General features: G+C 41.2%; 2 protein-coding genes across 2 annotated transcripts; both read right to left on the bottom strand.

Moving 5' to 3' along the window:
- Positions 1 to 54304: 54304 nt before the first annotated feature.
- LOC139202667 (hydroxylysine kinase-like) lies at positions 54305 to 58080 on the bottom strand. The gene is made up of 5 exons (XM_070832213.1): positions 58077 to 58080; positions 57477 to 57785; positions 55648 to 55790; positions 55160 to 55340; positions 54305 to 54785 (listed from the first exon to the last, which is right to left on the bottom strand). Exons 1-5 carry the CDS (start codon positions 58078 to 58080, stop codon positions 54337 to 54339), a joined length of 1086 nt encoding a protein of 361 aa, XP_070688314.1. The 3' UTR covers positions 54305 to 54336.
- A 2359-nt stretch (positions 58081 to 60439) lies between these two features.
- Positions 60440 to 64789, bottom strand: hykk.2 (hydroxylysine kinase, tandem duplicate 2). The gene is made up of 5 exons (XM_070832354.1): positions 64537 to 64789; positions 63330 to 63638; positions 62452 to 62594; positions 61839 to 62019; positions 60440 to 61641 (listed from the first exon to the last, which is right to left on the bottom strand). Exons 2-5 carry the CDS (start codon positions 63631 to 63633, stop codon positions 61193 to 61195), a joined length of 1077 nt encoding a protein of 358 aa, XP_070688455.1. The 5' UTR covers positions 63634 to 63638; positions 64537 to 64789; the 3' UTR covers positions 60440 to 61192.
- Positions 64790 to 72089: the final 7300 nt, after the last annotated feature.

Genomic DNA, 72089 nt, shown 5'->3' with positions numbered 1-72089 from the left:
GGTATAGAAAGGTGTAAACCAAACTATAATCCTAATTTAATCCCAGAAAACTATGAATACCAGAGTTTGACGTTATAAAATGGCCACAACTTTAAAACACCAACGTGGTGTGAAGCTGGTTGCAGTTACAGCCACAGTCATATTCTTTACAGATGGGCCCAGAGGCGAAGCTAGCTCTAGGCCTAAGAGTTATTCCTCACAGATTTGAGCTGTGAGAGAATGTACAATGGGCCGAGGCACGTTGTTGTAATTGGCTCACAACAGAACCGTCTGCTGTTCCCAAGATGTGAGGCTAACTTCAAATGGGTGTTGCCTGAGCTTTGATTCAGCCCATCATCATGGCTCAAATCACAGACACAGAGGACAGTTGTACAGTGTCGAGCCATAAACCCTGGCAAAACACCCAACAGGAATTTCTGTCTCATGCATTTCCAAATGAATGGTTGGCAGGATAATGCAGCAAGCATCCGGTGGAAACAATATAGCACAACACCGCCTGTGTGTGTTCGCTGGAATCATGCATGTGTGTTTTCCTGTAGGCTACGCATGTGCTCGAATCCGTACAATATCTCTGTGTGCATCAAAGCGTATACTCTGTCTTTCCCTTCAGCTGTCAGAGTGCCAGGCAGCATTCAACACCTGGATCAGCAGGTCTCCCCCTCATGCACATCTACTCTTACACACTCCACTGATCTCCATCCCCCTGCAGAGGGAGAGGCTATACAGCTGCTAACTTTCCCAAGACTTTGCATGCAGTCTCATACAGTGCCTAGCTACTGTAACGGAGTCCCGGCAACGTTTCACCAAGTCCAACAATCCACTGATTCTGTGCTTAAGTCTACAGTTGCGTTATATCCGCCTTGTATTGTTTTACTTTACTTTTCATGTTGTATAACGTGCAGTGACAGTTTAGACTTTATTCTAGGGGGTTAGATTTCCCCACATAGGTTGTTGACAGATGCTTGGTGTCCTGCTGTTGCTGGGTCAGTAGTAACGTAACCCCCTTAGGGCTGGCTTTGTTAATTGTGCCAGTAATCTGTTTAAAATATACTGCACGGAAGATGGGGGGATTATCATTGAGGTATTTGTATTCCTTTCCACAGGCCTTTGTTCAATAATGTAATCCTGATGTTGGCGTTACAGTAAACTGTGCTAAAATGTGGCCACAGAATTCGGCAAGGTGTGTGTTTCAGTTAAGCCCCAGGGTCCCTTGGAGAGACAGGCATAAATAATCATAACATCACACTATTTTTACTTGTTTCATAGCATGTTCGGTTTTGTTCAACCTGAGCTCAAAGTCATGATGGACAATCACAAGGACCCCCACAATCCTCTCCCAACAACTTCTCAGGTGGCTTATTACAATTCTTGATTCAAACATGCAGTCTTGTTGGCAGCCAATCAAAAGGCAGCTTTCCACCCACATCCCTCGGCACATACCCTCTGGGTTAATTTGCAGGGGTCTCTTACCACAATACAGCTGTCATAAAAAGAGACACATGGAATTCTATCCTTGGTAGAAACTGGCAAGCCCCGCTGTGCAGTTCTGGAAGGATGGGCATTGCCTTGACTTACGTCACTCTGTCTGGCTTCCTGAGTACTGGGTGCTGAGTTCATTATGAATGCCAGGTGCCATAGTATGTTGAAGACCATGTGGTAGGCTGACATATCAAATATTTCCTGTGGTAGCCCCATGAGAGGATATACAAGACTGGCATACTGCCTATAATCTCATTCTGACGCTCACACCCAGAGAGACAGAGACGGTTTCTCAGGAAATTGCTCAAACTTTTAATGAATGTAGTCATCATTCTGCAGCTGAACCTCCCTTAGAGACCTTGACTGCTCTGATCTGATCTGGTTCCTCACCAACTGAGACAGACACCAGTTTTTAGGAGTCATGTGGTGCAAAGGGCAATGAGAGGCTGGTGAAGTATTGCAGACAAAGGACTTCATTAAAAGCAATACAGTAGATCTGTGCAGATGAGACACTCTGATTGACCTGAAACTACTACCTCTAGCCAAGGCGTTCTTTACTAGTCTTCAAAAATTTCCCTTTAAAGTTAATTATTTTAAGGCAGTCCACATATGTGATATGTGATATTATCCATGGCTGTAAAATCACGTCCTGCAGATCATATTGAATTAAATCAAACCATATAATATCAGAATAGTAGGATAATGTAATGTGATGAGAACAGAATAAAGGCAGATAGGCTGTGTAAAATTTACCAAAGTTGCTATGCTTCTTTTCTTATTTAATGAAAGTTTTCTTTAGTCTTTCAAAGCAGGCAGCAATAAAAAACTCGAGACTTGCACTGAGAACACATTCTGACCAAGTCACTAATTTTGGTTCTAAGCCCACACTCGTACTGAAGCGCTTGTTCATTAGAGAGCACAAGGTCTGCACTATCAACCGAGCCCCTAAAAATAGCCTCTTTGCCATCCTCCAGCCCTTTGAGGATCAGAGTTGAGCGAAGCAGCTGAACGGTGCCGGAGTAAAGCCTCGGCCTGTGGACAGATGTTTCTGAGAACAGGTGGCTGGGGTTGTCCCCTGGATTTGCATGGCTATGACAGACACAGCAGACCTCACAGACTTCAAAGGCCAGGAGCATGACTGTTAATGATCTGTGGAGAGAGGAAAGAGGAGTGGCTAGCGAGCGAGCTAGCTTCACAGGCGCCATGAAGACAAGGACTTCCAGCACAAAGTCCATGGAAAAGTTTTTTTCTGCTACGGATCGTTTGCCATAATAAGGTCATGACTTCTACTACTGTTGAAGATTCATTTGATTTTTTACACCACATCATTGAGTGCTGCTGCAATAAATGCAAAAAGTTTGAATTGAATCTAAACAAACAAGTGTAAAATTTCAAAAATAAATAATTGTGTTAAGTAGGATTATTATAGAGCCATTGTGCAAATTGTTCATAATACAGTATCTATGCAGATTTTTTATCAATACCCATGACTCAGTGATTACAGTATATGACCCTAGTTAACACCATTTTGTTGTTCAAGTATTCAAGTAAATATAATTTTTCAAGTACTATCATGATTTCATGTCATACCGGCCTACTTAATGTCACTGCGATGAAGGTTTGTGAATACTTAACCTAAAAACAAGACTGAAGAACCTTGAATAGAGTCTTGCATAAAACAATATCACTCAAAGCTAAATGTAAGAGGAAAGACAATTTTATTTTAAGATCATTAAAATTACTGAGCTTGAAACCATGCATGAACTCTCGATGAGACTCCTTCTTGCAAGGCAGCAATTAAGTCAGACATGCCAAATCTCTGCATCTACCCCCTCCTCTTCATCTGTCATATTTTCAGCTTTGATCTCCTCTAACCCCATTCATTAAGCTAATACAACACACTGCCACTTAAAGTTCGCAATGGAGCCCTTAACATCTGATAAATAATGCATTCAACCTGGGATCAAAACATGAGATGAGCACCAGGCAAAAGGGTGAACTCTCGGTTGGCTCAGACAGAGCAAAATGTATGCTGAATGAAACAGGAAACATAGCAGTGCGCAAATGAAGCGCAAAGACAGCAGTCTGGCACTGGATTAATAGGCGTGATTATGAATGCAGTTGTTTCCACCTATCAATCTGAGGCACAGGGTGGTGAGGGTGAAAAGTAATACTGGATACCAATATTAACAATGCATTTTAAGTAGTATGCTGTCCTGAGAGAGATGAATGAAATATGGGAGAAGAATGCACTTTACTGGAACTGGTTAGAATGAGAGTCAGCACAACAGCATTATAACAAGGCCCCTATGTCACATCATCAATCATAGTACTGGTCTGTATTAGGAGAGATTGTTTCCAAAATTGTATTTCTATTTTTTGGGGGGTGGGAAGAAGATGGTAAGTAGAGTACCTGCCTATCCTTTATGTAACTAAGAGTCTACATCCATGTTAGTAGCCCTGTGAGACTGTACTTAGAGATAAACACAGCTGAGGCTGATGGGAACAGGTTTTGCAGATATTTGGTCATAAACCAGAGTACTGGACAAATTCAAATTGTGACCAGATGACGGCACTAAATGAGAACTCACCAATAACTTAGGGTCACCAAAGTTACGACTATTCCTCCAGTCTGTCCCAAATTTCATGGCAATCCATTTAATAATAATAATAATTCTTCACATAAAACCGCTAATGTGAACCTTATGACAGCTACAGGAAAAGGTACAGGATCACTGATGCTATTAAAGAGGACCTATTGTGCTATTTTTCAGGTTGATACTTATATTTGGGGGTCCACCTAGAATATGATTACATGGTTTAATGTTAAAGAAAAACACACACACACGTGTATAAACCATAAAGAAATTCAAAGACTCTAAATTGTTTAAATGCAATGTTCTTGTTATCTTATATTTTCTGCATTTTGCATTTGCTAATAGAACAGCTCATGTATTGATAATGAATAATTAATACTCATTGTTATCAATACATGTGTGTTTTATTTAGTTTAGCTGTGTGTTATTTTGAGTTGCATAATAAGTAATCTAATGTGCCGTGTGCAGCCGTATTGGCTAAGTGTAGATGTCACACTATAACATTTAGAGGATTTGTTTACAACTTTATTTTAGGTGGAAGACTTAATAAGCAGTCATTTGTGTGTTTATAGTTTTTACAATGAAGTGATGCCAAGTGCTGCTACGTTGTTTATCTTTCAAAGACCGCGCATTATTTGCTTCAGTTGCAGCAAGACGCACTCCCAAGAACTGTCTGACAACCCAAAACAGTCAAAAATATTTAAGTTCTTTGAAAGAAGCAGCCAAGAGGCTGCTCTTAGAGGCTTAGAGGATCACTGAAGTCTTTAGGATTAATCTTCAGGGGAAGATGAATGTCTTTTCATGGCAATGCATCCGACACTTGTTGAGATATTTCAGTCAGAATCAAAATGTTGTTTCTCTTTCTAAAATCAATCCCTGATATACAACCGACCTCTCAGTTACTTTCTATTATTACAATAAGGTATCTCATCAATTAAAACTACTCCACATGAAACCCCACATGATAATGTATTGTGGCAGGCCAGCTTTCTCCCATGTGTGAGAATAGACAAATAGTGTCCTCCTATTTCAGTTCTGGAGGCCTTACTGAGGTAAAGTGACCTGAATCAGCAGGGGGGCCTTTGACTACATCTTGACTTTATTACTCCAACCCTGAAATCCCACAGTGACCTCCTTCTCTTCTGTGCCATGTTCAAATAAACAACCAGAAAAAACTTTTATTCCTCCCTCTGTCTACTAATGTTCTCTGGGTTAGCTCCTCATCTTTCTCTCTTTCTGTTTGTTTTCCCTCCCTTCATCCTCTGATGGGAGACATGCCACGACCTGATGGGAGCCATGCCGTGACCTTTGCCAACCAAAGCCAACCCTACCACACACACACACATGTACAGAAACCACACTGGTTCGGTTTGGCAGTGGGATTCAGGTCTGTGTTGACTTTGTGTCCACTGGGATCTGACCGTGCTGCTGTATATTCATGATCCCCTTCAATGGAGACACTCATCTAATGCCTTTGAATGGGGCTTAAAAGGAGATTTTGTTTGTACCACTCCTTAAAAGCAGAGGTCCTGGGCTTATTCCTTGTTCACATAGAATAAAGAATAACTTTGCAAAGAGCAGGAAAGGGCTCTATCAAATAGCTATACACACTGAGATCTATAGTAACACCTCAGCAGGGTTTCAATCTCAACGCGACACCATGCTGCGCCAAGAACGCCAACACAAAATGTGCCTCTCTACAGGCCCTTAGAAAATCCTGTAAATGTTATACTATCAGTACCGCCCCACCACTAACGCATGACCTATGAGGGATTACATTTAGTCGCAAGATGGACTTAATAATGTGGGCCTTTGTAAATGGTCATATTTTTGTCCCAGCTCCGTTTCCTCCTGTGTGTTTTCTGTAATTGGTATATTGTCTCTAGGCTTTCAGTTAAAAAGGAACCTCCGAGGTAATCTCCACCATCTTGGCAAAATGCAAACATAGCCAAGTCTCTCAAGAGAAGCCGCCAACTCAGAGAAGTTTTTCCCCTTTAATAACATATTTTATTGAAGCAGGGTGAAAACAATTAGGGGTGTGTGAGTTCTGTGTCTTTAATACAGGCTTTATTGAATAAGCGTCATCCCATCCGCTGAGGGAGGGCCCCTGAATGTGACACAAGTAGTGTTGCCTAATGGGGGGCCGCCTAAAGGGATTGGAGGAGTAATTCAATTAGAAGTAATGTGCACCAAACCTCCGCCGAATTTGCTGTCTAATTCTCTTTCAGTGATAGGAAGAATAACAAATACCCCTGAAGTCCATCCTGAAACTGTGCAACTGGAAGAAAAATGGATCCACGAGGATAAAATGTTTGAAAGATTAGTGAAAGGATTACCTTGTGGGAGATCAGCTGATTCATGACAAAGTTCAGCTTCTTCTTTATGCGTTGCATGTTAATTTGTTGTCAAGTTCCAAAAAAGGCCTTTATGAAGTCGCACAGATTCATCTCTTTTAAAAAAGAAAAAACGTTTAAATTACCACTTAATCGGTACAGATGAATTAACTGGTAGTAGGACACAGACCCAGACTCAGGAATGGAATCACTTTATGTTCAATGTAATCAAAGTTCTTGTATTTCAAAAACAATTAAACTTTGTTTATTGTTTTCCTTTAACCTCCTTCCTTTGTGTGGCACAGATGCCTTCCCTCTCAGTGGGTGTTGGAGCCGATTCCCTGTAGCTTCACCACCTCACCACGGGGTGCAGCTACACCGAGACATCAAAAAGCATCTCAATCTGCTTATGAAAATCCCAAGACCACAGACTCACAGCCAAAGAGTAGTTCATCCACCCTTACTTAAAGCACTTCCACCACAGGGATGCACTACACCAGCAACTTCATCCTGTGTGAGGCTGCTGCAGCCACACTGGCTTTTACAGAGAACTTGGGTAGACCGATCAGATATTCTGTTTGTTTTGCTGCAGGGGATTTAAATGAGACTTCTGGAATTATTTTAAGATAGATGTAATGCTATTAAACTGAAGCACATACATATTATATGCCTCTCGAAAAGAACATGTTGTAGGTATGTAGATAAAATCATAATTTGTCGCCACAACCAATTTATTTACCGTTCAGTTCTCTCCGCAATCCGTCAAAACCGAGGAGAAAACAAATACAATTTTGGCTCAGGCAAAGATTTTTCTATCAACTGATTCATTTGCATTCTGCTAGCTCATACATTTCACAAACTCAATTCCATCTTCACTTTACACCAGACTTGGAATGTTTTTCCAAGCACTGTGCAATTTGAATAACTATTGACACACTAAAAATATCTACTTTTTGCACTGAAGCCAAATGTGGGCTTTTTAAATGCATGAAGAATGAGTGGGAACAATGGGCAAGAGAATGAGACGTATTTTCATGCAAAAATCTCAGTGGGCAATACTGTGCTCAAGGTTATAATGACTGGGTGGTGGGCCTGCTCGGACTTTCCAAACATTATAGCTATTGTCTGACTAGGTTAGTGGGGGAAATGAAATCCAATAAAAATTAATTGATATTAAGAATTAAAGCTGCGAGGGGCCTGTTTTACATCAAATCTCGTTTACAACAACTGTAATTGGTCATAATCAGACACAGTATGTCATGAAGATGTTATAATAAAGAACACCCCTGTCTCACATTCAGGCTTTGACATTGCTGCAGTGCTCTGCATTGAGGTTCACTGAACGACTGCGTCTTTTGAACAGTGCGATCAGACAATAGAGAACAAAACGAAACGACCAGCGAGGATGAAAGCGATACTTTTGAAGTGCAAGGCCAGTCACAACACATCTGAGCATGGAAACATTATCAAATTTGTCAAACTTTGAGGTGATTAGGGCTTGTCTAATTCAAATGGACAGACAGATGGTTGGGTGAAGCAGTCTGTGAAATCCAAGCCCTATTTAAAAGCAGGCTGGTTCTGAGCAAGTGGGAATAAATATGTAAACCCAACCTGCTCTGTAAAGCGAACATGCCTCCTCTCATTCCCAGTCCTGCACCGTCCCACATGTCATGCATTCGAGGTCCATTAGTTATAATGAAGTGTAAAATAACCTTCAATACACCTTTTGGAAAGTTGTGGCGGTACCGGAAGAAAAAAAAAAAAGGGCAGAAATTCCTGCTGGTGGAGATCATTTCAGGATGGAGTTCTCTGAAAAGGGAACACAACTGAGAGAATGAGAGAAACCCTCCTTTGTCTCTGGTTTGAATCAAAGGCTTACGGAAATATGTCTCGATGGAAGTAAACTGTTCTCAATGGGAAACATGTGACCTCCGAAGTGGCGAAGGTGCTTTGAAAGGAGTCGAGAGCCACCCTCTTTACTCGTGAGAGGTGCGTTGTGAAGCGCCACAAAATCTGCAGGGTGCCTCCTTTTGTTTGTATTACAAATGGCCCCGCGTAGGGTGAGAGGTCAAAGCGATAATCACATGTGTAAACACACCTCTCCTCCTGAGCAGCGCTCTGGAGGGCCTCCTGCTTGACCCTGCTGTTTCTGGCAGGTAAATGTTTGCAATGCATCAACATACAGGAGCAGATGCGTGAGTAGAGCTCTGCATAATGCAGAAAGCTTATTGGGTCCCGTCTTTCAAACAAAGACGAGCTGAGGCTAAATAATGGTACGTGGTACATTCTCACAGATCCACATGTGCAAGCAGGCACACACTCTTACACACACACACACACACACACACACACACACACACACACACACACACACACACACAACAGCTCTCTAATTAATAGCTCCTCTGCCTCCTGAGTCTGTGAGGCAAGTCCACCCTAATCCCTTGGCACTTAGTTGAGAGTAATCAGCACACGGCAAAGGCTGCCTTTGGAACACTAATTAGCATCATTGATTTTCTCCTCAAACCCTGACATGCAAATAACCCCAAAACAAGTCACTTTTCTAAGAGGCCCTACCAGTCAAAAAAAACATACTGTCGTTCATTGTTTTAGCTGCACTGGTTCAGTAGTTTAGATAGAGACTGGCTTAAAATGGGAGGTTAAAAACTGAGAAGGAGAACATTTCATTGACTGTGACAGGACATAATTAGAGCTTGTGTTTACTAAAAAATTTGCATTTGGTGTTGATTGATAATCATAAAATCCAAGTATTATGAAAAAAAAGACCACCATTTGCAGTGTTTATGGTGCGGCGATATTGGCTAATGTAGCAAAAGAATCTCAAAGCATAACTGGCTTAAAGTGTTTACACTGATACACTAATTAAGGTATCTCTCTGGTGATTACTTAGCCAGTCAGTTTAACAACTTCTCTTTCTGCAGCCTGCAGCCTGAGACAAGCAGGCATGTGAGGTAACTTCAATAAGAATTGCCAGTGTCCACATGCCGGGGGGAGAAGTAAATTGCAAGTAATGGACTCTGAGAATGCCGAGATGTTTATCAGACTAAATGAACAGGCTCACACTAGAGGGATGCGGGGAGCTGCATGTGTGACAACATGCCAGAAAGAGTCCCGATTAGGAATGATGGCTGCCATGAATTTATGTATTAAAAGTTGGAATGAAACTATGGCTGATCATTTGGGGCAATCATTTTCATTACACTCCAAATGTATGTCAGTCGAGCATGCTTCTCTCATTCTTCTACTGCTATCGCTGTGAAAACAGATCCTCATAAAAACACAATACATATGGCATGCACTACTAAGTTATTGTTTCCAATCATTTTAAACAAGGATGGGATTGTGCTATTTTTGTGCTAATTAGCTACTGGCCATGTCCAGAAAGTGGAATCAAAGTGACCGCAATCATCCCTCGCCTTCTTAACATGAGTGGGTGAGGAAACCATCACAGCTTGACTTAACCAAAACCCTCCACTGGCAAATCCATAAAGGGAAGGAAGAACAAGGAATTAGGGAGATTTTCTGTCTTCCAAATACAAGAGCCAGATGCCAATTTATCTCTCTTTCCTTATTCTCTCTCTCTCTTTCTGCATTTCTCCGTTTCCCTCTCTCTTTCCTCCTATTTGTGCTCTTATAATTTTTCTCTCTCCCTCTCTCACTCTGCGTGATTGCATCCATATGCTCTCCAGGGATAGATGGGGTCAACACCCTACTTACTCACGCCACAGTGAGGCACTGACACTTGTGAGAAAGCCCTTGCGGAGGCTGGTGCACACGCACACATACACACACAAAAATATGCATTACCCAGTGTGATTGTCTCCATGCAGCAGACCCAGACTGTGTAGCCTCAGTGCTTAGCGGAGAGGATGGGCTGTGGGATTTTCATGCCAATGCTTAATTCTGCATCATGAACGTATGGAGTATGTTACTCTGCAGTGATCCACCTCCTCCTCCTGATACATTTAGGATTGGCCCCTGAGAAGATCTGGCATCAATTAACTGGTGCTCAGAAGAACTGGGCTTGACGGGGCCCACTGGATCCTCCTGTCTTCAATCCCCTCTTTTGTTCAACAAAGCCAGGAGAGGTCGTAAATTTGAACATGAAGACAGCGCGCAAATTGCAGTCACACTTGCGAGCGAAGGGAATCAAGGCCAGGAGAGGGAGAAGGAATTAGGCTGCCCTCCGCCAGTGGTCCAAATCCTTTCCTCTTTCAGTCCTGGGAAAACACGGCACAGAGACAGACACAGATATGTGCAAGCAGCACATGTTGTTAACCACACGACTGTGGCCGTCTGCCCTGTACGCAGAGCAAGAAAGCAGATGAACACACCTACAACTAAACACGCAAAGGCACACAGACAAGCACGCATATTTTGGAAACATCATAACAGTTGCTGTAAACACCAGCAGCTCATACTGTGGTATTTTCATCCTTATTCCTGTGTCCTTCCTTCTGAACTCAACCACTGCCTCTGCTCTCATGTACCACACACACACACACACACACACACACACACATATGATTGAAGAACATCGATAAAATCTGCTATAATGAACCCCTCCCCTAGACCTTGCCAGTGACCTCTTGGAATCCGATTTACTCTGCCACATCTCTTATCATATCTCTGCTGTCACTCATATATTATGGCAATATGACAATGGTGATGCATCTACCCAGACCTCCACCGACACCCAATCCTCATCCATCCGTCCGTATGTGGGAGAAAGATGAGAACTATTGTATGAATACAGCATTAACACACTGCTGTGTTAATGTAACGCACGCTGTTTCATTGCCTTTAAAGGCTAAACACAACTGTGCTGTAGCTTAGGAACAAGCTCCAGCTCTGACAAGCTTTCATACACAGGTGTTACGGATGAAAAAGGGGACTGAGTGTGTTTTAAGCCCATGTTTGACCATTTTATACAAGACTACAGCCTTTCCCTACAATAGACATTTTTTTCATTCATGATGGCTGCATTCCATTTACAGTTGTACGCCCTGATAATTTTCAAGTTGGCTCGCTGACGTGGCTCACTAGCAGACCTAAATGGAGCAGAGCCATCACTGAGAGGTGCACAGGTGGCTTACAGGTTGAATTCTCACTGACTAGTAGAGGCCCGGGGTTCAATTCCTGCTACCTTTTGCTTGGTCATGCATGTTTGCAGGTGGGACACCTCCAAGGGATCGCTACGCTAGTGACTCCTGCTGATTAAATGGGGTATTTTCAGAGTTAAGATCTGGGGGGAACAGAGTGAGCCTCTGCTGCGTTACACCCTCCCAGTGAAGTGCTTTGCTGGCAGGGAAATGGAAGCGGCCTGCAACACCATGTGTTATGGAGGTAGCACATGTCTGTCTACACCCGCTGCAGGCCAACTGTGGAGTTAGCAGAGGCATGAACCAAAGTGCAGGGGAGAGTAGTCATCTCAAATTAGGATAACATGAGCAAAAACCAAATGTGCAAAAGAAGACGAAGGGTTATTGGTTGCACCTGTGGTTTTTCTGCTTTCACAAGTTAATTTTCTTCTATTTGAAAAAGACCCATTGATCACAAGTAAATATACTAAATATGCTTGTTATTGAAGTTTCAACATAGGTGACAGTGAGGACTTGCTTTTCTTTTCTATCACATTATGGAAGCTTACATTCAGCAATCATGTTTGCACTTGAGAAGAGCTCCAGGTTAAACCGTCAATAACTACCAATTTATTTATCACAAGTTTAGCATATTGTCATCTTATACGTCCTATAAAAATCTTAAAAATTATATATAAAAAAAATCATTTTTTGAAAGGGAAAGAAGGAAAGGAAAGGGTTTTGAAAAGTAGCAGGAGCGCTGTTGCACTGAAAACAGACCAGCACTTGACACAATATCCATCTTTCAAAATCAAATCACTGTACTGTAGAGCTGTGACAAGATGCATTCATACCTCACTTCATGTTACCGCATATCAGGGATGAGCTCAGCTTGTGTAAATGGTTTCTCGAAAGACGAGTTGTCAACAATTTTTATGATTTATCAATTTTGTATTACTTGCAGTAGACACTATACTGTTGTCTTCACTCATGTAACCGTTTCAGAGAAAGAATTTATTATTATTTTACTTATCCAAGGAGTTATCTTGCCTCATTGTATCACTGCATTCCCTAGAATAAATCAAAATCATTGCAATATTATTGCTGCTGTTCAGTAGCTATAGATAAAGTTAGATGCAGTACAGCTGTTGCTCCAGTACTTCTGAAGAGCTAGGTGCTCTGTACACAACAGGGCAATACTTTTCATCTGGGAAAGTGGTTGTTTGCTCCAAAGGTCGAGGGGTTAAACTTATTTTAACTAGGAAAGATTCAGTGGCCCGCTACCTCGACCCCAAAACTGTGGTCACAAGATCATAGAGGGAGCTCTCAGATTAGCACGCCATCCGTTTTGAAAAATAAGGAGGGTGTTCTGCCATCTTAATCCTATGAGAGAAAAACCTCAGTCAAACCCTTGACCTTGCCAACCGCCGACTTAACAGAGAACTTTGATTTGTCAACGATGACCACAACAAAGCTGGCCACAGTGGTTGTCAGGGCCGAGGCTGCTGCTGTCTTACACATGTCATGTGGGTCATGTGACATTGAGGTCACAGGGGATTTAAGATGTTTTCATGTGCTACAAGTGCTATAGTAACAACAGTAACGCATTACTAGCTTAACCCCAGGTTCAAATATAACGACAATAATGATAATGTTGCTAAATGTAGCAGCTACTTGTCAGACTAATGGGAGTTTTTTGCAAATAAATCAGTCAGAATGCGTCAAAGAATTGATCATTTATAGGATATGTGTAGGAAAGGCTTTGCTGTTTGAGGGAAAGAAGAATCAGAGGAGCGATAAAAATTCTGCTGAGGGAGCCAGTTCCCCATAATGCATAAAAATATCAAATGAAAAACCTTAACAGTAAAAACAGTACCAAAATACCACCACACCCTAATAATCCATCAGGAGGAAGTTAGGGTGGAGGGAGCTGCAGCAGGAACAACAGTAACATGAGCCCAAGTGTCGGGTCATAATGTCTGCAGCGTACACCTGCATGATTGATGATTGGACGTTACTAGTCACACTGCCGTGAATGAGCCAATAATTGCGCAGCATATTGCCGACAGCCAATACAAGTGGGGCTGCGGTGCTCTTCCTGAACAAGCAATCGCTTCATTTCAGTCGGAGACACGTCAAGAAAATCTGCTGAGAGCCCTAATCCCCCAAAACAAAATAATTGCTCCCTGCTTAATAAGCATTAACATTAGAACCCCCAAAACAACAGAGACACTGTGAGCCGCCATCCTGAGTCTTTGCAACAACCATGTTGCAATTTCCCTTGAAAGCTAGCAAAGCCCCTCTCATCTGAGATAAAGCTCAGACAGCATCCTTGCTGTCCACTAATGAACATGTGGCAGGATACTAACAGCACAAGGAAAATACTCTTAACTAAATCAGAATCAGCTTTACTGGCCAAGTATGTGTAAAAATACATGGAATCTGACTCCAGCTACAGAGACACACACACAGCTGAAAACAAGGGCAATAAAGCTGAACTCAGGTGAACAATCATTCAACTGCTATGTATAAATATAAATATATATTTTAAAAGTATATATGTTAAAAATCACACCTAACCTAATACAAGTTTCCCTGCCTCGAGACAATGTGGAGAAACACATTGATTTTATGAATGCCAGGTCTCCTCTCCTCTCTAAACACTAATCGAATGAACAATAAGTTAAGTTGAGCTATATATTCTAATATGACATACACAACCATAAACCAAGTTTGAGTAAAGTATTGTCTAGTGATAGCATGCATGAGCTAACATAAACCCCCAAAAAAACTTCAAACCACCAGGGGTAAATCACCAGTTCAGCCCAAAGTGTACAGTAGTAATCAAATTATAATTTTTTTTTAAGTTGTACTGCCAAACAAGGCAAGCAGATTTGTGATTATACCACTACAAATGAATACACAAAGATCCAGCTGCATAACAACAAACTGAGCAGCCAGCAGCACATCACCTGCTCACTTGCAGAAGGCGTACATGCCAATAATTCAAGCTAATCTCAAACTAAATCTGAACAGCAACAGCACAGCAGTGTAGCCATACAAGAATACTGGCACTGCCAAGCAAACAAAGCCTGTACTGGCCGTAACACGCCATAAAACGCCATGTCACAAGCAATGAATGAAAGCAAAAGTTGCAGTTACTTGGCTCTGACGCTGGGATTAATGGCAAGTAGAAATCCCCTGAACTGGTTCCTGCCTGAGTGGTTGTGGTCCGACAGCAAAGTTAGAAATTGTCAAAATACAGGTGTGTCCTGAATGTGAAATCACAGAAAAACCATTCACCAACGTGCAGATTGATATTAACATGAATCGTTGCATTTTTTTTTTTTTACTTGTCAGTTTTCTAGTACAACCACACCCCAGTGATTACAACCTCTCGAATTGGTCACTGGAACTTCACAAATGTGCTCTCTGCGCACCACCCGGTGAAAATTTAAACAGGAGTTCAGATTTTTGTTCTACACGCTCTCACATAAAGTCTGCAAGCTCTCGAATTTTGCAAAACATTCACTGTCGCACAGCTGTGGAAGCAGACAGCTTTGTGTAATAAGTGTCAGGTTATAATGTCTGTGCTGTGCATCAGCGTGATCATCATTGGATGATGCTTGCAACGCAGCGGTGAATGAGCCAATCATCGAGAAGCATTAATGTTATCATTAGCAGAAGTAGTAACACTAGTAGTAGAAGCACTTTTTCATGCTGCATATATTATCACATGGTTTTATCACTTGCCTTTTTACATTTTACAAATACAGGAGTGGAAACATGCCCACTCACTGCTCAGCAGGCTGTGAAGACATGCTCAACTTTGCTGTAAATGACCTGAGACATCTTAAAAGGATTTTATCCACTCCTCAGTCACAGTCGTAATGCTGCAATACAATGCATGTTTGTGACCTGAAAATATCCATAAATGGCATATTTTACACATAATTCACTCCGTGACCCCGTCTACGTGCTTAAATCTCTCTGTCTGAAACTGTTTTTTCAATAACATTGAGGATGTTCTGGAGCATAAACCATTAGTCAGTGATAAGCTGAGTTGTGGCTATTAAGCTCCAGGAAGTTGCTGCTATAACAGCAACAGCAGAACAAAAGTACACTGAACCTGAAAAACCTGGAAATAATTGGCATTTTATTGTGGATTTCCTGCATTTGCTGTCTGCTCTTTCAGTGCCTGTGGAGATGTTTGTTACTCTCAGCCTCAGGCTAAATGTTGTTTCAAGGTAGTTGGTTCATCAACATGAGTGGCAGGTGCTTGGGTGGGAGCCTGTCCAAGTGGAGTAGAACAGTAAGAACACTTCAAGGACAATCGAATGTTGCATATCATACTTGGGGCCTCACTGGAGGTCATGTGCTTTAAGTGAAACTTTTGCGATCTTTATATAAGAATATAGAGGGTTAGCCAGAAAGTGAAACTGGAAGCACCCTCACCGGTCCCTCTGCTCTTTTAAAACTCCACGATAAACAAAGGGAGAAGTAGTCATTTTCCCACATGTGCGAGGCCCACCACACCTTTCGTCCTGCGGCATGTTGAAAAGCACAGGCCAGAGTGCAGTTGTGTTTGTTGTTTCATCACCTACTCATGTTTTATTGGTGGTGACTTAAAAGCTCCAACATCCACTGTGTGACACTGATGGTGAGAGGTTGAGATCAGTGGTGAATAGCATGCCTTTCATAATGTCTGTATGAAATATTAGGCGGCAGACCGTACGGTATGCTTCGCACACACTTTCACTTAACAAAATCCAGAGACGTTATTACTGTATATGCAATGTAAAAAAGGTTGAGGGAAAATGTTAGAGGTCAGGAAAAAGTGTAGTAGACTAAGAAATGAATGAGGTCATGTGTTGATGTGAGGTAGCATGGATATAAACTGTAACAGTGTTTATATCAGCCCATCCTCCGTCTCACACTATTACTGTAAAACTACTGAATCATCGCGGTTAAGGAATAACGGGCCCTTGACTGGTAGTGTTTGAACTTCCACTCTGAATGACACACACACACACATGCACGCACGCACGCACGCACGCACGCACGCACACACACTTTCCAGCTATGCACAAGACTGATGGAAACCATAACATGGAGCTGTGGTCCTCTGGGGGATTGAGGAACGCCACACACTAACACGGCTCCGGTTACCCTGTAACCCAAGACACAGAACCGGAGAGACAGAGAGACCCACACAGAGCGAAAGAGACAGAGAGAGAGAGTGCATATGTGTGTGTGTGTGTGTCCGGAGGTAGTCACAGTGACACCACACACAAGCATGCAGAGCTGGATCAAATAGTTAATTTGCAACATTTACTTCAACCACCGTATGGTACCAGATGGACAGCATTTTGACCATCAGGACAAGTCCCACAGTATCATTATGAAAACAGGGAAGTCTGTGAAATGTATTTATATGTAATTTATCACCATTATTGACATCTACAGGCTTAAGTGGGAACTAAAGTTATATAACAAAGTCCCGCTCCATTAATCCTTGCAACACGCACACCTGATGCATTATGTAGCTCTGGAGAGTTGGCTCCCACCAACACTGGAAAATAGGACGGTGGTGTATCCTGAGGTATCACGTGCCATCCCGGGGGTCACGCTTCCAGGCGCCACTGGTGTGTGGGCTTAGATAGAGCGCGATGCATACAGGTGATGCAACTGTTTCATACAGTGCCGGCATGTGTTGCCCTTTACGACAGCATATGATTAGTAGGCAACATCTTCATGTTAAAGATGAATAGATACTGTGAATCTCTAAATCCCAGTCTTGATATATATGAGTAAATGGCACTATCAATAATGTATAACATCTTAATATTCTAGTGGTTCATTGTGTGTCTAACTTGCGACAAGAAATCTTATGCTTGTGTTGTTAGTAGAAAGTAGAAAACTATCAGACTACTTAAAGTATAAGTATTCATGCTTATCTAGTGCTTTCATGTCTACTTAATTCTGATTCTTTAAACTAGCGAGCTGAAGTAAGACAACAGCACTTCAGACAATGTGATCTCATCAATGGCATCCTACACGGGCACGCTTCTGTCTAAACATGTCTAAAACATTGAGGTCATTTCTCATAATAGATCTGCATGTTTGTTTTTTCATCTACTTCTGTGCACCAATCTGGGTTGAGAAATGTTTGAACCACAATCTGTTGTGGGGTTGTTTGCTTATGTTGCCAGGTCAGGTCAAATCTGATCAAACCCCCGCCTACACAGATCTGATGAAGCGGATACATTTTTGTTAACTGCTAGATATTACCAGAGGATGTTTTTTTTTTCCCAAACTTGTAAGAGTAATAAATGTCAAATTAAGACTTGACACCAAGTTTAATAATACTGCGTACTGCTTGCATGAAAAAAAAAAATGTGTTGCTTCTAGTAGCTTACAATAGATCAGACAATTTTCTTGTAAATAACTTGATCCAACTGTGTGTGCCAGAAAAAGGGAAATGTGAATGGCGGTGTGAGACAAACACGGTGGGTCTTTAATGGGAAAAATGTGCCTGTCGGAGATTGGGTTTGGTTAAGAAACATGCATCATCAAGGGAGCTATTTAGAGAGAGATGAGAAGACAGGGCTGAAAATAAAGATTTGAGGCACATCTTTATTAGGTGAGGTAAGACTCTGGAACTGTGTGAGAGAAAGATGGAGAGGGAGCAAAGTGTCAAGGAGGCAGAGAAGTTAATAACAAAGTAGATAAAATCTGCTTCACCCATTAATCAGCATGCAAGCCAAGAGCAAGAGAAAGTATCATCCTGATTCTCTCCAAGTACTGAATAAATCCCCTTTATTATTGCAACTTGTATTTAGTTACATTATCTCATTGTGTTTCTTAATAGGTGGTCAAGAAGGAGGGAGACAAACACCAGAGGGAGTAGCAAAGAGCAAATGAAGCCGACACTGGGCAATGGTGATTGACTAAGCCTGTGGAGCGCAAACAACACAGCAAAATAAAGCACTCTGCCCGTGAACCCGGGGCTTTTTTATCTTTCTAATGAAGTGACCCCTTTTAACCTCCTCGTAACATTTGGAAAGGTTGGGTAAAAGCTGGCTAATGAAGAGGTATGTAATACATACACCCAAGGACAAAAAATAAAATCCACACTCTCAGTTAGACAATGATGCACCACTTCTCTAACAAAACATGTGTATGTGATACGGTTCCTTTCTACTGAGGCCAATCAAATTCCTGTAAATGTTATTGTGGTCAACATCCGCACACAGTATCCTTGAGCAAGACATCAAGGCCCTAAAGGTGGTTATTGGTATGATAAATCTCCTCCACATGTTCTTTCTCTCAGCATCATAAACATGTAAACACCTAAAACTCACAGCAAAACTAATCTCAGACTGCCCACCTCCGATCCCTCCCTGTTTTCACCGGGGACCGCAGCTCCCTGGTGACACCGCCATGCTCCTGCTTCTGCTCGCCTCTGAGTGAGCTTCATCGATGTGACATTCTTATGACGGGGTCCAACACCGTCAAGGAAGCTGAGGAAATGCAGAACCAATGAGACCCAAGTTTCCTTCTGGGAGCATACTTGGAGTCTGGGGCCTGTTTGAACTCCATGCCCCCAGCTTTTGGAGCCCTCCAAAATGTTAGCATTCAGGGATAAAGGGCAAATTCCCACAGGTATTCACAGACCTGGGCGGTGAGGGTAAGTTTGCATGATGGACTGGAAGAGCAAACCCCTAAAATCTTAAAAACTTATCATTTTTGCATTTTAGTAAAGCTGAAAGGGATTTATACAAATTCATGACATCAAACTTTTATTTAAAAAATACACTATATAAAATAACCTGTCAATAAATGGATTTTGTCACATGTATACTGTTGTATGTTAAGCACACATGCACATTGTTTTGTACACGTTTTATATTACAGTCAACACAGTGATTATACATTGAACGCATGGCTTCATCTTTGCGTACAGCCTTTGCAGTGATGCCAGAAGCAGACGAGCTTTGGCACCGACTGTGTATTCCAGGATTAGCTCCTCAGACTTCCATCTATATGAACAGAGGAATCAATTTGAACCATCTGCCTGGCGCCTTCACCTATTTTCCTACAATGCAAATTGTGCAGGCAGATTAAAGTAAAAGCACATTCCCAACTAATATGCCAGTATGAGCCCCTTCCACTGGGAGCTTTTTATTTTTGGTATGGGTTGCTAAGAGATACTTGCTCTCTCATTTTAGGGGTCACAAATGTAATGCTCCTCATTTGGGTGGGAGAGTGCATCCATGTAATTACAATAATCTTGTGCTTTCCAGAGTTGAATGGGGATGTTGCGTCATAAACTTGTCATGCAGAAAGGCAGCAGGGAGGGGAATTATGATGGCAGAGAGAGAATGGGGGATATGTACATTCAGCAATTTAGATTAAAAAAAAAAGTTGGGAGGCTATCTACCAAACTAATTGTGTTGCACACGTGTATCGCTGCTGTGTATTTGCAGTTAATTTCTGCTAAGGACTATAACTATTATCAGCTGTGCATCATTGCAGATGCGCATCCACGTGTGCCTCATTTAACTTTCAGCACCGAGTGTTTACAGTATGGCAAAAGCTATTCACAAACACAACTGCAGGCCTCATCAAGCAGATTGCCAGTCAATACATTCCTGAGGTCTACAAAGACCTGCTCATCTTCCTCAAACATTTCTGATTGAACTCCACATCCCCGACATATTTTCACACTTCCAAACCAAATACAAAAACTAGCTCAGCTGCTCTCTCTACCCTGAGCCACTGTGAATATGATTTACATTTTGAGCATCAGCTCATGCTCTTATCCAGAGCAGCAATCAGTAAGAGGGCCAGCAGAGGTTCACAGAGAGCTTCAACGTGCAGTGCAGTCTACCAAAATTTTGTAACATCAGCATGGTCTTAAAATGCAAATATCATGCTTTGTGTACAAAAGGGAAAGATCTACAGTACATGTTTATTCAGCATTAAGGGACTACGTGGACTAGAAGCGTAGTTTTCTGGGTTGGGGTCTTGTGTATATATTCACTTGCCCTGATCTCCATCAACTCTGCTCACGTTAAAACTTTTTTTCTTTCTTGAGATTTAACTTTGTAAGTCATTAAAAATGTTCATTAAAAATGAAACATGTAGGTAAACTTCAAATTACAGCAAACGTCCCCATTCGTTACGTGTCTCAGGCCTTAATAATACTGTGATACTTTAAATTCTGAAAACAATGACAATTCCTCAGCAGGTCAACTAAATTTCAAACTCTACTCAAAATTGTCTGCATGCACACAGGGCATCACAGAGCCTACATTAAATGAAATGACATCCACCTAAATCTTAGATCTTCAATTAGGAAAAAGTCCCCAAAAGTCACAATTTGAAGGCAAAAAAGGAAGAAAAGTTGGGCAGAGAGGGATCAGATGCCAAGAGTTGGCTGGTGGCTGCTTGTTACATTAATTGTTGCCTCTGTGTCTTATGAAAAAGCATGATTTAGTGTACATAACATGGACCAGAGTTGCCAAATGTGCAATGATTCACTTCACTTCACTTCTCAAGATTTAACAACCCATTGACAAAGTACATCTAATTCATTTGGCTGGTTTGTTTTGAGTAGTTCTGAAAACCATTTGATGTGCCAGCTGTCAAAAGGTCATTTTTTGTGTGTCGTGTTTTGTAAAATTACACATCTGCATCTATTTGTTGTCATGGTTATGACTTGTTTACAATATGTTTCCTCGAAACATGACTATTTTGTGCCTGTGGTACAGTAGTTTAACATTTCCCATCTGGCAATGCTGGCATGGACACAGATAGGTGAGGTGTTACGTAACTGTCATTGTCAGTCATCATCACTGGGGTCAGCCAACTACTCTCAGCGCTTGAACTGTTTGCTGCGTCTCTCATTTTCATTATCCTCCTCTCTTGCCCTCTTCCTCCAGTAACCAGTTCTTCTTCCTCAGGCTGACTGACCTCTCCATCAACCCCATCCACGGCACCAGCATTTTCATCTAAATTATCATCAGTATCGATGTCGGTATCAGCATCCCTAAGAGAGTCCGTGGCAGTAAACTCATCCCACCCTCGGAATCGTTGGCTGCTGCTCTCCTCCTCTTCATCACTGTCTTCTCTTGATCTTTTCCTGGATTATCCGGCCTGTGGGTCTTCTTCCTCCACATGCTCGTTCACTTCCATATCAAGCCCAACAGAAGCGACTTCACTGAGGTCTTCTTCATTTGTCGCTGTTCACGCTGTCATTGTCATTTTCGTCATCGTCGTCGTCAGCATCATCTGGCCGCTCCACTTCATCAAAAGCTTCCCTCAAGAGAGAGAGTCTGAAGTCATCTATTCCATGATGTGTTATATTTTGCAGCGAGGAAAGTAATTCAGCATTAATTTGCCCATCTCGCGTCATATAGTGCAAGCAACTTATTTGCCCCACAGGAAGTGCTAAAAAAAACTAACACTTCCTGCTGCTGCTTTTACTCGTCACAAACTTCAGACTAACCTTACAGTGCACATCAAACCTAACCCCATCCAGGTGACTGAGGAGAAAGTCCCATTTTGGGAACAAACTACTCACTTTTGTTGATATTTCACTTGTGTCTGAAGACACATGAGTAACTCTCTGTATGAACTACAGGAGCTCAGGGAAGCAGTGGTTGTTCTGTACCATAATTATTCACTTTTATTTTCTTGTGTTTGTTTGTGGGGCAGATAACTGGATCGCACTCCGAATGTTTTGTTGAAAGATCAGCTGCTATTAAATAATTTGAATAGGACAAGTAAGATTTGAACAAGTGCATTTTTGATTTTTTTTCCCACTTGCCCGTTCAGGCAAACTTTCAAATGCAGAATCAAAATGTAGTCCTATCAGTTGGTTGAAACTCCGTCTGTTATGCAAGAGTCATCCATTTAGATATATGCTAATTAGAAAAATAGACCTCACTGGTGCATGTTTGAAAAGAGCTGGAGCTCAATATTAAAAAAGGAGCTGATGCAAAAAGCAGACTTTTTAAAATAATTGCATTTCATTTCCAAAACTACACAGCTGAGTACAGTCTAGTGGAAATACTTTGGGTTAAATAGGTTATCCTGAAGAGCAGGAACCATGTTAAGCATCTCTTTCCTCCATTTTAATAAGCCCACTTCCTAAAGTTAACTGAGGAAGTGTCACAATCAAATAACTGAGAAATCTTTCCACCATCTTCTTAGCTCATTAGTAGTTGATATCGAGTATTTGGAATCAGTAACCACTCGACAGCTGAACAACACTGATAAAACACTGTATACAGTTTCTCCAATACATGCAAGCTAATCAATGCTCTTTTATTACAGTGCAGGAGTTAACTGCTCGCTGGTTCCTGTTGCCAAAGTGGTTTCTGAATGACCAGCAGTCAGAGACACCTGTAGCCTGGTGCCTTGTGATGATGATGATGATGACGATGCTACTATTAAATCAGAGAATACCTTTAGGCTCCAAAATATATTGCATTAAATATGAAATATCAACGTTGACACATCAAGTCACAGAGAAAAAAAAACAAAACCAAACAAACTTTTGGATGGCAGCCTGTGCATCCAACTGATGATCACTAGCCTCATTGGAATTAACCAGACTAGAGAGCAAACCCAGACAACAATGACCAGCAATAACTCAAAAGTCTACGGTCACTATTTGGCAACACGGACAATAAATAAATGACTGTTTAAAAGCAGGATCATCAAAAGCTCACATGTGCATGCAGCCACTAGCACGCGCATTAAAGTAAGGACACACCTGCGCGCGTGCACAGCATTACGTTGCTAGGCAACGCAGTTGTCGGTAATGTCGCCCTCGGTAAAATGAAGTGTCCTACTCACCTGTCCCGGACGACAGTTTGTGAGTCTTGTCCACCGACAAACTCTCCACAGTTGGCTCCAGGCTCAACATCTCTGCTCGTCCATTTTCGAAGCAGCTCCTTCAGCCATTAGTCAGTAACCCTCTCCGTCTCTCCTCGCAGTTTTCAGACATTTTCTCTGCAGTCTCAACGTGACAGACTTGGTCCAAATCTGCAGGAAGGCCTCACACAAGCTCAATGGAGGTTCAAGTTTCTCGCTGACCGCAGGAATCACCGCTGGACGATCCACCGTGAGCGTTTCTGCAGGTAGCTAAGCACGTTAGTCTGACCCAGCATGCACCTGCCTGTCACATTTTGGGTGTGTTTGATTTGGATCACTTTGCGTGCTCGCCGGGTGGTGCAGTAATTACGAAAGGTGGATGTGGCCTTTTTTAACCATGGCGTGGTACCATAAGGCAAACCATATCCTATTGTATTGTTGTGCTGTTCACAAACGGCGTTAATAATGATGATAATGTTGATGTTGTCTGATGTCCCCTCTCTGCCTTCCTGCAGCCCCAGATACACCTGTAGCTACTTTCCTGCAGCAGCTGCGGATTTAACATCTTACTTCCGGATTTTTAACATCTTACTTCCGGATTTAACATCTCGCTTCTGCTTCATTCTCACACAGTTTGTCATAGATTCAGCATAGATTTATATTTTGCCAATGTAGCTAAAATCTAGCTAGATACTAAAATACCTACGTACGAATACATTTGTATAAATCTGATGCAAAAAGGACTTTGTTACAGAAGTGTGAGTAAATTTAATTTACTTCAGCCCTGAACATGCATACCAATAATCACTAGTTCATATATCTTGTTTACTACATACTTTAATAGTCAGGGTATTGAAAATGTGGTAGTACTATAATAGCAAATTCTTCCTTTGTTTTGTTATGATGTACTTAAGTTGAAAGTTGTGCACACTATATCACTCCAGTCTCTTGAGGACGGGGTGGTGCAGGTCGTGCTGTCCGTGTCCTACTGTTTAATGTGTGATGAGTGAACATAGCTCGTGGAGACCGGGTATGGTCTGGTTGATGTCAAGTAGACATTCCTCATCTGTCAGATCCCTGAGCTGATCTGCTCCTGCTAACTATACCATGTTGCTAGCTCACTTCACCTACATCGGCCATGTTACGATACACAAACGTACTGGTTTATATAAAAAGTTGCATGGACAATGTGTCCGTGTCAACAAGCCATGGATGACACGAGAGGTCTGACTCCTGTTAAAGGCCCAGAACAAGGCCTTTCTCCAGATAAAAAGTTTTTGGAAAATTCAGTCTTCACATAATACCTACAAGTTTCTCCCATAGTTTGTGCTAATTCCATGAATTGTATAGGGCTCCCAATGGAGACTCCACCTGGGGAAGAAAATGACATTATTTTATAGGATAGTGTCTGTATTCAGCAGGTGAACCTACAACACAATGCCCCCTCCTAAAACTGTGAAACAGGACAGTGATAAATGTCCCAGTCTACGTGTATTTCTGGCTGTCGGTGAAGCGCCATGCATCCCTGTCCTCTGATGACTACTGATGTCACAGCAGGGTGCCACAGGACCCAAAGATCTGGCCAGAGCTTTGCCTGTGAGTAATTACTCTCCTCTATCTAGGGAACCTCACAGAAGACATGCATCACTCATTTACTGAAGAGGTAAAAAAAAATCTCATTGGCTCTCAATGGCACCCAGGAGCAGTGTGCAATTAATTGATAAACGCCAGGACGTGATGTCCCGTCAGATAGTAGGAAGTGCTGCAAAAGAGCGCACTGGGGCGTGAATCAAAGACTGAAAAATGCATTAAGAGAAAGTTAGTGAAATGCCATTAACCTACCAAAGCCCTCAACTGATAGTGGAGGGCAATAGCGTGAGTTTTAAATTGCACCAAGCCCTCGAGATTATGGCGAAGTCTGTAAGTCTTCCATGAAAGGCTGCAAACCCACTTTGATTGCTTCTGACACAGGCTCATGAAGTTCCATGAGCAAGACTTTGAATCTGAAAACCATCATTAGGGATGCGGTAAATGTGTTTTGACTGAGTGATTATTGTATATACACATGTGCTGATTTATAATCAGATTGAAATTTTAGGGAAAAATATCATACTTTTCTTCGGTTGGCTGTATTGTAAATACTGTGCGCATGCCAGCATGACTGCATGTTTCCCATAATAACGTTAGTATTAGTCTCTTCCCAAAGGGCACCATCAATAAAGCTAAGGGTTGAATTCCTTTTCTAGGCAGTAGACGACAAATCAACAGACTTGGCAAAGACAAGAGGCTCTCCCTTTATTCAGGAATTTGGTAGTCTTGCACACACAAAGACATGTTTAAAAAAGTACTCACACTCCCACAAATAAACACACGCAAAGAGACACACACACACACACACACACATCCTCCCTCCTCATCTTGCTGTAGAGATTCCCCTGGCTTTGATTAATCTCTGCCGTCAGGGGGAAGTTCCTGTGTTTGGGTCCCGACAGGCAGGTTGCCCACTCCACATCTGGAAGCTCTAGCCCTGCCATCTCCAGACACACACACACACACACACACACACACACGCACACACACACACACACACTCACTGACACACACTTGCACTAAAAGGCTACTGCTGCCAACACACAAATCGCCCAAAAGCTCTCTTCCATCATACACCTTCCCCACATTTGCTACCTTTGTTTTCTCCTCTGTAACCAATTATTCCTGGGATTCAAACTGTCTTTAGATGTTGATTTAAGTCTCCCTTCTTTTTCCATTATCTATTGGAATTCTTACGAGGCAGATTGTGCGTCCATTATATTGCAGAGCCTAAGGATGATAATTGATAATTCTTGTAAGGGTGAGGCTAGGTATAAATATATTGAAAAAAGTAGGCTGCAGGGATAATTTATTTTGAAAATCTTCTGAGGAAAAATTCATCCTGAAGCACTACTAGGTAAACCCCACAGTTCTTGGTTAACCTTAGATTTCTTTTGTTGTTGCTGTAGGGTTGTTTCCAGTAGACAAGTGACCACAATGTGACCATGTGATGTTCCAGTGAGGTAGTTTAAACTTTTATGGCAGAAAATTGTGATCCATGTGCAACATCAACAAGAAATGCTGGGAGTCTTGCGTGAACGGAGCTTCTGTGTGGCACAAACTAAGATACTAAAGATAAACTGACATACTACAGTGACAAAGCCATGATTACTTGACTTCCAAATTCCGTCCTTTGACTGCACCTTTGCACCAGTTTTCCAGGAGTTGTGAAAGTCATTCTGAGAAATAAGACAATTGATAATTCTGAAAGCATAAGGTACAATGACTGTCCATCATTCATGGTTGTGTGGCCAATGCAATTACTAGCAGTGCCAAACTAATACTGCATCATTTGTCTGTAATTGACCTATGCATAAAAGCAAGTGTTTTGCTGAAATCATTGAACCATACTGTATTTTTACAAGTGTAAGTGTAATAATGAGAAACTCCAACATTTGCTTAATATGTGTACAAACTTAAATAACAACCATAACAACTATGAGGAAAAGACATATGGACATGTAATCAGGATGGTTTGGTTTTGGATGTTGAAAAAGTGTCATCGTCCATTGTGTTCAGTACAAAGCAAACTACACACAGCTTTGCTTTAATGTTGTGCAACCCTGTAAAAGCCATATACTAAATACATACTCTAAACACATGCAACATTCATGCCCTGCTTCCAAGCCTTGTGAGTCCTTGTATCCTAAGCTTAGACAATAACTTCCACTGAAAGCAATGTCCTTAATGCAATAAATCAGCGTAAACGCAGCCAGTAGCCTCATAGCAGTGTTTCAACACCACATTGTATTTACGGATTGGACCTTTAAGGAGTTAACAGGATTCTGTCTGAAGTGAATGTATACAGTATGTGGTGTGTTGGTGTGCCAGGAACAGGCTTACTCCACCATTCTTCATGAGTGAAAGCCAAGTGAGAGTCAGATATACTGTAGGGGATGAGTGTGTGCAGAATGAAATCAGAGCATGCAGTGAAATAAAGCAGCAGTGGACAGTGTTATTGTGGAGCACTTGTTTTTAAAACATTCTCACTACCCCACTCCTGCAAGTGTTTTCTTGCAGACTGAGACGTTCTTCTCATGATATGAAAAGAAATCAGTTGCCATAGCTTTTGATGTATGGACTGGCAGCTCCATATATGTGAGACTCTTCTGGTCGGCGTGGAGGTAACATGGGGTTGGCTCACGTTTGAAGTTTACATCTGGAAGGTAGTGAACATCTAAAACAAACATCATATAGGCATTAGGGGTTGGGTGAGGTTATAAAATCAACAATCATACGACAGATCAAACATTTTCCAAGTGAACAAATCCATTATGAAATGAAAATGATGTGGGGGCTGATTGTTAAAAGACAGGAATGGCATGATGCATTCATCCGAGTTGGACAGAGAAAGATTAAGTATTAAAGAAAACAAGACATGTTGTAATGGGCTCAGGACTTAAACAAAAAAAAATTATTACATGCGGGACATGTCTTTTGTTCAAATAGTCTGCTTCATTTTGAATTGGCACTCTTTAAGTGTTCACATGACATCTCAGAATGAGCGAGCGAGTGTGTGACACACTGGTTCGATGGACTGGCTGCTCCACTTTGACCTTTTTTTGTGAGTGAGTGAGACAGGCCACCTTTTATTCCCAGACACTTCGTTAAGTCAACTTCCTCTCTCCCCTCAGACCAGAGTGTTATTGTAAAGTGTCACTTGCTGCTGTCAGAGACAGAGGAGATTGTTCTGTCTCTGTGCATGCCTGCTTGTGTGTGTGTGTGTGTCCCATATTCTGTCCATATATCTCTCCAACTGGTTTGTAAGAAGTTGTGGAAGTGTGGGAGTGTGTATGAGTGTGTTTGTGTTGCTGCAGAAGGTGCCTATGTGAGTGTTAGCTGTGACATGACACTGCCTCTCAGTGGACTGATGCCAGAATGCAACATGAATAGGTGGAAGAGTTCGGCGTTCTCCAGTGAGACACCATTAAATACTTAGAAACAGCTGTTACATATATGTACTGCATTTTAAGGAACGACAAGAACAGGGAAATGTAAGTGGCACATCTTACAGTGGCCTGCAGCTGAAAGATACATTTAAAAGAATACTTTACTAGATACTAATATTGATGCTCATATTGATGCTCATTAGAAACAGTTTTCTGCACAGTAAGGGATTAACCTCAAAATTGAAAATAGCTTCAACTGCTTGTTTTGACAGTAATTAATTCAACCTTTTACACTCTGTTTTGAGGAATTGGCCTATTCATTAGTTCAACTCATCTCATTTTAATTAGCTCAGCTTAGGTTTGAAGATCAATAACACACTCGGGTCTGTACAGTAAATATGAAGCTACCCGCTGTATATTGATAGCTCATTTTAGCATAAAGTCTAGAACACCACAACAATTTCCTGGCCGGGGCACAGAGACGTGCAGTCATGCCATCGCCCTGAAGTTGCTAGGCAACCATAAAGAGCCTTACCAAGGTGTTTCCCAGCTTTCAGTCTTTATGCTAAGCTAAGCTAACAAGCTGCTAAGGGTAGTTTCACATTTAATGTTAAGACTTGAGCTATATCTTCTCATCTCTGCACTCTCAGCAAAAGAAGCGAATAGGTTACCCAAAATGTCAAACTAATCCTTTGATTTAACTATTGCTTTCATCTTCTTTAAAGAATTACCTACTATACTTTGAATTATCGTGAAAATACCCCTTTTTCCCCGCTTGCATTAACAGGACACTTTTAAGACATAGGATATCTGGTTTCGTTACCTCAGTGGAATTTTGATAACGCCCTCAATTACCGCGTTCATAAATCATCAGAGCGTGACACCACTGGGGCAATTTTTAGAAGATAATAGTTGTCTTAATTTAAATTGCCACTGCCGAGCAAACTTTGCTTTGAACTTTGAACATGCTTTTCACCATGAAGTCACCCCAGATTGGTCCCCGGGGTACGTTGGGCGGAGAGGGTTATGAGAGCGGACGGATTTGTGGACAAATGAAGGTGATGACACAGACCGGCCGAGCGAGCGCGAGACACAGAGGGAGAGAAAGGAAACAATGTAGTAAAAGAGATGACAATGTCGATAAAGTGAAATTGGAGATCAAGCCAACAGATGGAGGAGCAAAAAAATGTGACCTGTGATAGACGGATACGTACAATCGGGAGATAAAAAGGAAGGGAGAGTGGGAATGACAGATGCACGGCGGGGAAGAGCCAGGGAGGGGGAAGGAAGAGACGGAGAGATGAGAGGGAGGAAGCGAGACTAGCACAAAGGGGAAACGAACAGGAGATGAGTGGGCAAGCGAAAGGGGGAGATCTGTGAAATCAAAATATTAAAGTACACGGAGAAAGAGGAAGATAGTGCAACCGAGCAAGGAATTAAGAGAGGGAGTTCAGGAGAAGCTGGGGGTAAAGTGAAAAGAGGGAAGCAAGAGAGCAGGGGAGAGGCCACAGCTTGCCTTCCTCCGATTCAGATGTGGAACAATAGCTGCCTATCAGTCTGTCAGCACCTAAAGGCGCAGAGGGAGTGAGAAGGTAGGAGTGACACGGCGCTAACATCAATGAGCCATTGTCTGTGTTTGAGTCTCCGCCGAGCCAAATCTCATTCGGTTTCCTATTAAAAAGTTCTAACACTATGACTAATGGCTGAAACTCTGGACGCTGTTCTCTCTTAAAGCCTGTAAACAGAAAGATTGTGCAGACCACATGTAAACTGTGGCGCATGCATGTGTCTCAGCGGGACTGAGGTCCACACATGCATAACAGTCTAATACTTGCATAAGAGTTGTTGAAGGTACACACTTATACACACACACACACGTGCACATGCAGACACACTTATACACACACACACACACACGTAAATGTTGAACAATGATGTCTTCTAATGATTTCCATTACCTTCCTCTGAGCAGAGCCCCTGTTTCGATTTAAACTTTTATTGTTTTTTGACAACATGCATTAAAACGACAGAGAGAGGAGACGGGTTGGAATACGCATTCAAGATAGGCGCTGTGTGTACACAATTGGACTTGACAAAAAGATCAGTCTTCCTGCTGGTAGCCACCGCTCGCCGCACCAGTCACAGATGGAAAACCACCGTTCAAAAGCTGCATACTCCACATAAACATTCCACACAGAAACCAGTATATATTATATTGGTAAAGCATTAAATGCCCACTGCGTGTCGGCCATTGTTGGTCCAACTTTTGACCTCTATGAAGGAGGAAACGACGTCTGACTACACAATGAAATCCAAATCCCAAAAGGAACATGTAATGCGAACAGCGACTGACCCTCTAACAAAGTCAGTTCAGCCATGAGGACTCGAGTATCTCCCCAGAATATCAATAATATCGAAAATATTCACTTCTTTTACTTTGGAAAAGATCAGATTGTTCTACTTACCGTACCACTTAAATCTACCTTACTGACTTTAGTACCAGATGTTTCAACACGACCAGAGCTGTGATCTTACAAGCTAATTTGCTTGTGTTTTAACATTCTGTGATGAATATGCTGCTACTTCTCATGTTTTACAATTATTATTAATTTAAGAACCAAGATTTTTTATGTCTCGTGTCTGAGCTTTCTTGCAATGCCAGCTACATAGTTGATGAAAATTGAAAATGCCAGTAAGTGCTGACTTTCTCAGGGGAGTTTTCCACATTTCTTCCTTTTAGAATCCACTTTTTATTTTATTTTTTTTACCATATTTGCTGAAAACATAAAACACAAAAAATGCTATTTTGAATTGTAATTTAAGTATGTACTCTTTCTGTTTGTGTTTTTAGGCAAATAATGGTGCCAACTAAACTTAGACAATGTGAAAATGAAATGCTAATTAGGGACAACTATACATAAATATATCAGCAACATTATTACATTTTTGAATAGCCAAGGTATGCATTGGACATTCAGCAATATAGGATATCAATTTATATCATATGTGCATAATGTTCAGTGTAAATTAAATAATGTAAAAGCATTTTCTTCATGTAGCACAGTGTACTGTAATTTTAAAATGTTTTGACAGCAACAAAGTCTCATCATCTGGTGATATAATGGTTAAATCAGTGAAATTGATTAACAACCCAATCAAACCCCCACAAATATGGTAGTCATTTTGTTCTGTGAGGCCTACATAAATCTTACTTATTGCCATTTTAAACTCTTCTTATTGCATTATCCTGGTTTCAAACATTTCCCCTATCTCACTAGCACAGAAGATTGTATACGGATTTTTGAATTAGAAACATTTCTGGTCCATCAAATTAAGTAGAAACATTCAGGTAATTAAAATAAACTTACAACATGCTGACAATGAGCGGCGCAAACCTCAATGCAGCCCCCCCTCATAGCTTCATCAGCAGCCGAACGAATACACTTCCCAAGTAATTTTGACAGGGTAATCATTCAGGACACCAGGCAAAGCTTCTGGCACACCATCAGTTTATTTGACTTCAGCCCACTACATGTAAAAACATGGCTTTCCTGTGACCTGTTAATATGGTACAGTTATTAGCCTGGCTTTAGCCCAGCTCTTTATGCACCCGCTCAGTTCATTTCTACACATAGATCTGCTCTTGGTGTGCTGTGTTCAAAGACTGGGTCAATGTGGTTCTGGTTAGGAAGGGAAATGGGCAGACAAAGAAGCGGGAGAAGAGAGAGCGGTCTATGTAAATGTTCTCTTAAATCAACATGTTGGAGCACACTTTCCCCAATGATTTTGACATACAGAACTATAAACAGTGTAAAATAAATATCTGCAAACGATAAAGGAGCACTTTGGGCTTTATCAGTCCCGTGTGTGAGTGTGAAGAGTTGAGTGAGGAGAGCGGTTGCTGAGTATGTTTATGTGTATGTTAATGTACATATGTGTGTCGTAATGGGAATTTTAGGTGGAAGACTATAGGCATATGTTTGTCTGCCATGCAACCATGCGTCTGCTAGGGGCGTGGCAGTGGGTGTAGGGAGGCAAGTGACGGCGGTTTCTTGGGCGTCTTTTTGGGACTTGTATGTATAAATATCTTTGAAAAGCCACATTTAGAGAGCCAGCCAACCAGCTAACCAACCAGCCATCCAGTCAGACATAGTGCCAGACATTCCACAACGCTCATTTCCCCCCCACATTTCCTCTTTTTTTTTTTCTCCCTTACCAGCAACATGCTTTGATTTCATAATCAGCTTCTTATCTATCCAGTTTTACAAGCGAGTCGGAAATATTACAAGCTCTCTTTGCTGGCCCTCCATTACTTATGCTCTTAGAAATGCAGGTTTTCTCAAAGAAAAACATCATTCTCATAAAAACATTTAGTCATGAGTCATAAAATCTTTTCACGCGATAAATTAATTCTCATGCAGATTAACACATTTCAATAATATTCTTACAATATTCATACACATAACCACAAAGTTGCTTTCCTGTTTTTCCATGCGGATTTGAGAGTTACCATCTTTTTAGTTGATTCAATACAGCACAATATTTTCTTATTGAAAATATATATTGGACATGATATGGATGTATACAGTATGTACAGTGCATTTAGACTTGTACTTGTGTCAGTAACATGTTTTCTAGACTATAAAAACAACTCTACAATAAGTAGGTACAGTGTAACAGGTGTAATATTAGTTACAGTCTGTGTTGGGAAAGCTATTTTCAAACTTTAGCTTGTGATGCTACATGCTATTGTTGGTACTCAAAGTCCCCTTCCGCTCAAAAATGTTTTTTTAAAAAAAAAGTTATTTCACTTTGATGAGTGAGTCACCGTGTAGAATGATGTATTTGCAAGTAGGGATTCAGTTGAATTAGGAAAGCTCACCTTGAATCTCTTTAAGATAACACACCAGCAGGACTTACATCACAACTAATCATGGTCCATGTATGTAACTGACATGGGTGTGATGTGGAAACTTAAAAACATCCAGTGCTTCTACACCAATAATGAGTTTTCAGTGAGTGGCCAATGAATCTTATCGTCAGTTAAGCTTTTGAAGTGAAAATTTACATATTCATAGACTCTTTAATGAACGAGAAGTAGCAGATGTAAGTCAAGGACTAAGTGTAATTAAACTTTAAAAAAAACATATAAGACAGCAGTGTAACTGGAGTGTTTTGGACCCAAATGCAGCACATAGTAAGTTAGTGAAAAGTCACTTATTACGCCTGGCTAGCAGGTGAATGCAGATGAGAACAACAACCTCGATCAGAGTCTCTTTGTGTTTGGAGGGAGCCCCAGGACTCCAGCTGGTGAAGCTGGATCAGGGAGCCGGTCAGTGGAACGAGGAAGCAGAGCTCACTCTCACAGAGGACAGTTCAACAGGAGCTGGTGGTACCGTGAGGTGAAGCAGCAGGTCTGGAACCAGGTGCACTGGGCGAGACAGACAAACCAGGAGGGAGCAGACAGAGGGAGAGTGGAGCCAGGCGGAGGATCAGGAGACCAGCCCGGGGAAATCAAAGCAGCCGAAAAGCCAGGCAGCCACGAGCAAACAGGATCCAGAAAGGACAGGCACAAAACTCGTGGTCAGAGACAGGAGGCTGAGGTGATTACCGGGACAGAGAGAAGGCAGGTTGGTCAGAGACATGCGATCAGTCAAGGAATGAGTGCTGGCGAGTCTTGCATCAAGGAGCAAAGAACAATCCAGCATTGAGTGAGCGGTGAAGGCTTAAATACGTCTTAATGAGTGTTCGGGAGCAGGTGATTGGAACAGGTGGTGGGAGTGGCTGGCAGGTGAATGGAAAACTACAGAGAGGAGGGTCAACCAGAAGGACTGTGACTAACGGACTAAAAGCAACACATATACTGGTCATTTCTGAAAAAATGGTTACATTAGAATATTTTGGAAAAAACTGAACATTTGAACTACTCAATAGTAGCTTTAAACGTCACAATTCATTTACAATAATCATTATGGATTTAGAAAGTAGTGTGATTGTGTTACTTTGCAACTGGATGTTTCGTAAAAAATATCATATATTGTGAGGGGACACTGCATATCTGTTGAACAGAATAGAAAAGAATAGACTATAGCATAGGAGGACACAACAGAAGCCGAAAAATTTGCATATATGTTTCCGTAGGTCACTGGTGTGAAATCAGCTCGCAGCCCACATTTCCATATTTTGAGTTAGAGCAGACCAAGCACACAAGTCAGTCAACCGTTCTGCTCTGCCCTGCGGACTTTCCATCCTCACATTCTCCACTATCTGACTGACATGCTGTGGAGCAGGAAGGGTGGGATGTGCGTTCAAGAGCAACGATGGTTTTCACGGTCACAGACCACTGCACAGGACCCTATAAATGTCATTCTGCCTGGTGGGAGGAGGGGACGAAGATGGGGAGCTAAAAGCAGGATCACCCCAGCGATAATGTGTTCCACAGCCGCAGCACTGTAACCACCTGCAGGTTTAAATCAAATCCCACCATCCCTCACCCCAACAGTGGTGTCAGAGACAGAGATTGAACTGCGAAAGTCTGGCACTCAAACCCAACATGCCCTCACACTTAGAGGAGTGTTCCTGTAATTTGGGGATATATGGAAGAGGGGAAAGGAAGGACTGGTGGTGGGGTTACTTCCCAGGCAAGGCTTCTCAGGAGGAGTACAGTTCCAAACCGCGTCGGTGTCGCACAGCCATTTTGTGGACAGCCTGATCCTGGTTAGTGTTGGTCATAATTACAGCTAGCAGTGATCACACGGAGCAGGGAACCTCAGTAAAATAATCCAGCATAGCTCTGGTATTGGAGGAATTGGGGTTTTCCTTTTGGAAACTTGAAGGGTAGATCATGTTTCTGTTTGTGGAGACGTCTCGTTAGTGAGCAACACAGTGGGCACAGGGAAGTCAGAACTCATATTTCTGTGTGATTTATGGCCACTTTGAATCAGTTCTGTTGGTCAAACAGTTGGGGGTTAACTGAAGTAGTTGAGAAAGGTCAAAGTATTTTTAGCTGCTATATCAAAGGAAATATGCTTTGAGATCAAAAGAGCTATTGGACTTTATGATGAATTTTCCAAGGGTTTCAGTGTGCAGTGTGACATTGTGCAGTGACATAGTGGTTGAAATTGGCTGGTATTGTCAAAAAAAAAAAAAAACATCAGCCTGGCCTGTCGCCAAGTTTTTCCAAGAAGGCTTCACTCATCCATGTGCTGCTATCAGTGTCCTTAGGTTTATTTATCTACATCTCAGCCTGCCGCTGAGCATTAAACCGCAGCGATAATAATCAGAGGTGCTAATGGTTACTGATGGTGCACAGTTCTTTTAGCAGCCTGCTCCTACACACACAAAAACAAACATAACGAGAAACATATACACACACATGCAGAAACACACATATACACACCATGTCTGACGGGGCTAATCCAAACAGCAAGGCTTCTCACTAGGCTTCCTCAGGTGATGCTGGTGTCGGTGGCCCGGTGCCCTGAGGGCACCAGCCTATCACTCTGCCTGCAGGGCCTGACCAAATCTCTGAGCCCCCAGGGCAGATGCCTCTCTCCTCCATAACCCGCCATCGGCTCCTCTGCTGCATTATTGATGAGCTCCCCTGCCCTGCGGAGCTCTCTAACAGCCTCTGCAGTACAGATGGATTCTACAGCGAGAAGAAGTTGGATTGGAGTTTGGGAATTATAGCAGAGGATGTATGTATGTGCAGAGTGTATGGATGTGTGTATGGATGGACAATCAAGCAAGTCTGAATAAAAATGCATGAGTGCTTTTTGGTTCCCGCACTCTGCCCAGTAGGCGTGTTTAGTAAAACAGAGCGTGGTGTGAAATCACAATGTGGGGCACAGATGGAAAATGCTGATATGCCTCCTTTTCTAACACCACTCATGAGGACACAGGAGGACTTGAGGAAAACCTCAGCTCCATATCACTGCCATATCTAGAGGGAAAGGGGAAACCTTCCGATGGGATTTCAAAGGAAACTTTCTACACAAGTCTGCATCCTGTGTTGGATGGAAAATGACAGAAAAGTGAATCCAGGAGCAAACAGGTACTTGAGGTTGGTCTGAGAAAGTGAACTTGCGAGTATGCTGCACTGTGTGGAAAGATGACGAGTAATGGTCTTGTCTGAGAGAAAGTAAGCTTCCAGCCAAAAAAACTGCAACCCTGGGAGCCTTTAACTGGCAGGGATACCATAAACCCTCCTTTTTAAAAGCCATAAATCAACGAGAGTAGACTGTACTTTTCAAATAAATACCGGACTCAGGAGAAGGGGGGGGGGGATAAGGGGTCGGATTTTGGACAGGCAGGCGTTGGCAGAGGATTGTGGCTGTGCTGACATCATTATAGGGAGTTAAAATATCACCCAGACTGTGATAGTTATTTGTTAGCCCCATCATTTGACCTTCTGAAACATTTAGTGTTCAAAGTAACAACAACTAATTGCATTCTCTAGTATACAGTATATATTTGTATAAAAGGTAATAAATGGCAACATTTGAAAGACTCCATAGACCACAAATTTATTTTAAGGTTAGAGTTAAGATTTTTTTTCCCAGTGATCTCAGTTTTAGGGTTATTTGGTCCTTGTTTGGGAGCAGCTTTATACATAATCAGTACTACAAAATGTGTATAATACCAATAATATGTGCAATATGAAAACAACATAACACATTGATTGAAATTGCTTTAGAGCCCACGACTATATAATGTTATATAAGTAGCAGCGATATATATTGCAGAGGGGCTTCCCTGTTGAAATGAGTGATAGCTCATCAGTGGGGGATCAGTTAAGATCAGAGGTAAATGGGCAGCAAGCTGGGGGTGCGAGTGCATGCAAATGGTAGACACTTGAAAAAACACAAGCTAATCTGATATAGTGAGAGAAAAGAGGAGAGGTATAGAGGAGGAGGGCGGAGGGGAGAACGTGTGCAAAGAAGCTGGTTTAAAAAGTGTAAGAAAGAAGAAAGAAATGAGAGAATGCAAGAGAAAAACAGAAGAAGTAGCAGGGAGGAGGAGGAAGTAACCGGAGGAGAAAAACTAAAAGTAAGAAGACAAGAGAGAAGCTCACTGGAATATGTTCCTCCTTTGTTTGCTTCTTACAGTCTGTGAGATTATGGTCAAATGACGACAGCAGCCGAGCTTGTGCACTGTAATACATGAACATCTTTAACCTGATTTGTAGAGAGGGGAGAGGATTGCTTCTGGGCAGCAAGCACAAGTTTTCATACTGCAGCCAAGCTCAGCTAATGCTGCCTGTCTCTCTGATTCCCGGTGCCGTTTGTGGGCAGAGAGCCTGGAGACTGGAGCTGTCAGGGCCTTGCCTGAGACGCCAGGCACTCTCCCCTTCTCTCGCCCACCCACAATTTCCCTGGCTCCCTCCGTTCCCTCCGCCTCTACCTCCACCAACCCTGCCACTGCCTTAACGCTCCCCAGCCAGCAGGCCAGCGCGGCTCCTCCAACCGCTGTTTTGACAAGTGCTTTAGACATAATGTCACAGGGAGCCCCCCGGCCTGCCAAAAATGCTAACTAACCATAACACTAATTAGTCAGCGGGAGAATGGGGTTGGAAATGGTAGCTTGAACAGTGAGCGGTGCTAGTGGCAGCCATTGTGGGGAGACTTGGACTCCATCCTGATTGACTGAGGGAAAAGAGACCAAGAAACCAGAGAAAGAGAGGGGAGGGGAGCTAGATGGAGGGCCAGAGTGGAATTTCAGAGACTCCATTCCCCTGATTCGTGGATGTCAGGGTGAACAGCGGGGCTTTCAGGGGGTGGGTTGAGTTTCGCATATTTCGTCCCTGGTGTGTTCCCCGCCCACTTATCTCTGATACCATCAGTGTCAGCGGGGTTACGTCTCCCATAGCCGTTTAATGGTTTCATCGCCCGTGTCCCCAAGACATTTTATAAGACAAATAAAGTCCTTTCTCTTGTTACTCAGAGGTTTCTTTTTTCCTGTGGATGTTGACTCAGTAGGAGCTTTTGGCTAAAATGAAAACTGCCAAAGAAGATGAATACAGTATTAGAGTTATTGAATTATAAGCAAATTGTTTACATTTATTCGTGCCAGTTGAATGACTTTTACTTTTGCAGATGGTAAAAGCATAATTGTGAAATTTATGAAGAGAGAAATTAGTTTGTATGCAGAGAAATAAGCAAATAGTTGTACTTTCCAAGACATGTGCAACATTCAGTAAAGTTGTCCAGCTCTTAAATAACTTCAAAATAAGTTCACTCAAAAAGAGCAATTGTATTTTACTTGCTTATCTAAAACACGTGGGGAGAAGAGGAGTCAAGGAGAGTGCCCTGCAGCTGCTTTCAGAACAGCAAACACATGCTGTCAGCAGAGTAATGGCAGTCTGATTGGTCCCTCTCACCCACATGAGGAGGACAGTGGAGCGACTGACCCCACTCTAAGCGGTTAAATGATGTCTTCAAGCTTTCAAAAAGTCATGTGGCTTACCAAGAGAATTTTCCCCTCCAAAGTCATCTAAATGGGCACACTGAGTTATTTGCTTAGATTGGCTTAGTGCTGTGAGTAAGGGAACGGACACAGGAGACAATGCAGTCAATGAACTCTGTAATATTTGTCTCATGACGTGCCAAAAATAAACCAGAATTTGAAAATACATTTTGCATAAAAATGTCTTGTGAAAATATACACAGGTCGATGAATTCCAACAGCGTCTTTTAAAATTGTTGTATCCAACAATTCCCAAACCTCAGAGGTAGTCCTGAAAGCAAGAATACAGATGTGCGGTTTCTTGTAGCATTTTATTCATCAGAATTTTACTTTATAGAGAAAATGTGATCAAGCCAGGAATGTGATGTGATTAATGTTTAAAGCTGTGGGAGGTTTGTGCTCGTGGTTTGGTTAAATATCATACAACCACTACCGGAGTTTGTTGTTAATGGCACCAGCCTGGTTTCCAAAATGAGCCACAGCGCCATCCTGTTACTCATCCGATGGGCTCATCAGGGTCTCGTCCTGACTGTGAATCTGAATATCAGAACCTTAACATAAACTGTCGCAATCAAAGATGTGAGAAAGGCGCCTAAGTCATTTGTGAGTGGTGGAGCAACAGATAATGTTGATTTTGGTTTGAAAATAAAAGCTGTGAGCTGTATTGAACTGAATGACAATAAAGTAAGACGGGATCATTAATCAAACATGAATACCTCCATATAAAGACAGGAACACACTAACACACACACTATCACACATCTAAAGCTCATGTTACATGTGCACAGACATTCCCACTTTCTCTGCAAATCATGCTGGAGGCAATCTAAGTTTCTTAAGTTAAACAATGAGAATTTTCATAGTATAAAAAATGCCTAAACAATTAGGTGACTAGATTGTTGTGCACTGATGTAGAACATTAAATCAAAAACATTCCCTTGTCTCGGTTTTCCCATTACCACAAATCCCCAGGATGGATTCAACAGGATTTAATTCAATAACTATGTTCTTCGCTGTAGAAAAGCAAAGATATTGTGATTTGGAAATGATGGACTTTCACAGAAATAACAATTTCAAAATAGGGATGTGCTTTTTATTACTAGCTTTGGAAGGTAGAGACAGAATATTTTTGACAGGGTTGTGTGAAACACTGAAACGCCCATAAACACCTACCAGCATGCAATTCACAAAGCACATAGCAAATGTATAGTATTAAGGAAGTGGTTTCGAACATATAAGTGTTGTCCTTCACAACCTATACTGAATGTATTATGAGTCAGTGTTATTCGTGCGCTTGTCAAGGGCTTCAGCCGAGAGGTAGAATACAGTCATCGCTCTCTGGTTCACTAAGAATCTGATGAATATGATGTGATGTAAAGTCAAAAACCAAGTGTCATTACATTGATGCTCAGTGAACTTTGAACTTAGAGCAGATGGCACTGTTGTTTCAAAATGAGTGTCATTGTCAGACATGAAACTGTGCTTTAGTACAAGTAGCATGCAAAGAATTTATATTAAAGCAACGCAGACATATCACATTTGCCATCACGGACTAGGATGAAGCAAAATGAGATAAAAGCAGTGTGGAGCATCTATAATAAAACCCATCTCTCCAGTACCAGCAGAGAGTAAAGCGGTTGTGACTTTTCTGCGTGACATGTCGCTGTTGCAAATTGATTATTTAAAAGTAGATGGATGCAAAGAAGCTGAGGCACACAAGCATAACAGAGATATCTCAAATTAGTGCTGAACAAAAATGACTCACAGATCATTTGGACTGAATCATTTGGTCTGGATCTGCACTTGGGCTGAAACGGTACCACTGCTTCCAGTAAGTACAGCCTCCCAACTCTCACATTCCCTCGCCTACATTTGGCCCCTGTTCATTGCCAAGCAAACTACAGTGGCCTATAAACTGCAAGAGATCATGGTGAGTGTCAAGTGTGTGTGTCAGAGACTGTCCTCTCAAGGAGAATATTCAGCAACTGCTCCAAAACTACATACAGTATGTTTATGTTCGAGCGACAAAGCCAAGCAGCCGTCACAGGAGTTGTGATGGAAGGGAAGAAGCAAACCAGGTCCACACAGGGAGGAGGTAGGGGTGGATGGATGGGTCAACAAAATTATTTAAACATGGGAAACTGCTGTCTATTTGTCTTTTACCATGACCAAAATCATTCCCTTACACCTTATTTAAGTGTTTATTATTGGAAGCATGACGGCGAAGGTCACCTAATCTTAACAAAGAACTTATTTTAACCCAATTCATGATGTTATGTCGTACAAACCTAACCGAACTTTAACCATAGTGTTCCCACATCATTGAACAACACATAAAGTAAAGCTACTTACTGAAACTCCACTGCCATGCTGGAGGGAACAGGACTCCTATTACTCTCCTAATAACTGACCCTGCTTCAAATACTACAGATGAATGTAAATGAACAAATAAAAAAGTATTGTCTCTTCCTAGTTTGCCATATTTGTTGTGACCACACCCTCACATTGGTGATGGTACACTGGAGAAGAGTGCTTTCCACTCTGGACATACTGTGCCTACAGGGCTTTTATGGCTTTGTGGCCAAATAAGTGCTTATTTTGCATATAGGAAGGAAGAAAGGCAGCGCCATAATCAAATGATACTTATCATTAGGTTGCAAAAGATTTGTCTCGCATGCTAGCAATGTCTCTGACAATTTCAGAATAAGAATCAGGAAAACTTAATTATCCAACACGGGGAAATTCATTTGTTCCAGTGCTCCAGACATCACAAGCACCATAAAATCCACATTCAGAAAACAATAGAGCAGCCTCCGCTGTGGACTACTACATGAACACATGTAATCACGTCTGTGTGTCTTATATGTGCTGTAGTGATTCACATCTAAGAAGCAATAAAGGAAAAGGTTTAACATGCCAATGTTAGAAAAAGCTTGAATTTATCAATTATCCTGCATCAAACCAAAGCTCTTAATCACGTTTAAAAAAGCTCTTCTACAGACAGTGCTGTTCTAATTACATTAGCATGTGCTAGAACATGTGATCCATCACTGTAGCTCCATACACATCACATCTACACCTCAGAAAGTACAAAAAGTCAAAAGCAAATTCTACATCATTAGAATAAAAGTTGATCTAAAAGTGCTCCAGTGCAAGTGACCAGCTAAGAGACCTGCATATAAAACAGGCTGATAGCTTGAGGGATAAAAGAGCTGTTGCTTGTTTTTAGGTTTGTTTGTTTTTTTTAGTAGTTTCTTTCCCCAGGTCCGGTTGCTACTGTCTGTGAATTTGGGGTGAGAGAATAACTGGCAAATAATTGAGTACTTGTTAAACATAGTCTGTGGGTGAGTTGTGTGGGTCAAAATATGAATATGTGTCCTCTCAGGCTTTAGTCACAAAGAAAAAGTGAGTCAGCCTCTCAGGAGGTTTGCTGCTCCTCAGAAGTCACTGCAGTGGTATAAACTGACAGATTGTCTCTGGCGTACCGCTTGTCTAATTTTAAGCTACCACAGGTCAGCCCATCGCTTGTTGTGAGGTCATGTATTCAGCCGCGGTCTTCCAGGACATGACTGCAGGCATCGTGGCATCACTTCCTTTGAGCTGAGAAACAACCCGTCGTGTTGTTTTCTCTGTAATTTGAACCATATGAGAATGAAACTGAGGAGTCAAACCTTTGGCTAAGGGTCATCCCCACAGTGCCTTATTAGTGGAAAAAGGTCATTAGCAGAACAAAGAAAATCTTCGGTGTCAGCAAAGAAACTTGAAATAAGGCACTGAGAGTAGAGCAAAGTTACATCACTGGACAGGCTTAAAGTATTAGACTGGATTCTTTCTCAAGGAGTGCAAGATGCCTTTGAATCCATCATCTGGCTCCAGTGTGGTCCGTTACTTACAGCAAAGCAAAAGTAAATTGACATGTCACATGTCTGTGAAATCAAACTTACACATCGTGGACACACCTCTATGTTATTGTGCTTAATGATTTGCATATATTTCAAAAGCTTGTTCGAAGGACATTTCTGTTCTTCTATCTGAATCAGTAAAAAGTCACTGTGCTCCAGGATTTAACAAAGCATAAGATTATGATCAAGGCAGCTTATCCTTCAAAGAACGCCCCAGATCAAAAGCTGTTTATTTGTCAGCTGTTTCAAGTCAAAGAATTTGGGAAAAAAAAATTGGAAATCTTTAAAAAAAAATGTTCAGCCTCACTGCACTTATTGATCAGGAATTCAACAAATGTGTCACCGTGTTTAGTTCAAGACGCCATGTGCTATTTATTGACTTGACTTATATTTTTCTATTCAGCACAGTAAACATACATCTTAGTCCATCTACAAATCAGATCCAGAGTTTAACTGATCATTCTCTGGGAAAAACAAACCAGTCACAGTCATAAATCATCTCTAGTTTGTTGCTGCTCGCCCATAACAGTTCAAAGATTTGAAATGTGTAGCACCTCTTCAGCTCACGCTCCAGCCTCTAACACGCACTACTAATAGCTAATTATGCTTTTTTTTTTTTTAATCTTGCTAATTTGCTCAACTGTAAATAAATATAGGCAAAAAAAAAGGAACTCTACTCGTAGCTCACAGCTGATGGTGTCAGTTGGAAAATTATACTTATATCTGCCAAAGCATCATGGAAACTGTAGTTCCAAAACATGAAGAATGGTTATCCCTCAAATCAAAGTAATATTTGTAAGAGTGGCAAATATTTTTATGACATTAGAGTAGACGGAGGGTTTGGAGGAGGGTGCAGTTGTCTCAGTTTTGTCGGGGAAAATGGGGGTGGAGGGAGGGCGTGGTGTCAGACTTTGAGAACCCTGCCTTAGATCATCCAGACGTGGCATTATAAACAGATTCACATAAATACACACACACATTACAAATGCACGCTTGCATGCTTATTAGCAAACACAGACACATGGCATACACATTAGATATTGCCAAGCTGAGATTTAATGATCCCTGTGGGGAAATTAAGTATACATATGTACACATACAAGCATGTTTAAACATAAAAGCAAATACATAAACACACACGCACACAAGCAGCCACACACATAAACAGAGTACTTGTTTCTGTTTGCCTGCTTCTGATCCAGCAGGCCAACAGACGCCTCTATGTCCTTCTACCAGCAGAGCCAGTTTATACAGCCTCTGATTTATGAGGCTGTTGCATGCAGCTAAAACAACGCCTTTGACCTCTTTTCCCACAGTTCTCTCCTCTTCTATCAGCAGACGCTGAGTAGAGAATATTTTAATAGCTGGTTAAATGGCAGCAGACCCTTGTCAAACAGTGTTTGCAACAACACTTTGGAGGAGGATCTCATGAATATCACCACACAAATTAAGCCACAAAGTTTCGATGAGTTCAAGACCATTAATATTGATTCTTTGTACTACCAAGTTATGAGACACAGTCTTAATTGCCCGGATGCAGTAAATTATATCTAGGTAAAGTGCTATGTTGAAAATGTTTTGTACAATGAGGCAGAGTGGAGGAGAATATCAGAAAAGACAAGCTCACGAGATAACAGTAAATGTGTCTATCAGGGAGACTTGATGGTACAAGCTTCAGCTGAGAAACAGAAACAGACCAACAGACAGAAAGGTTTAGAAGTAGCACATAAATAAATGAAAAGAAATAAATAGGGTAACAATAGGCAGGAAGATAGCTCGAGCAAACGAGTCCCAATATAAGTAGACAGGTATGATGTGAAAATTTACAGAGGGGATGAACTAATTTGACCACTGGATTAGGGCTTCTAAATCCCACTTGTTATTACTTTGGCTTTGATTCAGGAAGGAGCTGAAAAGATTGTCACTAACTATGATCAATCTGTGGGGCATTTTGGGGGGGAATGGGACAGTCTTTGACTAGTGCAGCTTTATAAAACCATTTTTATAACCAGATATGGGAAAAAAAACAAACATTTTGACTGTTTTCCACATGTTTCCTCTTCTTTTGTCTAGCTTAAATCAAATTGAACTGACTCTTGACATCAGTGATTTGCCTCCATGTGTTTTTACTTATTGTAAGAGAAAACTCTCAAAACACCAATACAATATTCAATCTTTTGCTATGATGGACATTATTTGTAGTTCAGAGGGTGGTGTGTAGCCAAGGCTGACTGGGCTACAGTTTGCAGGAGAGCCTCATGGGTACGCTGTATTTTCTGATGTTGGCGGAACAGAAAAGTGATGGAGGCCAACAACAGACCTCAGAGGGATTTTGCATCATGTAGAAGGGCGTGAAGGGTCATCAGAAGTCACGCTGACCCCTCACTCCTTCCCAATGATTCACAGTTTAGATGTCCACACTTCCCACTCACTCACTTCGTTTTCTCCTGATCTCCTGCCATCTTTTTTCCCAATGGAGGCGGGTTCTTTCCATCTCTGTCTCTAGTGCCATTTACTCTCAGACTATCTATCTGTAAACACATGCGCACATATGTGTCCACAATTGCCCTCGCACTCAGCCAAACTTCACAGAATCACATCAAGACTCTTATCGGAAACACATGTCCCGCGTGGAACTTCCTTAGATCCCCAAATTAATACAGAAAAGAATCAAAATATTATGTTCCTTATTATGGTCGCTGAAAAACTAATGAACAACAACAGCAAAAATGAAAAGCGTCTTAATTCTGTTTCCTCAATCTTGCCAACAGCTGGGAAACAAAAATCAACCCCGAGTCACCTCAATTTCTCCCCTCAAAGGGTGAGGAGATTTTGCAGAATTACTGGAAATTACATGTTGAATTAAAAGCCCATTTTATCTAAAAGCAGAGGGCCTGTGACAGAAGCAAAATATTATGGAGTGCTGGCAACAACTCTCTGTTGGCTTAACTATTCCAGCCACCCTGCACAATTTTACATTACTTTATTGTTTCAGTAAAATAGCTTTTTCCCCCTCAGCTTTTCTCTTAATTCATCAACTTTTCTTTTAATGGATGCCATTTGTCAAAAGGGAGAGAGATAAACACACTTTCAGCTATGGGATTTTAAAGGGGGAAGACGCTCTGGCTTTTTTTCTCCTGCAGAACTTTTTGGATTAGTGTTGTTACGCTTCCATTTTTTATATAGTGATTCTTAATTCCAGTTTCTCTGTTGCAAAACTCCCAGTGAAGCTCTTGGGCTGCCGTCCAGAATGACAGTCTGTTTGCATATCTAACTGTCCACCCTGCACTCATGCAGTAGTCACACACACAAATGCACTTACTCCATCATACTGTGCATGCTGACCCACCCACACAGCCACCTACTGGACCTACCCACACACACACACACACACACGCACACACACACACACCACTATGTTGAATGTGATGAACTGTGCTTGACTTCTGCAATCTGTTCCATTGGATGGCCCACACCTCATGTTACAGTCAATTATGAATCCACTGAATCACAAAGTGTGTTTACATTCACACTAATGGTGCAGTTACAACCTCAGTAAAGTGATACTCTGATTAATTGACATGTAAACACTTTAATAAGTTAGATAAAGAGCTGGATAAAGACTTAGGTTCTTTTGAATTACCTTGTTCCTGTTTGGTTACCATGTGGTGTTTTGATTCTGCGTACTCGCCGCTCACCTCATGACGTAAACCAGATGCAAAGCGACGTGTTTAATAAAAAAGCGGAATGGCTTGAGGTGGAGGAAAAATAAAACTTGCTTTCTTTGGGGCAACAGAGACACAGCTGTTACAACACTGCATTTTATAGAGCTTGAGTTAAGTCATGAATTACATAGGGCAACAAACACAAACACAGTCCCTCAGTTTTCTCATTACATTTACTGTACTATTAGCCTCTAGGCTTGTACACATTCTTAAACTTAAAGTGCCTCAAGATCCATTTAAAAATGTATTTTTTATTCAACTTAGCACCTCCCTTCACTCCACTACATTTATGTGACAGCTTACTAAACTGTCTAGACTTCATACAGGTATTCAGTAGTCTATGTAAACATAGTTGCAAAGTCAAAAACTGCTTCCTGCTCCTTTTCTGGACAAAAAAGTTTCACCTTGTAAATCAACTTCCCGTGACTTGCAGTACAACTCTGCAAATGCATGGACTGCTCGGCTTCTCCCCATTTACCACAGGATTTGGGAGTAAGCAGAAATGTAGCAAGATGTAGAGGCCTTTCTCCTCCTACGTTGTCTTGCTACAACCGCCTGAGACGAGCTGGTTGATGACCTGAAATTCTGAAGGGTGCAGGATGGTACATCCGTCTCTCACTCCCCCACTTTCTCTCTCTCTCCTGCCCTGCTTTTGCCCTTGTTTGTAGCGGAGGTATGTCTCCTCCAATCTCACATTTTCGTTGTATTTTGGATGCGATTTTGGGTTTTGGTTCACTGCCTGTGGCACTCAGAGTTGAACACGTCTCTCAACTTGAGCTGTGTTGTGCACAATGTCAGCATCAGACAGAGAGGAAAATTAGTAGTGCTTGGAGGATAATGTAAGCAGCGTCTTACAGGGTGTATTTGTCTTTAGCACAGTTCACTTACATTCAGCCACAAATCACCTACACTCTACACTCTACACGCTTCTCTCTCACCTTTAATGGTCTAAAACTAGCAACTGATGGTATTACAGGTAGAAATGTGGAGGACGAGGCAGGATTGTGGCTAATCCACAGCGTCACTCTACTCAACCTCCCATCCCCAACACCTAGCCAGCCCATGTCCAGCCTGTTGGCAACAAACTGAATGAACTGCACTGCCATATTAACTCCCAACTGGACAGGAGGGATTGCTGCGTGTTCTGTTTTACTGAGACCCGGCCAACCTCAAACATCCCGGATGGAGCCATACAACCTGACGGCTTCTCCGTGCACGAACTGTGCTGCTCATGTGCGCCAAATTGACCGGCTAGATGACCAACTACAACGGTAACGTAAAAGCTAGGGGGAGTATGTTAAAAGCTCATGGTGCACTTATGTGGGAGAAATCTCCCAGTCCTGTTTACCCATGTTGGAATAACTTAGGTGTCCTCAGGACTGAATTCCCCTCCGTCCTGCCAACTGCTGTTTACATTCCATCACAAGCCAACGCTTCAGTATCTCTGGAAGAGCTTTACGGCACAATCAGTGGCTATGAGAATCAGCATCCACAGGCTATTTCCACTGTGGCAGGGGACTTCAATCACTGCAGCCTCAAATCAGTGCTACCTAATACCACCAACACGTCAGCTGCCCAACCAGGGGCGACAAGATCACGGATCACTGCTACTCCACTACCAAAGGTCTGTTCCACATCCTCATTTTGGAAAATCTGACCATTTGTCTGTGCTCTTGCTACTTGTTTACAAGCAGAAAGTTAAGAGCAGAAAACCCGCCTCAAGGACAGCGCAGTGCTGGTCGGTGGAGAGTGAGCTCAAACTTGAGGGTTGTTTAGATTCAACAGATTGGTCAGTTTTCAGAAACCCTCTATTAGTATGTCAATACAGGCACCGACTCTGTGTGGACATCTGTATTCCCACTCACACCATCTGCTCCTATCCGAAGCAGAAACCTTATAACAGCAACATTCAGCTGAGATACACACATCTGTATTGCAGTTAAAAACTCCATTATTGTCTTCCATGTACTGTATAGTATATCTAATTATCATAATAAGAGACAGTGTCCAGCCCAATAAAGATGGACTCTGCATCATCACTTTCTTTGTACGTCTTTCATGCAGTCACCAGCGTTGCAGTGCTCACTGCGCACAAAGTTTAAACCTCTTTGTAGTCGACGCTGCCCATCTGTTTCCCCAAATAATCACAAAGTGCAGAGTTTCTTTTATTTTTGTCATCAGATCTTGGTTAATAAACATTTCTCTTCCTGCAACGTGTTTGGAGCACCACATGTTCAACTTACTGCTGCAGTGCTGCAGTAAGAATTGAATTTTTCGTGACATATGGAATTGACAAGAGTTCACTGGAGAGTTGTGTGTCCACCAAATGGCTGGGGGGCATGTGGGGGTGTTTGAAACTATCTTTAAGTTTCAGAGATCGTGAAGATTTTTATACTCGGAGTTCAGCCATACATTTGCTGTGTGGGTGGATCAGGACAGAACATCATCAAGTCAGACAAGGTCAAGAATGTGAATCACAGAGCAGAAAAAGTTGAGATGAGTACACACGTCTCACTTATGTAATCGGAGAGTAAGTGTATTGCATATTTTACTTTGCTGTTGATAGACGGGTGATGTTTACAACATCATTTTAGCTGTTGCTGAAAAGTTTTTCAAATTGTTTCATTTAAAAACTGTAAAACTAAAAGATGTAAAACTGCAAAAATTTAAGAAATATTTAAAATAACTAGTATATACCATTAAAATGCTGTTTCACACCTTCTTTTAAGATAAGTAATCTACACCAATGCTACAATTAAACTATAGTATTAAGGAAAGGACAAGATAAATTCCCTAACATTTTGTGTTATTTTTCCTCATTTTGTCATGTGAGGACAGTAGAGGCCAAAGAAATTGGGTTTTGGGAAGAAAACATTAATTGTTTTTAACTTGTGCAGTGCTAATATTCATCGGTGAACCAAATTAGTTCCAACAAACCTGTTTTCACAATTTTGTTTGTCCTGCCTGCTTTTGCAGTATTTAAACTCCCACAATATTTGTCATATTTTATCAGTTCATACCACAAAAAAACTGTGTTTTTACTTATTTGAGCACACACTGTACTTCAAAGTAGCTTGTTTTGATAATTCAGGTAATCAGTTTCTCAGTGGAATCAGGCACCTTCCTGCTACCCCCCCCCAACACACACACACACACACACACACTCAGATTTCCCGCTGTACCTCCGCAGTCACCCTGTGACTCAGTCATCTCAGTAAATCCAGTCTGTCCAATCGATTAGCCACCCCTCTGTGAGCACCTCCCTAATGTTGGAGCTCTGAGAGGCCGCTGTGCTTCCCACCTGTTTCGTGCAGATAGGCCACCATGACGCTTTTCACAGCGAATGTAAAGACGTCCACTCAAAAAAACAGCTTGCGATGATGTGCGAAAGTTTTAATGAATTCATGCTGATGGTTTTCTTTTGCTCTCCCATTGGTGAGTTCTGTGGGTCTGATTGGGAACGGTTTGTGATAGAAGACTGAGGCCAACATCCATCTGCAAAGCCAAGACGCCCTGAAACAAACTGATAAGGCGAGGAAAGTCACTGAGCTACCACAACAGCTTACTAATTGAGGCCAGTGTCTCCTCCTCAGCTTTACTCTCAATTGCGAGGAGCATCCCTTTTGTTTTTTTTATGATTTCAGTGGCTGGATGTTGTCATGATTATGCTTCTGTTAGAAAGTTGTCACACTTTAGACATGACTTTCGTTGTTCTTGAGGGATGTTCTGGTCGAATACCAATGATGTCATGAACTTTAAAGAAGAGAGCTTAGCATTTATCAATACTGAGAAGATGAAGAAAGCTGTAAGATTCAGTCTAGCTTGTTGGTGGTAATGGCATCGAAGTAGGCAAAGACATTCGATAAATGTTAGTTAACTGCATGTACACAGTACCACATAATTAAGTAATGGACACACATTTTTTTCTGTAAAACCTGTTAGTTCAGGACCTTGCCAAACTGCCAACTAACATAACAGATGAGAAACATCTTTGTTAGCATAGAGAGAGAGACTCATTAGCCTTGTATCAAACTCTGACATCTTGGCCACAATAGATGGTCCGGGCATAAAGCTAATATGCATTACACGAGAGTCTGTCAGGGATCCATGAAGTAAATTAGTCCTAACAGGTCGGCTTGGCAGCTGCATAGGCCTGGCAAGGCGGCCAAGAGCCGTGTGTCTGATGAATCCATTTAGTGGACAGACACTAACAGTTGTTTTCAATGAAATAAAGACAAACAACAGCAGACCGAGCTGTGGGGTTATGTGACTTGTTCTTGTTTATTCTTTATTCTTGGGTTACTATAAGGTAGGACCATATGTGTATATCTGGAATGTTTAAAAGTATGAAATGTATGGTTTAACGTATGCTAAAACTTCTATTTTTATTTTTCATCTGGATTCAAAATACAATGCCAGTATTTGTCAGAAACAGAAAAATGTGTGCAACTAAAGCTAAAGCTAAATTATGAATTCATCCGCATTAAAACAGTGTAGGTGATTACAGCTACAAAACAAAAAGAATGGCGGCTATAGGCCACCAGTGGACATTAGTCGTGAGGGCATAGGCATGGCCCCACCTAAAAAATGAGTAATAGTGTATAGCGCATAGTATATGCTGTATAATACACACAAAATATCTAAAAAAAACTCTGTCTGGTGAGGACTCCGGGAGTTGTTTTCACTCCAATAATGCTTGGGAGCATTCATGGTCGAAAACATCCAAAAACATCTGACAAATGACCCCGAGGAGCTGAACCGCACTCAAAGAAATATACTTTAATGGAAATCAGTAACACAGAGCTCGAAGCTGGCTTATGATTGGCAAGTGGACAGACCAAACCCCCAACACTGTAGCAGAGAGGGAAGCAGAGCAGCTTTTTCCTTCCAGCAGCTTTTTCCCTTTTTTGTTTAGAGACATCGAATCCTCTGGAAAATTCTAAAAAAAAAAAAGTGATTTATATTGTGTGATTTTCATTTATATTGCATAATGTATGTACTGTAGGGTTGACTGAACAAACTATTTATAATTAATGATTTAACTGTTCAGTCAGTAATCCAATCATAATTAGAAATAATGAATATTATATCCATAATAATAGCACCAAGGCCTTTGCAATTAGTGGATTGAGAATTGTTGTCATTTTAAAAAACCGTCTCTATTCAAAATATATTTCAAACTGAAAGACTTTGATGTTTCAAATTCAGATGATATTCTCACCCAAAGTTAAGTGATAAATACTCAGGTTGAACGTTTTGGACAGTTATATCCTGCAGAGACTGTATTTCTCACTTTTATACATTCCTTTCTAGCTACAATGGCTGATCTCGCTTTCCAGTCATTATCTTTTTTCACTTTACTGCACCTTGTTGACTTTTTCTTGAAAAGAGCTGTAGGAGTATTTGCATATATCATACGTAAAATAAAGAAAAAGAAAAGTAATTCAAGAGGCGTTCAAGGGGTGCAGCACTTTTTTTTTTTTTTGAAGCAGTAAATTCTGACTTTAAAAGCCTGCAGATTGGTGGTCTTTGGAGTGTAAATTAAATTTCCCTGTCGTATTTTAAAAAAGGTGCAGTGTAGACCCAGAGCTCTGTTTTGAAATGCCAAGAGGATTAATGGCACTGATAAGTGGGGTTGGTGTATTAAGCTAAGTCCTTTGAGTGTTGCCATTTCTATTTCAGCTATAATTTGTGGAACATGGATTTGAAGTAATACAAAGACAAAAAGAGAAAATTCAGCAGAGAGAGAGAGATAGAGAAAGGAAGGAAGGACCGGGGCTTACAAGGGAAACAGTGCAAAGGTTCAGATATACTGTATGCTTCTCTGGGTTCGCTGTGCTCGCATGCCAGTGAATTACAGAGAAACAGACGGAGAACAAACATGAACACAGGCAGACATTCACAGACGCACACTGTGACTTTTTCTGCATGACTGGAGGTACATATCGCGAGCTGCAGTGGGGGCAGAGGGCAGATGGTGCCTTTGAGGTGGGAGGTTGAAATGTAGAAAGGTAGACGTGGTGTGTGCATGTGTGTGCGTGTGTGAAGTGTGATGGTGTTGGGAGTGTTAACATACGACTCCGGCTGAGGTGTTTGGAGCACAGCAGCGTTTGAAGGTGAAATACAGTGAAAGAAAAAACTTTGACAATTTCATCTGCAGTTGTGCATTTTTCTCCAACCTACATAATCCGATTTGGTAAAGAGGTTGATATTAAACGTAGCGCCAGATCGTGTCGTCTTGTCTCTCTTGCCTCGTCAGCCATTGTTTCTTCTATTTATTCCGTCTTGGTTGTGTAGAAGAAGCTCTCTAAGCATCTCCCAATCCCTCTACAATGTTAAAGTCCTTTTGTTTTGAAAACATTTTTTTTTTTTTTTTACACTTTTAAAGAGTGAATGAGGTCCCTCCATAACTCTCAGCACTGTCAGAGAAAATGATTGAAGTTGTCAAAAATTAGAACTGAAAGGTTTTTAAGCCTGAACGAGAGTCTGAATGACTGATTCACACAAGGGGTCAATTGTGTAGGGTGTGGGATAGGTGGGCTGATGTCTCCATCTAGTGTTCAGAGTTCTCTGCCTTAGAGTCACAGGTGTCTGAATGTCCAGAGCAAAGGAAATATTCTTAAACAAAAACAGAAGGACAGTCTTTGACATCAATTCACCACATTCGTACCTGAAAGATTTAAGTGTATAAATTTAAGGGAAAAAACAACTTTATGTACTCAACGTATTTATTAAATTTTTTTAATTTATGGAACTGGAGTGTTCTGTATGATGTACATTTTATAAGTGTTCAAAGGTGAACTAATGCTAATTGGTCAGTTTGTGTTAAAGTCTGTCTTCATTGGTTTCTAGGAACAGAAAGTCGGGTGGTTGGGTCCAGAAATACAGTCAAGATTACAATTAAATCGGTTACATTGGGAGCTGAATTCAAGGCAAAAGGTATCTAACGTGTCATTGTCCTTTTTAGTAGTAGTCTTAAGACATTTACTGCATAGTGTAATAGACTGAAAGTCTAAATCACCGTCTGAACACATATTTCCTTAATTCGTGTACATGGAGAGACTCCGTGCACGTGTTCTGCCTTCAAGTTGTCTCTGTCTACCAGCGATTTCCATCTGTCTTTGTATGAAATACTAAACACTCCCATCCCCAGAACAGTTCAGTTTCACCCCAAGCAAAGTTTTCTTTCTCATACTTAGTTCTGACTGATACACACATACACTAAGCTCTCACAGTGATAACAGTATCTGTTCTAATAGAAAGATAAAACAATTATAACAAGAACATAAGCTAAACCATCAGTTTATTCCCCTTAGAATAAACTTTTGGCACAGAGTGGCAACAACAATATGGGACAATGAATAACTTGGAGATAAAACCGAAGAGTAAAACTTAAAAATAACAATAATGATAAGAAATGATGGATAAACTGCAATCATGTCAACCAAAGGATTAAAAAGAGTCCAATCAAGTCCTCGCTGTGTCCATTTATTCGTTTTGCTTATATATTGCTATAAACTTATACTTATCAAAGACCCAAAAGTATTAGAAGTATAAGAATGATAAGAAAAGTGAAGGAATTTCTCTACTACCCTAACTGCAGCATACCAGATCTTTGTTGCATCTCGTCCCCGTCTCTCTATGAGCTCATTTCTCCCCATGTTTCCTGTTTTTACTGATTATTATCAAATGGGGTTAACATGTCAAAAAAGCCCCAGGTGTTTTTGGTAGGCTCTCAACTGTTCACGATTCTCTAAGAATGGACAAAAACTGTAAAAAAGTTACAATTCAGATAAACTTTGTAAGTTCACATCTTTATTTTCTTTCATGCTCATCATGTACATTTCTTTATTGTTATCTATTTATTTATTATTTCTTGATCCATACTGAGAATGTGCTGGCATCTGTGAACCATTTCCTCTCTACCTCTGTCTTGCCCAGCTTCCAGAGCTCAGAAAGAAGCCGAGTCCCATTTTCGGCTGTAATCAGGAGGTATTTCTTGTTGTCAAGATATTTTTTGACATTGTGCCGTCCATAAACCAGAGACTGGCACAACCGGCCGAGCACCAGCAGGAAGAGCGAGTCCCTCTCATCATCACTGAACCGCATAATGCTCTCCCAGCCAGCTAACAGCGCTCCACCTACATCCAAAGGTCTCGGGTTCTCCAGCATCAAGTATGCGATTGCTATCGCCAATTCAAACACGTAACATCCATTCATGAGCAGAGAAAAGTCCAAGATGGCTGACACCTCATGATGCCCGTTGTCAACAGGCGAAACAATGATGTTCTGGTCATTCAAGTCCCCATGTATTATTCCTGTCAAATACAACATAGAAAAATATTCTACCTTTATGTACTGTAGGGAAAATCTGGACATTTATTTGAGGTAATTCAAGCCAAATTCCTCCCCATGATTTATGATGATGCTGCTAGTATCATCATCATATGTTACCGCCATAGAGTAGAAGTTTTTAGCTCTGTTTAAAGGCACCACTACTTCCTGCATTGTCACTGAACATTGTCGTATATTCTGAGTCAAGGAATCACCCAGTATATAATAATAACTTTGAGATATGAGGCTGGATTACCAGAAAAGCAATAGAAAAAACCAAACTGAATCATAAATAGAGTATAATAGGTAACCAAAACGATACAGGAATAAGGAATATAAAACTTGTTATCTGTTTTACCTTTTTGGAAAGAGCTGATTTTGGGCTGCACGTGTGATTTATACTGTTCGATGACTGCTTTGATCACTCCCTGCAGGGGTTCTCCATCCATCACTGACAGGAAGTCCTCCAGGAGAGGAATGTTGGATAAACTCCACCGTTCGTCATCTCTTTGTAAAACATCAAGGTTCGGAGAAACCAGCTGAAAAAAATACATATAAAATATAAAACATTTTGATAACGTTGCATTTTACTTTGAAGCTTGTCAGTGTGGTTGTTTGGTGGCCAGCAGGTGGCTCAGAGTTGGTTTATTAGAGCTTTTTTGCTGAAAACAGCAGGTTATTGCTGGTGGAAACTGGACTGATGAGAGCGGTGACAGTGTGATCAGTAAACCAAGACAACAGGAGATCTGAAAGACTCTAAAATACTGTGCCATTAGCGCAGAACCTGTTTTTTGAGGTGAGGGTAGACCCCCTGTGTCAGCCATCAACTTTGGTCTTTGAACTTACTTGTTGCAACGTCTCATCCACGGTGGCAGCCAACTTGCCCACGTTATAAAGATCTTGCTTTGTGACTGGAGATGCTGCAACAGTTTTTCCAGGGATGTAGGTCATCAGCCTCACACAGTAGGTCTGAGAACCATGTCCGCAATCTAATAAGTTAAGATGGTCACAAAAAACAGCAACATTTAGTTGTAGTTATAGTGTGTTGTCTCTATGGGTCAGTCACATTGGGCAAAGCTAATGATGTTAGTTTGATGAAATTGTTATTATCATAACCTTTATTTAATCAGGTACTCTGACTGAGATCATGATCTCTTTTGTAAAACGGACATGACAACAACAGAGAGAAATAAATTCAATATAACTAGAATTGAATTGGCCTGACATCTGGTCTGGTGGGTAGCGGTTAAAAATGGAAAGAGGTGATTTTGTACTTAGTTCCTGTCTTCATCGATATCAAAATTACATGTTTTTTTCCCCCAGAGAAGTGTTACATATAGCAAAGTGCACACACTTGTGGTCTTGTCAAGCAGTAGCCTATATAGAAGAGGAGCAGCCAGTCATATCCCTGTCGCTGCCAAAGGTGTGCATATGATGCAGCCCTGAGGATCATGAATGACTTCTGCCGTAGGTGCAATAGCATTCCTGGTCTAACGGCATTTTTCTATGCCATTTCCCACGGCAGTTAGTTGCAGTGAGTTACAGCATCTCACATGTCCTCAAATCAATCAATCAATCAATCTTTATTTATATAGCGCCAATTCACAACAGCGTTATCTCAAGACGCTTTACATAAAGAGCAGGTCTAGACCAAACTCTTTAATAAGAGAGAGACCCAACGATTCAACGAATTCAAAATTAAGGATTCAAGAATCCCCACATGAGCAGCATCAGATATTATATTGAGCAACAGTGGCAGGAAAAACTCCCCTTTAACGAGAAGAAACCTCGAACAGAACCAGGCTCAGATGTGGGCGGCTTTCTGTCAGGGTCTGTGTTGGGTGGAGGTTGGACAGAGAGAGAGAGAGAGAGAGAGAGAGAGAGAGAGAGAGAGAGAGAGAGAGAGAGAGAGAGAGAGAGAGAGAGAGAGAGAGAGAGAGAGAGAGAAACAAACAGCAACCAACATACCAACAGCGACTATAGCACTAACAATAAGAGTGTTATTAATATGGTAAGATTGAAAAACATGACAAGTGGCCATCGATGACACCATGGTTGTTTGTTTGGAGAGAAAATAACTTGTTCTTTCATTCCCATGGTGTTTAGATTTGGCACTGTATCTAAATTTTGATAAGGTGTCACCAGCGGCATGAGAATATGTGGAGAAAAGCCAAGGTGTGGGAGGAGTCAGCGGTCAGGTCTTTCTGACAGCCCCTCATCAAACTGTAGCTCTGGCAGTTGCTGTTAAAAAACGCCCTAACACAGCCGAACAAGAAACTGTAATCTAACATCCAAACATAATCTTCCCTATAAAAGCTTCAACCTCAGTGCCTAAACTTCACCATCTTTAAACAAAAGAAATACCACAGCTACTTTAAAACAGGGTCAGCGCCATTTTAACCAGCCGACCTGACGTCCACGTGCCTAGCTCCTTTTCCTCAGGGGGTGCTGAGACAACCTCAAACACCCGCCTGTCACTTCTTCCCAGAATGCCAGTAAGCCTTGTGAAGTAACTGCACAAATATTCTTTCTGCTAGTTCACACATGGCAAGAATGCAGTGTGATTTTTAGGGTTCAGATTTTTGGGCTTGACAAATTGATTAAGGAAATAGTTTGACCATTTGAGAATTACGCTTTCTGGCAGAGAGTTGACAGCAGAGATATTTTGCTGTTACCTATTTCCTCCATACTCATGAGCTGCCCCGTCGTGGTGCGCAGGGCCGTTTGAGCAGGAACTCCATGCTGGCGCAGAAAGGACATGGCGAAGGTCTGCACCTCCAGCAGAGAGGCGTTCTTACTGTCCTCTGAGTTCATGATTTTCAGGACATACTTGTTTCGCTCCTCGTCCACCATAAGGAAGTTCTGGTCGATATAACTCGGCAGGCTGGAGATCTCGGATATGGTCACTCCATAAAGTTTCAGAGCCAGTTCAGCTGCTTGCTGCGGCGTGAGTGTTGGCCTTGGATTGACAGCTGTGGTATTATCTACACATGCGAGTAAAGCCACAACACAATTTTGTATCTTTGTAAGACATCACATAAATAATGAATTAATAATAAACTACAGACAAAAATTAAACAAATCCTCATGCTCTCTACAGGTGAGGTAGTATTCTATGCACAGCAGTAGCCAACTATATATATCATTACGATATATTTAAAGCATATATGACATATTAAGAAGGCTTTGGCGTTAATTAGACTACTAAATGAGTATATCTGAGCTTTCAATGACCTTTATTTTCCAGTTATATAAGAGATAATCAGTGCACTTACCCATTGTCTCAGACAGTGTAGAAGGGAGCGAGAGGCTGACCTTAGAGAATGTAAAAGTCCTAACTCACTCACTCACTCTTTATCTGAATTCTGCGTGGTCTGTGAAGACTCCTTCAAGGGTGATCTGGAAAATCTGGTCTTTCTGGTTTAAATTCTGGTCTTTCTGGTTTAAATTCTAACGTTGAAGTCCAATGAAAGGACATTTAACCGGAGCTTCGGATATACTGCTTTCAATGAGGAATGAGGAAAGCCACAAATCAGTTGATCTGTGAGAAAAGCTTGAAGCAACATAACATATTCCTGTTTCCAAGTGCTGTTAGGGCATACAGGGCTGGAATTACAGGGGAGACACAGGGGAGGAATCGACGACTGAGACACTGTATTCACAGATCTTTAGGTTAATTATCTGAAGTCTAATATCAATTTTAATGCAAATTGAACCACATCCGCTTTTGGCAAAAAAGCCATTTACAACAATTATAGTATGTGAGCCTGACGCACATTAACGGCCCATTTTTATATTTTTCCAAAAGCACTGCAGCCTCTGTTGGAAGCAGCAGCTTATGAGGACCACACGAGGGCAGCATTACACCAGATTTGGTCCGCAGCTGTACAGACAGAAGGACAAACGGTACCAAAACAATTTATCGGACAGGTTTCAAAGCACTTTACAAAACAACATAACTTGGAGCAAGAGCTACAACTACACTATGCTAGAGCATCAGTGCGGTACACCTCTTAGGCCACCAGCAAACAATGGAATGACGTTGAAAAATGAAGTTTTTCACAGGATTACAACATCACATCTTGTCAAACTGGCTCTTCCAGCCACCAGCGTCTGGTTTGTCATAGCAAAGTCTTCACTGGACCCCATGTCTGTATGTGCAGTTCAGTCTTTTTAAAATTCTGTGTTTGTTATCCCCTCACAGATCTGATCGGTATTATGTGAGAAAATGTCAGCTGTTTAGCCAAATCATGACTATAACCTGACTAATGAACAAGGGACTTTTTTTTTATCTATTTTGTAGTTGAAGTTAAATTTTAGCATTCAGCATATACACCTAATACATGGACTATGGGGTGAGATTGCTTTGTCAACTCCTATATTACTTTAAGATAAGTTACAAGATATATTAACAAATGCATCACTCTATTTGCTGGAGTATCTGATTCAGAAAGCAGTGAATGTTTTTAAGACATGAAAATCTAAGCACACATGTAATTGAATGCATCTACTGAATGTCATGGATTTCCAGTTTTCCTGTGGGGATGTTATGTTTTATGCTATACTGTTGCTTTTTTTTCCCCCTTTGCATGTACAGTGTGGCTGCAAAGTGGAACAACAAGAAGATAACCATGAGATCCTTTCCTCCACAGTTTTAAGTCAAGTGCTTCTAAAACACAACACAGAGAAGATGGACAGCTTCACCAGGACTGCAGCTAAATGTCATTAATTCTACTTAAATGTTCTTTTTGAAGTCAGCGCTTGTTTCACAAGAGACACGAGTTAAAAAACTACATGAACCGATTTCCTGTTGTGCAAGTGCAGTAATTCCAAAGACATGTTTTACAATGCATATGCAATGCAATGCATGCATGCAAAACCATACAAATGAATTATTTATCGTCCCACTACAGAGGAGCATTAGTAGAACAAATAAAGACAAAACAGGGACTGTACATTTTTAAAATGTATATAAAAAAATATGCTACTGATGTAATGTAAAGAGATACAGCAAGGGCCTCTAGGGCCTTATTCCTCTAAATATTTAATCTATCTATCTTATGAACTTTATTCTCATGTTCTCTTGCAGTGTTCCAATGACATACCATTATCATAGCATTAGCATGCTGATATGGCCGTGAAGACCTCATGTGACACTTGTTTGTTGGATGCATGTTTTGGACCTCGAATATCAACATGCAACACATTACAGTACATTTAAAAAAGCTACTTAAAAGATAAGCCATTAACCACTAATGTGTCTGCTTGTATTTTTTTCCAAGTGGAGTTTGGAGACTATTAAGTGTTGTATTTTATATCATTTAATTCGGACAGAACTAAACGTACCCGTCTACCTGCAAGAGCACCCATAGTGCACGTCCAGGGTCTTCCACAAAGCTAAAGCTTGTGAGACAGTCGCACAAGAACGGCAGAGGAAGTGTAGTGCAGTGTAGTGTGCATATTTTCGGTTGGAAACTTTAAAAATCGATCTACTCATTCTAGTTTCTCCAGCGTTGTTTCCATTTGGGAGAAATAGACCAGGGTCAAAAACTACTATTGCAGTTGTACTATAATTGCTTTTGACCACCGCATTCATTCCCACTTCAAGCATATATATATATTGAAACAATAGAACTGATCGTTTCAGGAGATGTTTATTGATGTAGTTGGAACAGTATAAAAGTATTAAACGGTGAACATTTGGACCCAGTTACAGCACTGACTATGAATACTGAATAAACAGGGACCTTAACCAGTGCACCAAACCGTAAAAAGGGATATACTGACTTAGGAATTGCTTTGGCGGTTTACGTTCCTCGTATTGTCTCAACCAAACTGTGTTTTTGTGAGTGTAAGGCACAGAGAAGATTGTGTGCTTTGTGTGCTTGGTTAAACATTATGCATAGTTATTAAAAAAAGTTTCCTTTCAGAGGAACACCGAGGTACACTGAAGCATTTTATTGCTAACTTCAGGCACTTATTAAACATGATTCAGTTTCTTAAATGTTACGACTGGTCAGTTGTGGCTGCCAGAAATTAGTCACTCTTCATGATGAATTACTTACGAAGTATGTTCAATATATCTGAATGCTCACTTACTCATAGTGTTTTTATTCAAAGTATTTTTCTTTACAGTACGTGATCCACTGTGCCGTAGTACTACAGTTATCAAGTATCTCCACTTCTTACATACATACATTTTTTGCTCCTGTATAATTCACACACTGCATTGCTGCTATTTGAATATGTCTGAATCTCAAGAGCAAAATTTGTATTTTTTACTGTGAAAACAATCTATTGCTTTTTCAACTGGTGCTCTTAAAATGACGCTTTGGACAAAAGGCTCAGTGGAATCAACCTTCTGAACACTAAAATTTGTGAATGGCTTTCCTCACATACAGTATTTCTCTCCTAATTGAGCAGCACTCTGAAACCACACCTTCTCCACGTGCTCCCTTCCGTGCTCCCAGATTTCGCGTAGAATTCGGACGCCGTTCTTTGATGAAATCATCAGATACTCTGCATTTTCTGGATGCAAGGTCACGGAGTAACGAGCTAGAACCAACGACTGGCAGAAGCGGGACAGCACCAGCACATAGAGACAATCTTTCTCTGCCTCGTTGAGGGGAAGGATACTTTCCCAGCCCGCGAGGATGGGCCCACCCACCTCTAAGGGTTTAGGGTGCTCCATCATCATATACATGATGGTGATGGCTAGGTCATGGACGTAATAGCCACTGTTCATGTCCCCAAAGTCAAGGATGCCAGATATCCTGTGGCCGTCAGTCTCATCAGGCTGCACAAGCACGTTGAGGTCATTGAAGTCACCATGGTTAATGCCTTAGAAAAGAAAGAAAGCAAGTGTTGTTGTTTATAGGAAAGAAAACATGATCACTCATGCATTTAGTGACACACACAGTCTCTGCTGTGGTGCCAATGAGAAGCTCCAGCTGTGTCAAGGGAGGACAGCAGAAGAGTGCTTGTACTGTCAAAAAAGACAATCTATAGTTAATCTAACAGGTAAAAATCCCACTCACACTTGCGGAGTTCGGAGCGTTTGGGGACCACTGAGGTCTTGTACAGACGCATGACAGACTTCACAATCTCCTGAAGAGGATCTCCATCTAACACATATATGTATGATTCCAAGAGGAGAACATGTGACAGACTCCATATGAACTTGTCTCTCTCCAGCGTACTGAGGTGAGGGTGCTCCATCTGGAGAAAAACGACGATGATAATGCTCAGGTGTTAGAAGGCAGAAGAAAAAGTAAAAATAGGAAGATAAAAATCAGCTGTCCACTGTCTTGTTTAGCAAAGTTTAGTAACCCCAGAGGTCCTGCTTCATGTTTTATGAGCAGTGAAGGGTACGTCCTTTATTTATATATCATCTGAATTCAATTCTAAAATAATTCAAACATGGCTGACAATGAAGTTGAAGAATTATATCAACGTCACAACTTTAGAACTCAAAGCAACACCCGTAGGTGTAGATATCATCACTTAAGACAATTTCATTGGTGCAATCTTTACGTTTTTTTTCTTGAGAAAAGAAAAGTTCACACAGCATCACAACAATTTCTAAAGAGGTTTGATGGTTTTTCAAAATAAAGTAAATGACAAAGTTTCACAGCAGTGCTATTGTTATACCTTTTGCAAGATTGTGTCCATTTTGGCCGCCGTCTTGCCGATTTCGTACAGTAACTGCTGCGATAAAGGAACCTTGGAAATAGTAGTTCCCGGCAAATAAGTCAACAGCCTCACAAGGTACTTCTGACAGCCATAGCCACAATCTGTCAAAGGTAAAGACAGAAATAGTATCACAGACATTTACCTCACTGTTAACCCTCATAAAATAGGACCTGTGTGTTGTGGCCTTGCTCAAGGGCACACTTATCGTTACTTGTAGGTGAAGGTAAATAATTTCCTCCGGGATGAATAAAGTTGATCCTATCTTATCTTAACATTAATATTACTGAGGACATGAACCTGCCACAGTCTGCTATATTACATAAGATAGAGGCTAAAAATGTATTTTTTTGCCCTGAGGCAGGACCAGAGGTGGGACGAGCCTACATGTGGAAGAGGGGATGGAGCCTTTAATTCACTGAATAACATCATCAGTAATGTTGTTCATAAACACAGCGTAGAAACAGAAATAATGCCTGCTGAAGCATTAAAAACTCTGAACACATTGTTTATGCCCTGTGCTATATATATATATATATATATATATATATATATATATATTATTTACTACTTCTTGTTGGCCTATTTAAAAAAAAAAAATCCCACCCAAGCCTCCAGCTGCTTCAAATGAGCAGTGTTTGCATATGTCAACATGACACCTCCCACATATCTAGACAGGTTCTGACGATGCAAACAGCGTGTTATGCAAAAAGTGACTAATGAGTGAATGTTGCCTATGTGGATGCAATTGTCAGAGAATGGCGTTTGACGTCTGCACTTATCTATCACAGGATATTTCTCTGTTAGATGACCTGATTCCTGCGTGAGTGGTCTCGTACCTAGTTCTTCCAGGCTCATGAGCTGTCCTGAGGTGGTTGGCACAGCTATCTGGGCAGGAAGTCCGTTCTTTTGCAGGAAGGACATGGCATACGTCTGCATCTCAACCAGGTTGGGGTTCTCACTGTCCTTTGCGTTCATTATCTTCAGGATGTATTCACCACCCTCGATGGGCGCCACATAGAAGTTCTGGTCATCGTAGCTCGGCAGCTGGCGAATTTCCGATGCCGTCAGCCTGAAAAGCCTCTTCACCATCTCAGCCACCTGAGACTGGTTGAAGTTTGGCTTGACATGCTTCGCTGACATTAGTGCTGGATGAAAACAGCATGCCATCAGGAGAAAGAAAACGTGTTTTACATAAAGAAACTTCCAAAAGAAAGTAGTAACCTTAACAACACTTTCATTTAAAATAGAAATTTAGAAAGTCAATTAAAGAAGATTAGAAATCAAATTAAATACTTTTGCTATTGTGTGATTATTTTTTTAGTTGTTCTATTGTTGTTGACACTGATTTTATAGTTGTTCCTTAAAAGGGTATTTTCAGGGTCACTTACATCAACTTCCTAATAGTGCTGAAACAGTTAGTAAATCAATAAAACATTCATCAGTTTATCAAATGGCAACAATTCTAATTTTCAACCATTTTGGAGCATTTCATCAACTTCTCCAAATGTGGGGATTTGCCCTTTTTCTGATTCCAAACTAAATATCTTTCTCTTCGTCTGTTAAACAGTAACCAAAAGATCTTAGGCCTTTATTTTCTGACGTGCTTAATGATGAACCATCCCAGTTACTACTACTGACCAACACACGCACTGACAAATATTCTGCATTTTTCATCTTCTCTTGCAAAGTGGACACGTTGGAGTCAAAATACTCTTTTCAACGTGCTGGTTTTCCAGTATTAGTGCCTGTGTATGTAACACAGTGTGCATTAAACTAGAGTCACCATACACTCGCCTCTCTCTCTCTACACACACAGCGGTGTGTATGTCCTAATCGATCATTTAGTAAAATGATAAACTAACTGAGTCTGAATAAATAGCAAGTCTTCTTTATTGCGAATGGATCCACGTCAGCAGTAGTTTGGTGAATAAAGGCTTGAGGGCTGTTGCAATATTACACCTGTTGTTAATAAACAAAGTGCATGGACAACCATCACCGCAGTTAATAACATACATTATGCATGTGTCAGCAGAGCAGACCTACCTCAGGCTTTGTAGAAACACACAGTGAAGGAATAACAGGCAAACATGTGCTGCGCTCCAGCCGACGCTCAATATCCTCCAATAAGACAGAAGCCGAAGAGGATCAAGCTGCGCTATCGATGGCCAATAGTGTCAGAGGGAAGTCACTTCCTGACTCCTAAGTGGGGGTGCTCGCTTTTCTGTTGTTTCCGATATCGTCTCTGTGTGAATTCATCTTCATGGACTATTGACGTTCATGGGCCATAGCGTGTCCTTCTTCCTGCTTCTTCTTCTTCACAGGTTATTGGCGCTGCACAAACCAGCTTAAAGGCTCATTACCGCCACAAACTCGACTAGCGTGCGGAATGAGAGATGCAGGTATTAAAACAAAAATGATACTCTATTTCCTACCATTAATTAATACATGTTCAGCTGGCTCTGGTTGGCTACACTGTCTGCTCTTCCCACTTGGGTGTTTCCTTGTGTGATGCACTGTTTGGTTAAGACCTGTGCCACCTGTTCTCAGACAGTTTACGACCTTCTCTTCCTTTCGTATAAAGCCCACCATCCTCCCTGCACCAACATGTCTCCATTCCTTATATAAATGTTACACCATCATCCCAGTATTCCTGCCATGCTGAATGTCCAAATCTTCATCTTTGTTTCATGGAACTTGTAGATCTACTTGTTTACTTCTGAGGGTTTGTTTGGCAAAAAACTATCCATCGTTTTAATTTCCCTCAGTAAATATGTGCAAGATTTCTCAGCTTAGTTTAGGCCCCGCTTGTGATGTCACACAAAGGTGTCTTGTGAACTGATGACCTTGATGGAAATATCAGCATGTTGCTTGGTTAATGTGTTGGTGGGCGGTGCCTGCTCAGGCCTGCTGGAGCTGACCAATCAAAGCAGACTGGGCTTTAAGGGGGCTTTGAGAAACAGGAGCTGGAACGGAGCATTCAGAAAGAGGGTGAAAAAATTATTATGGCAGGATGAGGAAAATAATGTGTTCTTTGGACATCACGGCATGTAAACATATTCTACTAGGACCCCCAAATACAAGTATGAACCTGAAAATCAGCATAATATGTCGCCTTTAATGTTGTCAAAGATCACTGGCATGGTGCACAACACAAAGGTCAGTTTGTAGAACACACACATATGAAAACCTGACCTCATGTCCTGTACCTTCAGACTGTCCTTCCTCTTGTCAGGGCTGCTTCTTTTCAGTAAATCCTCGTCTGATTGCTCTCATCAAAGTGCTTCAATTTGCTAGCCTTTCTGCACATTGTCAATCTTGGCCTTTCTTATATGTGTAATGCTTTTCAAGTGCTGTTACATTGCACCCTCATTCACCCATTCACATGTCGTTCATACAGAAAGTTGGAGGAGACTTTTTCTTTCACACACATTCACACACTGAAGCTACGCTTGCCCAAGGACACTGGACATGCAGACCCAGAGGAGCCGGGGATCGAACCGCCGAACAGCCGCCCACTACAGACGGTTAATAGCTAACAAAGTCATAGGTCACTTTCTTACAGTGATAAGAATTGAACAGATCAGTTCCGGTCACACAAAGTCTATAAATCCTTCTATGATACTGTAAACAATTCTCCTAATCAGTAACCAGGCTGAAGCTCTCTCAGTCAAAGGTTGTATGGAACTTGAGATTAAAACACGATTACATGTGCAGCAAGAATATTCAAATGCACTTTTAAGACATTCAATACAAAACAACTCACAACTGACAATAGATAATGTGGCATTTTAGACGTTGTACTTTTCTCATCAGATGTTCATTGACAAATTACTAGAAATATATTCCAATATTAAGACAAATAATTGCTACAACACCACACATGGGATATATTGGAATATAGAATTTCCCCGTGCATATTGCTGCTGTCTTTCAAACTGATATGAATACTGCACATTAACAGGCTTTGGCTCTCGAATTGGAGTTATCACAGCTAATTAGTGACACTGGCTGTCTTTGTGTGCACTAAATTTCTTCAGTGCCTTCATCCAGTTTTGAGAAAAGCTTAAAGCTTTTGATGCAAGCTTAGACTTTTGTGCTGCAAAGTATTTTGCACAGTAGAACCACAGGACCCCCGTCAATGATTGACTGTAACGGAGCCAAGAATAATCTCTAAACAAGTTCTCCTGAAAGTAGAGTGTCCTAATTGATAGAGTTTGACTCGGTCTGACATTCACATTTGGCTGATTTGGGTCCAAGCTCCTACCCTTCCTCTCCTGTACCTTCACCTTCTCCTCTGTCTCAAACTCATTTTCCCTGCTTGACCCTATTATCTGGAACATGAATGCAAAGCTATGCTTAGAGAAACAGTAGGATTACATATTTGGTCTAAACCATCAGCATTTGCTCCTTTTCTCGCTCACCTCCCTGTCAGCATCCACTCTGTCTCTTCCTCTCTCTCTTTACTCTGAATGCATCCGAGCGTGAAAGACATATTATCAGTAAACTAATGACAAGAATGAATGTTGCTGGTGCGGTTATATGACCATGCTACCATGTAATCGTGTTACCAAACTCAAAACAAAACAGCTGCAGACTAAGCTGTGACACATGGCCATGGCCACACCCAGTCCCACCCGACCCAGTTCCTCCCTCACCCAGCGTGTGACATGGCAGCCAAGCTTGTGCTCTGTGATCATATTCAAGCTGCTAGCGTTGATTTTTAACAGGAGAATGGACTTTTTGATTGCAAAATCACTTCAATAAACCTTCAGTATTTGCTGCTTTTCTCACTCACCTCCATGTTACTTGCTCTCTTCCTGTTGTGCTGTTGTATAGGATATGGAGGTGTTGGTTTCTGCGCATTTTGAAAAACAAAAACAAATGGGACATAGGTGACGCTAACATTAGGTCCTTTTTAATGCACAAAGCAAAGCTTGTTGTTGGATGTTAGGGGAGGAACATTTGTTTCTTCACATCTTATTTATCTTTTCAAATAACTACAACAATAACTAATAATCCAAATATTTGTTTATTATTTTAATGAGTGAGAAACTAGATAACAGAAGTCCAGCTACAGATATGTAGGCCTCTCGTGCTGACCTGGAATGTCAGTTTAAGTGGCGTTTTTTTCTCTCTTCTTCTAAAGGGCAAATTAACACGACAGAAGTAAGTATGACAGCTGCTTGTCATACTGTCACATTGCTTTATCAGTGACGCTGTGCAGTCCCGCTCTCCTTTGATCCTGATTGCAATGACTGCTGGGAGTATTCTCCAAATAAAACTGATTCTGCCTTTTTCACACTGGCAAAATGGCAGGTGATCAAAACAAAGAGCACCAGTTGGCTCAGAGTTTTGTGCAGGCAGGTTAGACAAACAGTAACATTTCCATTCATGTTTACATCTCAGGTCCAACTGTGCAACAGCATCATGAGATATTTTTTAACGCATTTTTCATGTATTTTGGGCTGCATATTTCTAGTTTCTGGTTTGTTTGTTTAAGTTAATTCATCTATTTATATATGCTCCTCTATCTGTTGGATCATTTAAAAAAGTCACAGTTCTGTAGTCAACCACAGTGTTACTACATTCATCATCTTTAGCTCCATCTGCTATTTGATGCTGGAGAGGTAGCGCACTGTCTTTTATCAGTGAGAATTTTTTTTGCTAAAACAGCGAAGTTGTGGGCTGTAAAACAAAACAATGAAGGAGTGGACGCACATAGTCGGGTCAGAGTTCTGTGAGTGAGTGTATCACTATGAAGGAATGAATGTTTTCATATTTGTTTTTTTTGCTTAGGCACCAAACATATGTGGTTTCAAATACTTTGCGGCTTACAAATGGAATGAGCTACAAAAGCTCATGAAAATGCATACTGTCATTTCATTTGAACATTTTAAAAGGTTAGATTTATGCAATCATTCACATTTGTTTTTCTTAATTTTGTAAATGTACATTGGGTATTTTATCTGTTTAATTTGTACATTATTTTTCATTGTACACAGGTCTCTGTTGAAAAAGAGATGCAAATCTCACTGAGACTACCTGTTTAAATAAAAGATGAATAATAACAAACACAGGTCATTTTAATTAATTTGAACAAACATCAGTCTGTTGTTTCTTTTTTTCTGGGTCTCCCTAGATTGAAGGCTATTGACAATGTATCAGCCGCTTAAGCCGTATTTGCATGTGACTATTTTACCAGGGAGCCTCATGTGATTTAGAAGTTACCCCCCTCATGTCTGTATTTTGTATGGCACATTCGCTTGGGATAAGCAATGAATACATGCATTATATTGTTTGTGTGTGGATGTGGATGTGTGTGTGTGTGGATGTGGATGTGGATGTGTTCATCTTATGAGCTGCACGGAGATGTCTTTCAACTTAGACATCTGTCCAAGAGTGTGAGTATGCATTTATGTCAAGAAGATTTCAGTAATCTTCATGTCCCACATGACGCTGACTGCCTGTGCAGCTGGAGTTTGAGGTTTAGTAGCCATGAAGCATCGGCAGTCCTCTTAGACCACCTGTCACAAAGAATTCCCACCACACCAATGGTACGCCGGCCTATCAAAGTACCCTCAGTTTGTCTTGCCTCCCTCCTCTTTACCAGCCTGAATGTGTCTTTAATTTGTGTGCACTGCACTGCAATTTACAGAACATTCCCCTTTCAAACTCTTTATGGATTGCAGCCTTGATTTAGCTACTTCTAGCTGTTTTTATTGAATGGAGAGCCTTCAAACAGAACCAAAAGCCACGTTTCTAGAAACATACGTGAGAAAGAATAAAAGGTTGTGGACCCCAAGTTACTGCATGCGACACAGCTCCTTACAAAGAGCCATAGGTATATTTACAAAGAATGAGTCACTGCTGTGTTATGAGCTGTTGCTTCTCCCACCTCAGCTCCACATCTATAGGGGAACTTAGTCACCAGAGCTAGAGAGTCAAGATGATAGGAATGAATCATGGCAATGTGCTGCTAATCATGTCCATGCAGCATCTGGACACTGAATTACCCAAAGCAGAAATCAATAAATGTGTCTTGCATTTTCATTTTTAGTATACATAAGGGATGGAGACATCAGTATGGGTGCCATAGTAACAAGGACAGAACCATGACGTTGTTAAAACTGTCAAGCGAAGCATCGATCTAACAGTTATAACATCATCAGACATTGTCTATCATCCTAGAACAGGTGTACAAATGTCACTGGATAATTGGTTGAATAAGGTTTTGAATCTATTGGATAATGGATCTGAGCTATTGCTATATATATAATATATATAATAAGTTACAAAGACAGATGCACAGAGAATGCATGTATAATATAAAGTATAAGTTAGAGGACACATCCAATGCACTTGATTAGGGCCAAAGGGAGAGAGAGTGTGAATCCAATATGCCTCTCTGCAGTGGGTGAGCTTGTTCTCTATTTCCCAGAACTTTACTGACGCTGCAGAGCCACGGTTAGCCTATGCATAATGCAGAACAATAGCATAATCCACGTTTTGTGTGCACGTTGCGGTTTTGCAGGTGTGCAGATCTTTAAAGCTCTTTTAGTTTGTTCAATGTAAACTATATCACAGGAACATTTCAGTCTGAAGATAACATGTGTGCTGCTGCAGTTTAGGAAGGATTTTATGGTGGGTTTTTTTTTACCAGCACGTGGATGAACATTGTGCACTGTGGCCACAGCAGAAAGAAAAAACATCACCAAGATGAGAGGAACCCAGATTCATACCTGTATTTTACTTTGGATTTGTTTTATGTTTATTGTCCCAAAGACATTATACTTTTAGAGTTGTGTTTGGTGAGATTTGAATAAAAAGCTTAATAATTTTTGGAGATTTAGAAATTATTAAGATACAAAGAGGAAGAATTCATATTGGCACGTTCCTATTTTATCTCACCTTTATTTAACCAGGTCAGATTTAAAACCAGAGATTTAAAATCTGTTTGCCAAAGTGAGACCTGGATGAGAGAACAGTACAACTAGACCTGATGGTGTACTACCACAAAGCTTGAGGTCTGAAATATTACACTTTAGGAAAGTGTAGCTGCATAGCAGGAATGTCACGAATCAAGGCTGAACTCAAAAAATTCAAGTCCTTTACAATAAAGAAGTGGCAGGATCGATGAGATGGTGGCTGGTGAGAAATCCAGGAGTAAGATCAGCAAAATGAATTCTGGGGCAATGAGCTGGCTGGAAAGCTTGGCAGATCAGTGGGTCGGGCAAGCAGGTAATCATGGAGGCAAGAAGCACGGCAGCAAGCTAACTGGCAGGCAAATAGGCCTGCGTAAGAGCTGGAACTGTGGCACATTGACAAATCATGAACGGCACAATGATGCAGCTGAGGCTGTGCAGGATCCTTGTAGGTAAAAGGAGACGGCATTGATGGCAGGCAGGTGTGCTGACTGCAGATCAAGGGCACAGAATGGGAGAGAAACACAGGGTAAGGGGGGGGGAGAACAAATGAACAGAAGGACAAACCCAAAACACACCAAGCACATCTCACTCACATTACATGCACAGAAAAACACACAACACGAAAGCGTCATGGAGGAGGGACTGTGACGAGGTGTCTCATTCTCACACAATTGCAAAACATCCATTTAGGTCGTGGTGTTCATCTGTGGCAATGTGCAGTAGTAGACAAACAACAGGTGGAACATCATGACTTGTTTTCGAAAACAGAAATAGTTTCTCTTCTCTGATCTAATTATCTTCATACGGGTTAAATATTTTGCATGCACTATGATACAGCACCAGACTCTAGCCACACCAGAGGAAACTACATGTTTATTCTCTGAAAGATACTCAGTTAAAATAAGGTTAGTTATTTATTATCAATATCAGTTAAGAATAAATGCCTTGTCCTTTAAAAAGTTAAGGCTGTGATGTCAGAGTGTTTAATCAGCTTTTCTGAGGCATGGTTCCTGTGGGTCATGGTCACAGTGCACCTGACTGCAGTTCCAATAATTGTTGAATTATTGAATTATTGGACCTCTGTAAATCTAAGTGTATGGCCTTTTGAAAGGAAAACATGGTATTATGAGCTGACGCTAGACAGTTTTTCAGTGCCATCTACTCTACTTGCTGTATTAAATTAAACAATGCTACAGTTTAAGCAGGATAAGCCTATTTAATTGAATTAAATTGAACTGAATTGAACCAAGGATTTCTGCAGAGTAGCAATGCAACTATGAAAATCAATATACTGTCAGGCTCATTCATGACATGTCATGTGAGGTATAGAAGTATTTTATGTCTAAGAGAGCCGGGTGACATTTGTTTCAAAGGTTTAGTGTTCTTTGTGTGTACATACATACATATAAATGTATGTATAAAAGTGTGTGTGTGTGTGTGTGTGTATACACACATATATATGTATATGTGTATATGTGTGTGTGTGTGTGTGTGTATATATGTATATATATACAGTGGGGCAAAAAAGTATTTAGTCAGCCACCAATTGTGCAAGTTCTCCCACTTAAAAAGATGAGAGAGGCCTGTAATTTTAATCATAGGTACACTTCAACTATGAGAGACAGAATGGGGGGAAAGAATCCAGGAAGTCACATTGTAGGATTTTTAATG

This window comes from Pempheris klunzingeri, chromosome 6 (genome assembly GCF_042242105.1).
Source record: "Pempheris klunzingeri isolate RE-2024b chromosome 6, fPemKlu1.hap1, whole genome shotgun sequence".
Lineage (NCBI taxonomy): Eukaryota > Metazoa > Chordata > Actinopteri > Acropomatiformes > Pempheridae > Pempheris > Pempheris klunzingeri.
Note: the sequence above shows the minus strand (reverse complement) of the source record. Positions and strands in the feature narration are given on the sequence as shown.

What these genes read in the sequence shown, in the direction of transcription:
- LOC139202667 (XM_070832213.1), bottom strand. An exon ending in CATGAGTATGGAGGAAATAG is followed by an intron (nt 55,791 to 57,476) that starts GTAACAGCAAAA and finishes TTAACTTATTAG; the next exon opens with ATTGCGGACATGGTTCTCAG. An exon ending in TGGATGAGACGTTGCAACAA is followed by an intron (nt 55,341 to 55,647) that starts GTAAGTTCAAAG and finishes TATTTTTTTCAG; the next exon opens with CTGGTTTCTCCGAACCTTGA.
- hykk.2 (XM_070832354.1), bottom strand. Translation starts at nt 63,633, where the DNA reads ATGTCAGCGAAGCATGTCAAGCCAAACTTCAACCAGTCTCAGGTGGCT. An exon ending in CATGAGCCTGGAAGAACTAG is followed by an intron (nt 62,595 to 63,329) that starts GTACGAGACCAC and finishes TACCTTTGACAG; the next exon opens with ATTGTGGCTATGGCTGTCAG. An exon ending in ACGCTCCGAACTCCGCAAGT is followed by an intron (nt 61,642 to 61,838) that starts GTGAGTGGGATT and finishes TTCTTTTCTAAG; the next exon opens with GCATTAACCATGGTGACTTC.